We start from the raw sequence: 68,240 nt of genomic DNA, 5'->3' as shown, positions 1-68,240 counted from the left end.
TATTTTCCCACAGCAGCTGGAGGGAGCTTTAAAACACTTAAGCCAAATTCCCTCCCTCCCCAGCCCTCACCGTCGAGTCTGCTCTGGCCTCAGACCCTTTGCACCTGTTCTGCCCTCCACCAAGAATGCCCTTCCCTCAGATTTCCCTATGGGTGTCTCCTTCTCATTCTGGACTCTATTAATGTCCCCTCTTCCAAGAGGCTATCCCCATCATAGCATTCTGCTTTATCTTCTTCCTAATATTCACCACCTGCTTAGATCCTATTCCTTTCTCGGTTTAGCCTTCTTCTGCTCCTGCCAGTACAGGTCTGGGTACACAGCAAGTGCTTAATAAATAAGGGAATGAAACAGGGATTCCAAAGCAAGAGCAGGCCTGGATCAGACCCCCCAGGGACAATGTTTCTTAAACTCAGGACATTCCAATAGCAGCCACACGGCTTTGGCCAAGGTTGGTCTACTCCCTGTGGTGTTTCTTATGTAAGAGTTTTCCTAAGTTGACTCACTTTTGAATTAAGCCATTTTCTTTTCAGGAGACACTTTATATCAACACCAAAAGACAAACCAGTTTCACTTGCCATAGATTGGAAGTAATTGTAAAAACAGATACGATGAAAATGAATTCTGCTCAGTGCTTGTTAAAGGGGAAAGTGTTGAAGACACATTAGCTCCCAACTGAGCCTTTCCACTGGAAGTAAGGAGAAGTTGAGAAAGACAAACATGCTGACTCACCCTGTCACTTCCCTGAGTTGTGGCCACACACAGAGCACCCGAAGCCACTTCACTGCCCCTCCCCCAACTCCAGGAGCAGAGCCCTAGACTGACCTTCATCAAGCTGTCATCCAGGGTGGCCACTTCTTCCTTAGGGGCCACAGATGCCGTCTGCCGTGTGAGGTCCCACCACAGCAGACCAGGACCCAGGGCACTGCGCTTGGTGGGGCCTGAGGGGGCAGAGAGAAAATGGAATTATTTAGCGAGGGGTTGGGGGCGGGGACTGGAGACCAGGCCCTGGGGAGGGGAAGGGAGAGCTCTGATGGTTTCCAATCCGAGATCTGATAGTGACCCACTGGGGACACTGGCAAGTCTCTGCCCCACTCTGGGTTTCAGTTGTCTCATCTATACAGTGAGGGGTTGTAACAGAACAACAGTGGATGGCCAGGAGGGTCCGGCACATGGTTCCGTTCACTCCTATGTCCCTATCGTCTAGAATATTGCCCAACAGAGAAAGACTCCATAAAGGCCTGGTGAATGTGAAGTCTGAGACTCAGGAAGCGAGAACAGGTACTATTATCTCTGTTGATTTCTTTTGATCTCTTTCCACTTCTCCATGGGATTCAGAATTCCTGGAGGAGCGCAGAGTTGCTAAGACCTTGATGAGAAGATATATCAGCACCAGGGACAGCGTCTCGTGGCCCTACCGGCCTTCCTCTAGCAAAGACTTAATTTTGGTGGGCGAAGAGGGAATAGAGAGGTGGATAGGGGATGCCTCTGTTTCTGCCTTTGCAAAATAGGACAAGTCCCACGAGGTGGAGGGTTGTCCTGAAGGTGATGCAGCACAAAGGGTGTAGATGTGGCTAGCACACAGTGGCCACTTGGCTGGCAGAAGGATCCTTCCTTCCCTCCCTGTCTGGTGGGTCCTAGAGGCAGAGGGATGGACAGGATGACTTCTAAGAATGCCACACGCCCTCCTTACCCGTCAGGCAGCTGACAAGAGCTCCACATAGCACGGTGCTCACTGTGCCCAGGGCACCATAATAGAGATAGGAAATGGCGTAGAAGCTGTCAGTTAAGGTGGGTTGATCAGGGTCCATTTCGAGGCTGGGGGAGGGAGAGTTGAGCATGAGTCTAAAATCCACTCCCAGCCCATTTGCTTCTTCCTGTCTCCACTCCCACGACCCAGCCCAGTCCTCCATTATTGCTCATCTGGCCATGTGCCAGTTCTCCTTCCCTGCTGCTATCCCACCAACACCCTCAGGCATTCTGTACACACAAGCAGAGGGAGCATTACTAAAATGTAACTCAGATCACCTCCTGCTACTTCTCATCACCCTCCATGGATCCCTATTGCCCTCAGAATCAAACCAAAGTAAGCTCTAAGAAGAAAACAGCTGTGAACCTTTATGACCTCGGATTTGGCAATAGTTTCTTAGATATGACACCAAAGGCACAAGCAGCCAAAGAAAACACAGAGGGAATTCCCTGGCGGTCCAGTGGTTAGGACGCCTTGCTTTCACTGCTGAGGGGGTGGGTTCAATCCCTGGTCAGGGAACTAAGATCCTAAAAACCACGTAGCACAGCCAAACGAAACAAAACAAAGAAAACATAGATAAACAGGACTTCATCAAAATGGAAAACTTTTGTATATCAAAGGATACTGTCAACAGAATGAACGACAACACACAGAATGAGAGAAAATGTTTGCAAATCGTACATCTGATAAGGATCTAATATCCAGCATTATAAAGATATAAAGAATATATAAATTACAACTCAACAATGAAAAGACAAATGGCCCAGTTTAAAAATGAGCAAGGGATCTGAGGAGACATTTCTCCAAAGAAGATATAAATATGGCCAGTAAGCACGTGAAAAGATGGTCAACGTCCTTAGTCATTAGGGAAACAGAAATCAAAACCACAATGAGATATCACTTCATACCCAGTAGGATGGCTAGAATTTTTAAAAGGGGAAAATAACAAGTATCGGAGAGGATGTGGAGAAATTGGAACACTCATATATTGCTGGAGGGAATGTAAAATGAGGTAGTCACTGTGGAAAACAGTCTGGTGGCTCCTCAGAAAGTTAAACATAGAATTACCATGTGATTCAGCAATTCCACTCCTAGGTATATACCCAGAGAAATGAAAACATATGTCTACACCAATACTTGTACACAAATGTTCATAGCAGCACTGTTCACAATCACTAAATGTCCATCAACTGATGAAGGATAAATAAAATTGATCCATCCATACAGTGAAATATTACTCAGCCATAAAAGGAAGGAAGCTCTGATACATGCTACGATGTGGATGAACCTTAAAAACACCATGCTGAGTGAAGGAAGCCAGAGACAACGGGCCGTATGTTGTACAATTTCATTCATATGAAATGTACAGAATAGGCAAATCCATAGTGACAGAAACTGGATTAGTGGTTGCCAGGGGCTAGAGGGAGGTGGAAACGGGGAGTGACTGCTAAAGCGTACAGAGTTTTATTTTTTGGTCTTTTTTGTTTTGTTTGTTTTTGAGGTAATGAAAATATGCTTCAGTTAGTGGTGATGATTGTATAACCTGGGGAATATACTAAAAGCCACTTTTAAACGGCTAATTTTATGGTCTGTAAATGATATCTCAATTTAGAAAGAAAAGAATCAGATTCCTCTGGCTGGACCTCTTCTCCTATCCTTACTCCTCGCATTAAATCCACCCCAACCTCACCATAGTTGGAATGCACTACAGTGAACACTGGGGGACTTCCCCGGTGGCGCAGTGGTTAAGAATCCGCCTGCCAGTGCAGGGGACACGGGTTCGATGCCTGGTCCGGGAAGATCCCACATGCCGCGGAGCAACTAAGCCCGCGAGCCACAACTGCTGAAGCCCGCGCACCTAGAGCCCGTGCTCCGCAACAAGAGAAGCCACCGCGATGAGAAGCCCGCGCACCACAACGAAGAGTAGCCCCCGCTCGCCGCAACTAGAGAAAGCCTGCCCGCAACAATGAAGACCCAACGCAGCCAAAATAAATAAGTAAGTAAATAAATAAATAAACTGAACCCTGGTCTCAGAGCCTTTGCACTTTCTTTCCCCTCTGCTGGAAATGCCCTTCCCTCACTTCTTCCTGCTCCCCGCTCCCCCTCTCAATCGGGCCAGGATTCCTCCCTGGCCACGCCTCCCGCTCACACCAGCTCGCTCACCTGGAGGCCCTGCTGGAGGCGTTGGCGGCGAGAAGCGGGTCTAGGATGCCAGAGGCGTTGGCCGAGGGCACAGCACAGCCGGCGGCCGATGAAGGCAGGACCCCCATGGACTGCGCGCTAGGCGGGTACAGAGTGGCACCCACGGCCACCCACAGCGACAGCGCCAAGCCCACCGCCAGCCCGGACAGGACGCCCTGATGGGGGACCCAGTGTCAGTGGAGGGTACTCCCAGCCCCTCACCTCGCTCACCCCCACTCACCAGCGTATTGCAGGCGGGGAGGAACATTCCCAGGATGAAAGCTCCTAGGAGGGGGCCGCTGATGACTCCCATGATGGTGAAGGAGCCCTGGGAGAGTGGGTGGGGTTCAGACTGAGAGCAGAGCTCTGCCACCTTTCCTGTCCTCAGTTTACCCGCTGGGAAAGGAAGACCTGGGGAATTCTACTGTGGACCTTGAGACTCCTCTGTGCCCTAAAGGGGAGGCGACTCCTTGTGCCTGCCTCTCTCCCAAAGATGCTGATTCTCTCTCTTGACAAACTTGGTTCCACCTCCAGGCCAGGAGGCCCTTCTTGCCCCCAGGCCACCACTCCCGCTCCTAGCTGCCCCCTCCCCCGTCCCCCCCCCACCCCCCCGCTTTTGGCCAGGTGGCTGCAGGAAGTATCCTGCCTGTGGCATCAGTCAGAACTCAGTTCTGCCGCTGACATGTGTAACCTTCTCGGAGCCTCATTTCCACGTGGATGTTGCCTCACCTCTTGGGGAGATTAGGGCAGGGTGGGGAGCGGGGCTCACCTCGAGAACGCCACCCCCCAGCAGGGAGGACAGAGCTGCCACAGTGAGACAGGCCGAGCCGTAGATGAGCGCTGTAGTGGATGGGGATGGCACTGTCAGCGGGGAGAGGCTGCCCTGGCCCCCCACCCGGGTCCCCCAACTCACACAGCCCCTTGGAGATGATGACAAGTCTCCGGGGGGTCAGACTCGGCAGCCGAGGTTTGATGAGGTCCTCCACAGTGACAGCAGCCATGGCATTGATGCTGGTGGATGCAGTGCTGGCGGGTACAAGGGAGGGGAGAGGGTGTCCTCAGGCCACATCAAGGGATTGGCCACACACACCCTGGGGCCTATCTGCTAGGGGAGGCCCCCAGCTGCCCACACTATCTGGCCTGCCAGGACCCCCAGCCAGCCCGAGGGCAGAGGCAGGGGTGACAGAATTCCTCAGGACTGGAGATGTCCACATCTCCACACTCCCCCATAGACCTGAGACACCCTCGCAGGAGCAAGGACACCCATGACCAAGGACACAAATGACACAAGTTCTCATTACAGAGCGATAATGGGGTGCAGAGAACAGTCTCATGGAACTCTGGTCACAGCAGGAGCAGGCCACAAGTTGTAGAAGATTTGAAACTGCCAGAGTGTGAGGCCCCTGAGGGCAAGAGTGGGGGACCGCTTGGCCATGGCTGTGCCCCAGTATTTAGAACAGCAGTACCTGCCACATAGGTGCTTATCAAACATTTGTTTGGGGGATGGAGGACAGAAAGAAGGGAAAGGAGTCTCGTGTGGCCCTGCCGGGGACTAAGACGGTAAAGACTCTGGAGCTGGGGTCCTGATGCCCAGGGTGTGCCCTTTGCCAGAGCCCACCTGATGGGGACTGAGCAGTAAATGATGGACATGCCCAGAACATTCCATCTCACAGGGGAGTGGCTGGTAGAGACAAGGAGGACCCACGGGCTCAGATGTGGCCAAGTGAGCAAGCTGTACCACTCACCTGAGGGTGCCACTGTAGGCACAGGCCAGAAAGAGCCCAGGGACTCCAGGCAGGTCCACGAAGATGTCCAGCACCATCAAGGGCATGTACTGGGGGGAGTCGGGGGTCAACCTCCAGGACAGCAGCACCCCAAGGGCAGGGGCTTCTGTCTGTCCTTACACTGCACGTCCCCAGCACCCTGTACAGACCAGGCTCACAGTGGGCACTTAGCGTGTGTGTGTTTGTTGATCGACTTTGTGATACCATGCAAAGAGCCCTGGGACCTGAGTGAGGCAAGGTCCTGTGTCATCCCCACTTTACTGATGGAGCCAGTGAGACCAAAGAGGTACACACCTTGCTTGAGGTTACACAGTCAGACAGTCCAGGATCTGACCCCAGAGGAGGATCTGATGGGATGGTCTTGCAGCCTCTGCCAGCTCTGAACCCCAGGGTCAGAGATCCCGCCAGGGTGTGCAGGTCTAGGTCTTGGCCCTGGTGCTGCCCCTGACTTGCCTGTAGACCTCAGGCAATTGATCTACCCACGACCTCCTGCCTCAGTTTCCTCATCTGTAAGTCAAGGGCCATGGCAACCTTGGCCTCATCACATGTTGAAAGATTTGATGGGAAATGAACTGCTTGTGAAGGGAACAGCATAAGGCACAGAGACACTTGGGACACGAGAGAGGGTCATTATGGTTAATGTCATCATTTCATGATGGACCATGGTCCCATCTCCTCCTTGATAGCCTTCAGGGAGTCTGAAATGCCCCTCCCCTACTCCCTCCCATGGCTTCCCATCACCTCCCAGATCCTCCTGTGAGCTGAGCTCTTTCCTGCCTCTGGACCTTTGCACAGGCTGTCTCTACTGTTCCACTCTCACCCGCAGAGACTCATCCAGAGGTTCACAGTGGGGGTGGGTAGATAGAAGTGGCCTAGGAGCCTGGACCAGACTCACCTGGTCTGGGGCAGAGATACGCCCTGCCAGGAGAGGGTCACAGTCAAGGTAGAATGTGAACATGATGATGCCACAGAAAGCAGCACTGGACACGATCAGGAACAGGCCCAGTTGGTTGACGAGCACGGCCCTGGGGGGAGAGGTGGTCTCAGAAGGGGAGGGGAGCAGCACGTCCCTGAAGTATATCCACTTTGCCCCTCCCAAATACTCACAGCTTGGCCTGTTTCTCCGTGCGACAGGCCATGTAGCGCTGCACCTGTGCTTGGTTCACACCATACATTGAAAGCCATACCAATGTGCCACCGACAACAAAAGTCCAGAATGTGTAGCGGCTCCTTGGGTCCAGGTCAAAGCTGGATGAGGGCAGGGAAAGTCAGCCATGTGGGGATGCCACACTGACTTCACCCTCCCAAAGTGCCCCGGATAGCCATTCTGCACCTTATGGGCCTTAAAGGGATATTTGGGGTAGGTTCTGAAGTGTGACTAGGAGTTTGAATCATCCACGTATGCATTCAGAAAACATTTTGTCTATGTTCAGCTGGGAGCTCAGAGAGCCTGCAGTCCCCAGTCTGGGCTAGGGGGTGGGGTGGTGCAGAAGACTGGGCCACATGGAGGGATGGGGGCTGTGGGAGTACAGAGAGGGGGAGCCAGGGTTCTGTCCGTGGGGAGTCTCGGGAGGGGAGCAAGGAGGGCTTCCTGGAACAGGAGGCGTTGGCTGGCTTCTCTCAGGGCAGACAGATGTCAGCTCCATCGTTTGGCAGTATCCCCCTTTATGTTTTCACTTACTCCATCAGGTTGATCCTGGAGTGGTTCTTGGCAAGCTCAAGTACTTGCCCAGGTCCACCCACGAGCATAGTTCCGCGAGCCAGGACAACCCAGAAACCACTCAGCATCACTAAGACCTGAAACACGTCGGTCCAGATCACAGCCTTCATGCCGCCCTGCAAGATGTGACAGAGAGGGAGACAGGGTGTCAGATGGGAATCTGTCTGGGGCCTACAGGACAGGGCAGAGGTAGGAGGGAGAAGGAGTCAGGTGGCGGACCTGGCTGGGGCCAACCTGGCCTGGCCTCCAGCAGTGGCTGGGACCAATACCCCTCTCTGCCTCGGTTTCCTTATCTGTAAAATGGGGGTAATAACAGTACCTTCCTCAGGGTATCATTGTGAACTAAATTAGTTACTATAAGAAAAATATTTGGAAGAGCATCTGGCACATACAAGTGTTCAGTGAGTGATGGCTGCCACCATTATTATCATTATTAGTACTACTGTTGTTATTAGCTGTTGTTTTTACCCATCCAGCCTTCATGTCTTTGGCATGTTTTTCATGTTTTTGTCTTGGCAGCCCCTGGATTTTCCTTTGGAGAAGCCCCTTCCCCCACCCAGGTCACTTGGGTGAAGCTAACCCTGCTCCCAGCTCCAGGAATAGCCAATCAGAACATCCTAGCTACCCAAACATCTGTGAATGGCTCATCCTTCACAGAATACCAGAGCCAGCCAAACAGAACCCTTCAGGGACTTCAGCCAGCCCATCCTGAAATTGGAACTCACTTGCTGCTGGAAGGAAGCCAAAAGGGATGGAAGCCTGGAGCTAATGAGGTCCCTAGAGATGGGAGAGGGACCCAGAGGACTCTGTTGTAGCCCCTGGATCCACCCATGCCTGAAGCTAGATTGTCCTTGGACTTTCAGCAATAAACCTTTCAAATCACCTTTCATAATAAAGATGAGGAAGTAGGCCCAGTTGGGACACAGGCTTCCTCCGGAGGAAGGGAAGGTAGGGAGTGGATGGGCCTGCCCACAGTCTCTCCCACTCAGTGGACATGGAGCCCCACGTCGGGTGGGGGTAGGGGGACATTCACCACAGTAGTGTAGAAGGTGCAGATGACTCCGGTAGACAGGAGCGATGCCCAGATGTCCAGCCCTGTCACTGCAAGGAGACCCTCCCATTAGGCCACTGTGCAGGGTGTAAACTTGGCCTCCACTCTCTTGGGCCCTCTTCTCTCCAGGAGGATACTTCCCTCCCAAGTCTCTCCTAGGGCTGCCCCTTCCTTCCCCTGGTCCAGTCTCTAAGCTTTTGTCCCCTCCCCGTCACCCTCCCCCGAGTCAAACCTTGGTTCAGGATGAGCGCGGGGGCGTAGATCACGATGCCGGTGTACAGCATCTGCAGGTAGAGGGCAGGGGCAGGTGAGTAGGGGCGGGGGGATTGGGGGGCTCCTGGGTTAAGAAGACATTAGGAGATAGGGGGAGAAGGGTGGTTGGGGTACGTGACTGGGGGCAGATGGGCAGGGCCATGTAGGGTCGCGGCGGGCTCGGGTAGCGCGTATGCGAGAGGCCTGTGGGCCAAACTTGTATTATAGATGAAGCCTCTTGGGGGCGGGGTCAGAAGGATTGTGGGCGGGGCCTAGGCAAGGCTTTGCGGGGTTGGGGCGGGACCCACGGGGCGGGGTCGTGAGGGAAGGAAGAGGGCTCTGGGCGGGACCGACCAAGATTTGACCCGAGCTGGAACCTGGGGGCGAGGGCGGGGCCGAGGCCACTCACTGTAGCTACCAGGTACTGCAGGGTCCCGCAGAGCCGCACAGCGCGGCTGAAGCGCAGCTCCAGATACTGCAAGGAGGAGCCGAGGGCTCATGGTCACTTGGACTGGCCTTACCCAGGGGTCCGACGCGTCTGGGGTCCTTCACTCGCCCTCTTGGCTTCTGCCCGCCCTCGGGAGGGCAACGGCGCTCTCCTCACTCTTGCCCACGGGGGCTCCCGCCCGGAGCACACACTCCGACCTACCTGCACACACCTGCGCACACGCGCCATCCCCGCGCCTGTCCACATGGCGCGTGCCCAGGAGGACTGAGCCATCAAGTGTGTACACATCAGCCCCACCCACTCCCATTCATGTCTGATCGTCCCCCGGGGCTGCCGCCTCTCTGAGTCAACTTTGGCAAGATACAGACAGTGCCTGTAGCAGGCTGCCTACCGTACACTGGTCAAGATTTTAATCACTTTGCTCACTGCCCTGGAGCGAGGTCCTGTAATTAGCCCAGTTTGACGTTTGGGAAACCCGAGCAGATAGGCGACCCCTTGCCGAAGGTAGGAGGAGGCGGGGATGTCGGATTTCGAATCCTGAGCCCGCCGCCCGGCGAGCACTCGGGTGTACGCAAGCCCAGGCATGTGGGTTGCAAGTGTGTGCCTGTGCGCACGTGAGTGCGCTCCTGGCCGAGCCTGGCCACGCCCTGACCGGGTTTCCACCAAAGGGAATCCGGACGCCGGCTCGTCTACCCCCTTCCTGCCCCTGGCCCCAGTGCCTGGGGCTTCTTCCCAGAGCCCTCGCCACCTGTCCGCCCGGGGGGTCCCCACATTAAAACACTAAGGAGCCCGCCTGCGGCCCCCTGCGGCCCCCTGCACAGCAGTTCAAATCCTCAGGATCTCCCCCGCCGCGACCCTGCGTTCCCAGCCAGGCAGGTCCTGACGCTGCCGGGCCTCTGCCTGGTACCTGGTAGGTGCTGGTGAGGCCCAGGCGGTAGAAGACCGGCAGGAAGAGCAGGGCAGTGAGCAGAGAGTTGAGCAGCTGTCCCAGGCACATCCAGAGGAACTTGAGGCCGTAGCGGTAGGCCTCGGCCGGCACGCCCAGCACCTGTACCGCCGACATGAAGCTGGCGGCCAGCGAGAGGCCAACGGGCAAGGCAGTCAGGCGCCGGCCCCCGGTGAAGAAATCCTCGGCGCTGCGCTGCCCGCCCCGGGCTAGCCCGACCCATAGCCCGATGCCGGTGGACACCAGCAGCATGAGAGCGAAGACCCCGTAGTCCCAGGCTCCGAACGTGGCCCGCGCCCCTGCCTCGACGGCGGCCATGAGGTGTGGGTGAGGGGACCAGGCGTGTCCTCCGCCCTTCCAGCCACCCCGCGTGTCTCGGGTCAGGGAAGTTGGCAGTGGCAGAGGAGGCAGGACTGCGCAGAGGTGGGAGGATGCTCGGCCTCGGCAGCTACACGGCAAGCCTGTCCCCTTTGGTCCCCCGCGGGCCGGGGCTCCCTGGCCAAGGAATCTGTGGCTCCTTGCTGTGGTCGCCTGTCTCCTTGTCCCTCCTCTTCGTCTTCGTGTCTGTCTCCACCGTCTGTCTGTCCGTCCACCTGGCCTCCCACTCGGTCCGATTGCCCGGTGCAGCTGTGCGTCCACCACCCAGACGTCCGTCCCTCTCCCTGGGAGCTGTGCTCAGCGCTGACTGCAGGAGGTCTCGGTGGGGCTCAAAGGGGCAGCTCGCGGTGGCGGGCTGTGGATTTATTGGGCTCCCGGGTCAGCAAAACTCCGCCCCCAGACGTGGGGGCGGGCAGGACCCGCACCCTTTCCTCCCTGGATTCGATCGGATAAGCCGGGACAGGACACGTAGGTGGCTGCTGGGGGGAGTGGGGTGGCGGAGCTGGGGAGGCTCCCAAATGCCCCCCGCTTGCTTCGTGTGACACTTTCCGCTGACCATAAGCTGTTAATGCCTCCCTTTGACAGGTGGGGAAACTGAGGTTCTGAGATGGCATGTCACTCACCCAAGGCCACACAGCCTGGAGCAGTGGCTGCACCATTCAAATCCCCACTGTGCTTTTTGCACCTTGAGCTACGGGGAGCTCACTCACCCACAGGAGTGGGGTTTACTTTCAAGGTTGCAGGGTCCCATAAGGAAAGTTTGCTCTGCTTGAAACACCGCCCCCAACTGGCACCGTGACCCACTCCCTTTCTCTAGAACCAAACCCCACTCTCAGGCTAAGTTGAGTGGGAGGCATTCAAGTCCTGAATGCATACATATTTGAGGAAGTCTTTGCTTCTCTCTGGGCCTCAGTTTCCCCATCTGTAAATGGGGGTAAAATAGCCCTTGCCTCAGAGGAGTAAATTGAACCTGCATAACAAAAGCCTGGCACAGAGTAAGCACCTCATTCATTCATTTCTTTGTCCACTCATTGGTTCCTTCACCAAACATGCACTGAGTGTCTACGCTGTGCCAGACATTAAGTGTATAATGGAGGTCACGGGGGCGGATTGTCTGTGGCCATGAACCTGAATAAATGGAGACAGGACTACCTGGGGAAGTAGTGTCTGGCATGTCCCTATCGCACAAATGAGGAGACCAGAGGTACAGGGGAAGGGGAAGTCCCTTGTCTAGGGTCATGTCATCAAGAAACTCAGACACTGTCATCTGGAGGCTCTGACCTCTGGGTTCATGTCCTAGTTCGACCTCCAAAAGCTGGGTTCCCTCCTCCATAAGCGAGAGGGATCTAAGAATTTGCCCGGTTTCATGCTAGGGCACTGGAACCCTCCCCAGCCTCTGCCGCCCCCTGGTGGCCTCTTCTGGCCTACACACGTCACCCAAGCTGGGTCCAGCGTCCCCCAGGCATCCTCATGTTTCGCCCAGGACCGTCTTCTCACCCTCTCTCCACGCAAGGGTGCAGAGCCAGCCTGCTCTTCCCTGCATCTGCTGCCTGCTGGTGTGCACCTTTCACCTGTGCCAGGAGGATGCGGAGGACACCGAATTCCTCCTCCTTCTACTCCCCTGCTGCATCCTCCTGGAAAACCTGGTGGGAAAGGGGAAATCCAGGATTCCCACAAGGCCAAGCAAGCGAATGCAAATATATGCAAATTGATGCAAACTCAGGCAAAACCTGTCGTATCTCCCCAGGGAGGTTCTAGGAACAGGACACTGGGGACACAACAGGATCCAGGTGGACCCACCCCGCTCACGGCCTCATGGCTGACCAAGCCAGCAGATGAATACCCATTTCAGAAGCTAATAGATGACAAGAGTGAAGCAAGGTCAAAGATGGAGACAGCCTGGGGGGCCACTTAATGTGGGGTCTCAGGGAGGGGCCCTGCAGGCAGAGAATGAGCCAGGCTTCGAGAGAGCTGGGGGGAGGGCCCTGAGGTGGGAAGGAGCAGGACAGGGAGGGACGCAGCGGACCTTGAGCCTTGGCGAGGGTTCTGGGTTTTATTCCGAGGGCGCTGGTCAGTGGGGGCGGGCCGCCATTAAAGAATCTGGAGCAAATGAGGGACCTAACGAGAGTTCTAGGTTCTGAAAAGCCCACCATGTCCAAGGCGGCGATTGAGGGGTGGGGAGAAATGGGTGGGTTCAGGACATGTTCTGGACTTCCTGCACGGGAGGCCCAGAGTTGGAAGCCCTGCAGGGGGCGTGGTAGAGGAGAAAGTATGGAGGAGGGCAGGGATTAGGGAGGGGAAGCAGTCACACCTTCCCCGACTGTGTGATTCCTCATGGAATGGGAGGAGGGCAGGCAGGACCCCAGGACCCCCTGTCGATGGGGGGAGAGGAGCAGGGCGATCCCTGAAGGCCCAGCAGCAGCAGTCTAAGCAAAAAGGGCAGGAATGTCGGGGTGCTGGGTGGGTGTCTGCTGCCCCCACTCCTGCCTGCTGCCTGGGTTCCAGCGTTCCCACGTCTCCCTGGTGACAGGGCAAGAGGTGGAGACGAGAGGTCATGAGCTACTCTAGCCCTAGCTTGACCTGCTGGGTATCTGTCCTTGAACATCTAACCCTGCGCTCAGTAAAAGCAAACCTTTATTACCACTGGTGGCTGTCATGGTCATTGTCATTGTGAGATTCTCTGATTCCAAGTCCTAAGGATTCTGATCCTACGATTCTGAGTCTCTGGGTGTCAGGATCTACTACAGGTCTCCTGCCACCCCCACCCCCACCGTCTTGCCCTGGCACCTGCCCTTGGTCCTGACACAGGAGTGAGGTGCAGGGTGGGTCAGGGATGGGCGGCTCTTCCCCAGGGCTCCCAGCTCTGACCAGTCTGTGACAGCCAGCACCTTGACAAGCCCCGAGGTGGGACCTGGGAGTGCCTCAGCACCTGAGTAGGAGGGAGGGGTCCACCAGGCCTCTCGGGTTCCAGATTCTTGCCCATCCTTGGGCTGGCCGGGTGAGTCCGGGCAAGGACCTGTTCCTGGGCCCCAGCTGACCACAGAGAGGAGTCAGTGATCCAAGTGGCCAGTCCTGCCTCACAGACCACACATGGATGGGCCCATTTCCTCCTAGCTCTGGGCCTTTGCGCTGGTTGGTCCTGGCATCTCAACTCCCACTGGAGATTGAGGGTTCAGCTCAGTGGTCCTCACCTCCAGCCAGCTTTGGAAAGCCTACAAAGGTGTTTACTTCTCATGTTCTAGTCATGCAGACCCAGAGTAAAAACAGCTGCTGGAGTACCAGCCATTGTGCCTATATTCTAGCCAGATGGTAGTTCCTGGAAATGGCACACCTCACTACTGCTAGTGTCACATGCCCATCCCTAGGTTAAAAGAAGGCTGGGAAACTTCTGGGTACCATCTAGATATGGAGATTCCTCTGAGGAAGGAGAGAAGGAATATTTAGGAATTTCTGCCAGAAAGCACAGGGTTAATGAAATCAACTAGGGAAACATAAAGAAAAACTTGGCCTGGCCCCCCAAAATACACCTTAAACATCAGAAAGTACCCTGAGGAAAAAAGTATTTGCAACATATGTAGATTTTTTTCAGGCTTTTGCCCCACATACCTGAGCTTTTTTTTCGGGAGGGTGCACACCACACGCCTTGCAGCATCTTAGCTCCCCGACCAGGGATTGAACCCGGGTCCCAGAGGTGAAAGTGCGGAGTCCTAACCACCTGACTGCCAGGGAATAACGATGCCAGAGCTTTTAAAAAGTGGTTCAACTTCATAAGATTTTTTTCTTTCATATAAACGACTTTTGTATCAGGGCAGAAGGCTTTCGCATAAGGAAAAGCAAATTCAAATCCTAAGATGTGGTTTTTTTCAGCCACCGGCTTGCTAACCCAAGTTGTGGGCAAGGCTGGAGGAAAACATGACCCCTCTTATTAAGTGCTGTTGAGAATGAACTGGTACATCCGTGGAAGACATTTTGGCAGAGTTAACATCAAAAATTTGACCCAGCATTGCCAGACCCAGGACTTTACCCCACGTGGTGCAGATACAGGTCATCACCACTCTTCTCAGACTTACATAACTCCTCCTGGTGACGCAGTGACACACGTGGTCCCTGCCCTCTCAGACTCAGTCTGGTGGGGGACAGAAAACCAATGGTTTACAGTCTTCAGTGAGGCAGTGATGATCTGTGGAGAGTAGTCTAGGCACAGCGCTCAGCAAGTGCAAAGGCCCGGGAGGTGGGAAAGAAGCACCGGTGTCGGAACAGGCAAAGCAGCCAGCAAGGACCCAGGGCCTGTCTCTCCCATGAGAATGGCTAGCTGTGCCTGAGCCCTGCCTCGGGCACCTCTCCAAGAACAGGTGGGGTCTGAAGTGAGCTGGTTTTCTGGAAACCACCCAGGATCATCCTGCCAACTAGCCCCACCGCCACAGGTGGGGAAGGGGAGACTATGCCCCTATCCAGGACCGCCCTCCAGGACTGGTTGCTCTCCCCGCCCCCTCAACTACCTCTTTGTGCCTCAGCTTCTTCCCAATCGACGGCTCTCTGGAACACAAGGCAGGTCCTCGTTGACCTGTGTACCCACCGCCTGCAGAGTAGTGACTCCCTAAGGCCTGTCAACTGAGCAGATCGGGTCAGTGTCCAGACCTTCTGAAGAGGACACTCAAGGTTCAAAGGGCCAGGGTTGCCCAGGGTGACACACCAAGGACAGATGTTCCCAACATCTGAGCTCTTAGCTGTGCCTCAGCCTCCTGGCTGAGGAGCTCAGGCCAGGGTGGGATTAGCTTCATGCCTGGAATTCCAGGAGACAGATGCCCACTGTGAAACCTTGACCTCCTTGGGCAGGATTAGGACAGCTTCATTCAAGGGGCCCCAGCTGGCGAAGGGGAAACAAGCTAGCACAGCAGGCTCATGACCCTCTTGGACGCCCCCTTGTGCCTGCTGTGAGGATCCTGACCAGGGTTGTAGGCTGGGTGGGGAAGGCCACACACAGAATGAAACCAACCCCATCAACCTGATCTCCCCCAGGGTGCAGCTGTCATCTCACCACCACAGAAATGGAGGGCGGCGGGGGGAGGCACAGAGCTGAGAACTGTGTCTACCAAGGAAGGTAAGAAAGATCTGGGGGCCAAACCTGTGGCCATACAGCATACCCCGAAGCTCACAGCACAGCACAGAGCTGCCTGCTGGCACCGAGAGAGCTAGGGGGGCAGGGGCTGGCCATTCCTAGAGCTCCCCTTCTGGAGAACCCAATGTCAGGGTCCTACTCGAGGAGAGGACTCCTCCCAGAGCACTCACAGCTTGGCTGCACCCTTTTGAGTTCTGCAGGGTGTGCAAAGAAAACAACTGTATCTGAGCGCCCGGTTTTCCCAGCGAGTTTTATTTGGGCAGACCTGGGGACAGGGAGGTCCTGCATCTAAAAGAAGGTGTTGGGCCTCTTGGTGGTGAAGCGTGGCTTGTGCTGGCGACGGAGGACCCGGTGGGGCAGTGGGAATTTGATCTTGGAGTCCTGTAATAAGAAAAGGCAGGCAAGGGGGTTGTGGGGAGGCTCTTAACCTCGTCTCCCAGGGACCACTGAGGTGTGGCCACCCCCACTGGGCTCCTGCGTCAAACCCGGTGCTTTACTGCATCTCCCAAGTCTGGAGGAGCTGCCTGCCCAGCAGGGCCCCGAGGGCACTCACGTGGAACTGCTTGACCGCTGGCCGGCGGCACTTGCTGGCTGCGATCTCCTCCACCTTCATGATCTGGATCGAGTGAGCCCGGGCACGGTGCCGGGCGCCCATGTCTCGGTCTACAAGGATTAGGAATGGGGGCACTTGGGGAACAAGTGGCCACAGCACCTGGTCCCAGCAGGTACTGGCTACCAAGTGTGTAGAACCTCCAAATTCACTTTGAGGGGCATGGCTGCAGGCCCCCAAAGGCGACAAGATCCACTTGCTGTTAGCACCTCTGTTTAAACTGCTGTTACAGGAAACAGCAGTTCTTGGGTTTAGGTGCTTGGGCTCTGGTCCTGGTAGGTGACCCACCCTGGGAGCACCTGGGGCTGCGAATGGCAGGTCCCAACACTGGACAGGGGCTGGATTAGGTTCTGAGCAGCAGTTGCCTCTACACAAGGGGCTGACCTCAAACCTCAAGAAAGAGGTTCCAGATGCAGTTGGTGGTGGGCGACTGAACCAGCCCAGGAATGACTCGAGTACCCTCCCTCCAATCTCCTAAGTCCACTTGCTGCCAAGGTTCCAGAAAAAGGTGTGCTTGGGGCATCCTCTCCACTCCTCCTGCCCCCAAAGCAACACCTCCTGTGCCTCCCCTGTCACCATCCCTGGGACTCCCACCTGCACCCAAGGAAGCTCTTGCGTTTGTCCTGCCTCAGTCTGGCAGGAAGGATGCCAGACTGAGCCGCAAGTGCCTGCCCTGTGAGCCTAAAGGAGGGACCCGGTGGCTTACAGCACTGGGTGACAGCGCCGGCTGTGGTCAGGTCCCGGTACTCCCGGTACATGTTGTGGGTGCCACTGCGGGAGTCATAGCGCAGCCAGATGCCGAAGTTCTTCACCCGCAGGGGAGATTTTTCGAACACCTGCCAAAGAGAGGAGACCAGCTGAGGCGAGAGCAGCAAGTGAGCTTCAATCAGACCCCCCCCATCCCTGAACCTCTGCTCCCGCCCCGCCCTGCCCTGCCGCTCCAAAGGACAGCCCAGCCCCCAGGCCTCTCTTGCCTGTTTCCCAGTCCCCGCACCTTCAGACATCTGAGGGGAAATGTGCTGTGCAAGGGGAATTCCCATGGCAACAGCAGGGGCGCAGAGCAGTCCAGGCCGAGATGCTTCCCCCATGGGGACCGACACAGCTCCAGACCACCCCTCAACACAACTCTCCTGGGACCATCTGGGCCAAAAACCATCTGCTGCCCAACGTAGCCTCACAGTGCAGAGTCCAGCATCTCCCCCACCACTTTACAGATGAGGCCCAGCCTCAACCAAGGGGTCCCAGCAGGCCTTCCCTGGGCCTTGGGCTTTCTCATTAGGAAAAGGGCACCGAGCCACCTATTCCATCCCAACCTAGGGCCTGAAGAGCACAAGGGAACACGCCAGAGTCTGTAAAGTCTGCTAACTCTGTGGGGTGACAGATGCCCCATGGGAGGGTGTAAATCCTCTCCGGATCCCACCCAGCCTCGAACACCCCATACCTGTCCACAGTAGACAATTTCCCCTAAAGACTTCTTCATCTTCTTCAGCTGAGATACAAAGTACCAGAAGCGGGACTTGGCAACAACATGGTTAGGCGCAAAGATCCGCATGCGATAGAGGGGCGGCGTGCGGCACTTGGGGGTCGGCAGGCAGCGCCCCACCACCTTGTATTCTCGAAGCTGAAAGAGAAACGGGGGTGAGGTGGGGCCGGCACCCAAAGCCCAGAGGTAACTGTGGAGACTCACTCTGCTCCCCTTCCCAAGCCCGTTGACAACTGGATGAGGGGACGGAGAAGGGCAAGTCCCACCCCAGGGCCTCCGTGCAAAATCTGGCTGACTGTGGGTCATGCCACTGTCTGAACCTTCCACATAAAAGGGAGTGAGAGTGGGGAGCATTAACCAAGGTGCCTGTGTGCCCTTGGCCCTGGCTCAGGAAAGCTGGGTGAGTGTCACAACCGCTCCCTTCCTCTCCCTTTCTATGGGATGGCCTGGAACAGTCAAGCTGTCTCCTTCCTCCAGAGCATCTCTGCAGCTCACAGTTAACTTGCCAAGATCCTCTTTCATTCCACACCCCAGGGACAGTAACCAGCCTGGGATCTCACAGCCAACTCCAGGCAGAACCAGGACAAGAATCCAGTTCCCTGCCCAGCTGTGGGCTCCCTGCTCTGCTGTCATGACTTGCAGCTGCCTCACTTTTCCCAGCTGCTGTCCAAGGGGTTTGGACTCCCACGTGTAAGCTCCCTGTTTACACAGATGCAAAAGGTGAAGATGGCTGCCAGGTCCAAATCCTGTGCTATACTAGAAAGGAACCATCTCCATAAGATGACCCGTCACCATTTTACTAATATCAATAGAAAATAACTCCAAACCTCACAAACTCGGTTCCTACTTCTGTCAACCTGACTCATCGGCCTCGCGGACCACCCATTCAGGAAGGGATACCGATGCGGTCGGTCCCTTTTCCAGTGTGGAAACTGGGGCTGGAAAGCTGAAAATGACCCACCCATACTGTTTCTCCCCAGGGCCTACTCTTCCATTTCTGTGCTATTAACACCCTCTGATTTTGCCCAGTACTCTCCACAGCGATAAGGCTCGCACTCTCCATGTCAGCTCGAACTTATAATAAATTTCTTCTATTTCTCTCACAGCCATACCAGGAGAAACAGAATTCTATTGCCCTCTCCCCCACCCCGCCCTCCCACCACCCCGTCCACTTTGCTGACGAGGAAACTGAGGCTCGGAAGCTCGATGAGGTCCCGCGGCGCATGTTTCCACGCCGTGCAACTTGTCCCTTCCCCTGGAAAGGAGACTCGGCCTCCCCGATCCCCGAGCCGGCCAGGGCCATGCACCGGCCTCCCCACGCGGCTCCCGCAGTGGCCGCCATGTTGGCTGCAACTGGGGACGGCGGCGCGCGGGACCTAGCCGGAACAAGCACTTCCCGCGTGTCCCATGCCTCCTCCCGTGGCCCACGATTCGGTCCGCTTCGCGTTTCCCGACTCCCTGCCCCACCGCGATTGTCTTACCGTGCCCGAGGCCTTCATAGCGCCCTATACACGCTCGCCGCCACCCTCGAAAAGGAAGTGACCGGCCTCGCGCAGCCGCTCATCTCGACTTCGTGGACGGAAGTCCCTCCCATTCGATGCCGCGAACCCATTGGCTCGTCGGCCCCGAGCTCAATAAGATCTGCTTCTTCATTGGCTCCAGATCCACCAAACTCTCTCAGCCCGGCCTCCGTTTTTGGCGAGACTACAACTCCCAAGACCGGGGGAGATTAGCTCTCCTGTTCAAACGCGACGGAAGGGAGCGTCGGCGCGCGCGCATGCCGGGCGTTGTAGATACGCCGGGAGGTCTCGGTGGCCAGTTCCGGATTCCACTTACTCGGGATCCTTATGTAGGTAGAAGCGGACCTCGGCTGGTCCAGGGGCTATGATGAGGTCGCGGCGCTTCTTCCCACTCCGGGTCTCTTTTCTCCCGGAGGTGTGTTAACGGAGTTCTCGAGTTCTCTTCTGTTAAATGGGAATAATACTGGTGTTTTTCCTCCTAGAAATGTTACAATAATTAGATAAAATAGGGCTTCTCTGGTGGCGCAGTGTTTAAGAATCCACCTGCCAATGCAGGAGACACGGGTTCAAGCCCTGGTCCGGGAAGATCCCACATGCCGCGGAGCATCTAAGCCCGTGCACCACAACTACTGAACCTGCGCTCTAGAGCCTGCGAGCCATGACTACTGAACCCGCGTGCCACAACTACTGAAGCCCGTGTACCTAGAGCCCGTGCTCCGCAACAAGAGACGCCACCGCAATTAGAAGGCTGCGCACCTCAATGAAGAGTAGCCCCTGCTCGCCACAACTAGAGAAAGCCCGCGCGCAGCAATGAAGATCCAACACAGCCAAAAATAAACTAAAAAAAAAAAAAGAAAAATTAGATAAACTAAAAAAAAAGTAAAACGCCAGGGACAGAGCGATTAACAATCGCTAACTTTCATTAAGAGATGGAGTGGTAGTTATTATTATTATGGAGGGGTGTCTGATTTGTGTTTCATAGTAGCAGATATTCAAACCCCATCTGCTTGCTTCCAGTACAGATCCTGGGGCAGCGGGGGACGGGGGGGTGGGGCGGGGCGGGGGGAGGCGCTAGAACTGATCAAGGTGCAGCCCCACCTTTGAGGGGCTCCGGGCTTAGCAATTTGTTGGGGCAAAAAGAGGCTCTCCTGGAGGGGAAACGGAGAATGGAAAAGGAAAGAACTCACGATGTCAGGCTGTGAAGAAAAGCAAAGAGGAAAGAGGGTAAATTGGAGGGTTTATTTTAGGAGGGAGGGCTCTTGGAGGAGGTGACAAATGAGCCCAATTAGAATGTTTTTTATTAAGTAAAAAATTAATAATGGCTTAATTAAGATATAGTTCACATGCCATACAATTCACACATTTAAATTGTACAATTCAATGTTTTTTTAAATTGCATTTACAGATATATATATGTGTGTGTATGTATATATGTGTGTATATATATATATATATATATATATACACACACACATGCACACAGTTGTGCAACATCACCGTAGAATTTAGAACATTTCCATAATCCCCCAAAGAAGCCCCTTACCCTTAGCAGTCACTTTCCATTCTCTCCCCCTTCCCCAGCCCAGGGGTACTAAGAATCTACTTTCTACCTCTATGGATTTCCCTATTCTAGACATTTTACATAATTGGAATCATACAAAGTGAGATCTTTTGTGATTGGCTTCTTTCACTTAGCATATATTTTCAAGGTTCATTCACATTATACCATGGATCAGTACTTCATTTCTTTTTATGGCTGAATAATATTCTATTGTGTAGATATATTTTGTTCACCCATTCTTCAGTTGATGGACATTTTCGTGGTTTCCACTTTTTGGCTATTGTAAATAATGACAGTTGCGTGCAAATCTTTGTGTCAATGTATGTTTTAATTTCTCTTGGGTATTGCTAGAGGTGGAATTGCTGGGTCACATGGTAATTCTATGTTTAACTGCCAGAGTATTTTATAAAATACCTGCATCATTTTACATTCCCATCAGTAATGTGTGAGGGCTCCAAGTTCACTTCCTCACTGACGCTTTTAATTATTTGTCTTTTTTATTATTTGTCTTAATTATTTGGTTATATTATAACCATCCTAGTGGGTGTGAAGTGGTATCTCATTGTATTTTTTATTTGCTTTTCCCTGATGACTAATGATATTGAGCATCTTTTCCTGTGCTTATTGGCCATATGTATATCTTCTTCGGAGAAATGTCTATTCAAATTCTTTGCCCATTTTTAAATTGAGTGGTTTTTTTAAAAAATAATTGAGTTGTAAGGGTTCTTCATATATTCTAGAGATTCATAGTTTCTTATCAGATATATGATTTGCAAATTTTTTTTCATTCTGCGGGTTAACGTTTCACTGTCTTGATGGAGTCCTTTGAAGCACAAAAGTTTTTAATTTTGAAGTCCAACTTATCTATTTTTTCTTTTGCTGCTTGTGCTTGTGGTGTTATGTCTAAGAAACTACTGCCTAATACAGAGTTATGTTTATGTCTATGTTTTCTTCTAATACTTTTATAATTTTAGCTCTTATATTTAGGCTTTTGATCCATTTTGAGTTAATTTTATGTGTGATATGAAACAACGGTCCAACTTCATTCTTTCACATGTGGATATTCAGTTGTTCCAGCACCATTTGTTGAAAAGATTATTCTTTCCCCTTTGAATTGTCTTGTCAAAGATAAATGTGTTTATTTCTGGATTCTTAATTTTATTCCATTGATCTATATATCCACCTTTATGCCAGTACCACATTGTTTTGATTGCTGTAGCTTTGTAGTAAGTTTTGAACTGGGAAGTGTGAATTCTACAGTTTTGATCTTGTTTTTCAAGATCAAAAAAGCTATTTGGGGTCCCTTAGATTTTCATATGAAGTTTAGGATTAACTTATCAATTTCTGCAAAGAAGCCAGCTGGGATTTTGACAGGGATTGTTTTGAATCTGTAGATCAATTGGGGGAGTGTTGTCACCTTAACAACAGTACATCTGCCATTTTACTTTTTGTTTTTCTATGTGTCCTACGTCTTTTTTGTCTTTCCTCTATTCTTCCTTTACTGCTTTCCTTCTTTTTTTCCCCAGTTTTATTGAGATATAGTTGACACATAACACTGTATTAGTTTCAGGTGTACAGTATAAGGATTTGATATACGTATATATTGTGAAATGATCACTACAATAAGTTTTGTTAACACATCCATTACCTGACATAGTTACAGTTTTTTTCCCTTGTGTTGAGAACTTTTAAGATCTATTCTCTCAGCAAATTTCAAATATACAATACAGTATTGTTAACTATAGTCATCATGCTGTACATTACATCCCCAGAACTTATTTATCTTGTCACTGGAAGTTTGTACCTTTTGACTCCCTTCACCCATCTCCCCTACCCCACCCCCACCTCTGGCAACCACCAATCTATTCTGTTTCTATGAGTTCATTTTTTTTAGATTCCACATATAAATGGAACCTATGTGTGGTATCTACATGTAAGTGGGGATCATACAGTATTTGTTTTTCTCTGTGTGACTTATTTCACTAAGCATAATACCCTCAAGGTCCATCCATGTTGTTGGAAATAGCAGGATTTCCTTCTTTTCAATGGCTAATAGTCCCTTGTATACACATTCCACATTTTGTTTATACAGTCATCTGTTGATGAACACATAGGTTGCTTCCATGTCCTAGCTATTGTAAATAATGCTGCAATGAAATGGGAGTGCAAATATCTTTTTGAGTGAGTGTTATTGTTTTCCGTCAGTTAAATATACAGAGGTGGAATTGCTGGATCATATGGTAGTTCTAATTTTAATTTTTTTTTTAGGAACCTCCATACTGTTTTCCATAGTGACTTCATCAATTTACATTTCTACCAACAGTGCAAGAGGGTTCCTTTTTCTCCATATTCTCACCTCCAATTGTTATCTCTTGTCTTTTTTTTTGGGGGGGGGCACGCAGCAGGCATGTGCTATCTTAGTTCCCTGACCATGGATCGAACCCACACCCCCTGCAGTGGAAACACGGAGTTTTAACCGCTAGACTGCCAGAGAAGTCCCACTCTTGTCTTTTTGATGCTAGCCATTTTAACAGGTGTAAAGTGGTATTTCACTTTTTAAAATTAATTAATTAATTAATTTGGCTGCGTTGGGTCTTCGTTGCTAAGCGTGGGCTTTCTCTAGTTGCGGTGAGCGGGGGCTACTCTTCGTTGAGGTGAGTGGGCTTCTCATTGCGGTGGCTTCTCTTGTTGCGGAGCACGGGCTCTAGGTGCGTGGGCTTCAGTAGTTGTGGCACACGGGCTCAGTAGTTGTGGCTTGCGGGCTCTAGAGCGCAGGCTCAGTAGTTGTGGCGCACAGGCTTAGTTGCTCCGCGCATGTGGGATCTTCCAGGACCAGAGCTCGAACCCGTGTCCCCTGCATTGGCAGGTGGATTCTTAACCACTGTGCCACCAGGGAAGCTCTAGCTTGCCTCTTTATTGGCTTTTGAGCAGCGAGCAGCCAGACTGCAATTTCAGTAACATTACTACCTGGTGTCATTTCCTGACTTCAATACAGCTTTGTTCCTCTCATCTCCTTTGCGCTATTATTGACAAATATATTACATTTCTACATGTTATAGGCCCACAAATAAAATTAATATATATTTTTATACACCCGCTTTTTAAAATCAGATGAGAGAAAAGGAGAAGCAATATGCCTGTATGCTGTTTTTTATAATTACAGAATTACCTTTATCTGTGGTCTTTAATTTTTTGGTATGCATTCCAATTAATGCTCCCCCCCCCTGCATTTTGGGGTCTTTCTGTGCTGAAGAAGTCGTGAGCCCAACATGGGAAGGAGATTAGTTAGTCCATGTCTTCCAGGTGGATACTTAGGTTGTGAAAACTGGGAAACTTGGCCGGAGAACATGATGGAGGAAGGGCGGTCAGGGCATCAGGCCTACACCCTCCTGGCTCTGGCCCCTTGCTTGGGCCGTCCGACAGGCGAGAGGCGACTCCACCCGAACAGCGCTGCCGCAAGTGTCCACCAGGTGGCAGCAGAGCCTTTGCCCGTCTTTGCCGGGTCGAGGCCCATAGCCGGGGACATCTTTGTGGGATAGGCACAGGTTCGAATCCCACCGAATGTGTCCTGGCGCATCACTGCTCTGGGCCTCAGTTTCCCTATCCGTAAGGTGAGGTTAATAATAGTCCCCAGCTCTTAGGATTGTTAGGAGGTTTAAATGGCATATAATTGTTTGGACTGGGGTGGCAGGGGCTCTGCCTTTGCTGGCTGTGGGGAGGGAACAGGCGGTGGAAAGAGGTCCTGGAGCCTGAGGCACAAATCAAGTCCTGGGAGGGCAGGAGAGGGTCCAGAGAAAGGGAAGTAAGAAGGACAGGGGAGGAGAAGGGAAAGGGGAGGAGGATGAAGTAGAGAGAGAGGGTCACAGGCAGAGCCCTGGCCTTGGGACCTGGCGCTTCTATCTCCAAAGCCTGGGTCAGGGTGACCCCTGCAGCTAGAAGGAGGAACGAACGTGTGGGGTGTGTGTGTGTGTTCTGCCTAAAAAGCTTTTTTTTTTTTTTTTTGGCATTTTGGTCCTGTCTGGCAAGTTTTGCCATGGTCTCCGCCGCGCCCCTGACCCACCCTTTTGCGCCTGCGCACCCCTCCCGGCTCCCCCACCTCGCGCCACGCAGGAACCCGAGCCGGATAAGCTGGTGCTGGACCGGGGATCTCAAGCCAGGCGTCCCTCCGTTTCTGTCATCACCATTCAATTAGGTGCAGCCAGGTTCCTGGTTCGAGAGGCGGCCCCTGAGCACCTGGGAACAGTTTGTTAATCCAGGCTTCTGGGGTGCACCGCGGCTTGCATCACCAAGTAGCCCCTCCTATCTTGACGGTCACCTTCGGAGCTCCCCTATCTTGCCCACCCCCTTCTCCATCTCGGCTACTGGCACCTCCATCCTTCCAGAGCCCGGCTGGCAGGAGTTCTGCTCCTTTCTTTTTGTCCCCAAAACGTCCCCAAGACATCCACTCCCTTGTACCCCAGGTGCCACCCCATCCTGGCCCTAGCCTCCTGCCCCCTCCTCTCCTGTCCCCAATTGTCCCTGCTCCCAACTTCCTAAGGCTCCTCCGCCAAATTCATTCATTCATTCATTCATTCATTCATCAGTGCTTACTGTGTATCGGGAGCTGGGACACAGCCCTGACAAGGTTAACCAAAAACTCCAGCGCTGGGGGACCTGACACACTAATGGGGGAAATGGACAAAAACAAGATAAATAAGAAAAATGCATGCCACAGCAGAGCATGGTGTGTGCTAGGGAGAAAAATTAAGTGAGGAAGGTGCTCTATGTGGGCTCTGTGCAGCTAACACCCCCCAACCCACGCCCAGGGACCAAACCCGCATTTCCCTTTCTCAGCCTAATTTGGGGTGGGGGACTCCTAGGGTGTTGTGAGGTGGGGAAGCAAAGCAAGCTGGAGGCTCCACTTCCCCCAGCTTCAATTTTCCCATCTGTAAATGGGAATCACAGTGCACACCTCTGAGGTTGTTTTGAGGATTAAAGGAATTATTATGTGTCAAAAGCCTCAGTAGGGGGCTTCCCTAGTGGCACAGTGGTTAAGAATCTGCTTGCCAATGCAGGGGACGTGGGTTCAATCCCTGGTCCGGGAAGATCCCACATGCTTGGAGCAAGTGAGCCTGTGCACCACAACTACTGAAGCCCGCACGCGACAACTACTGAAGCACGCGCGCCTAGAGCCCGTGCTCCGCAACAAGAGAAGCCACCACAATGAGAAGCCCGCGCACCATGGGAACAAGTTGTTTATGTTTCCCTGCCAAGAGAGTCTTCACCAATACGAGGAAATCTTCATTGTCTCTTCTCTTTCTATACAAACTGAAGCTTCCTGCCCAGACTTCCTGCACCTTGCTTTTTCCCTCACAGAATATCTGGGAGGTCTTCCCACACTGTCAGCATTGGGGCTACCTTATTCTTTTGCATATCTGCATAATATTTCATGCTGAGAATGGCCATACTCTATTCAGTGAATCCCCTGTGGCTGGACATCTAGGTTGTTTCCAACTGATTGCTGTTATAAGAGTGCTTTGATGAATAAATAACACTGCATAGGTATCATTCCTGGAAGGCTTATTTGCTAGAAGGAGAATTGCTGGGTTTCAGGGCGATTTCTTCAGCTTCGTCTGGTCCCTTCCATTGGGCTGGGTCATTTCCACTTTTTTTTTTTGGCTGTGCTACACGGCTTGTAGGATCTTAGTTCCTCAACCAGGGATCAAACCCACAGCAGTGGAAACGAGGAGTCCTAACCACTGGACCACCAGGGAATTCCCTCATTTCCACTCTTGACAGAGCAAACGAGAATTTGTTCCTGCAGACCCTCAAGAATACACCAAGTTCTCACACTTTTCATCTGTTATGGTCTGACAGGTGGGAAACGACCCCTTGGTATTCCTTCCTCCCTACCACCCATCTTTTCGGCTTGACTGAAGTATAATTGGAGTCCACAAAATTGCACTTATTTAAAATGCACACTTTACATAGTTTTGACAAGTGTGTAAATCTATGAAATCATGACTTCAATCAAGATCATGAACACCGGGCTTCCCAGGTGGTGCAGTGGTTGAGAATCGGCCTGCCAATGCAGGGGACACGGGTTCGAGCCCTGGTCCAGGGAGATCCCACATGTGCGGAGCAACTAAGCCCGTGCACCACAACTACTGAGCCTGTGCTCTAGAGCCTGCAAGCCACAACTACTGAACCCACGTGCCACAACTACTGAAGCCCGCGCGCCTAGAGCCCGTGCTCCACACCGAGAAGCCACTGCAATGAGAAGCCCGCACCCTGCAACGAAGAGTAGCCCCCGCTCGCTGCAACTAGAGAAAGCCCGCATGCAGCAACGAAGACCCAACAACGAAGACCCAATGCAGCCCAAAATAAATAAATTTATTAAAAAACAAAATCATGAACGCCATCCCCCACAGTGTCCTGCACCCCTTTGCTGTGCTTTTTCTCCACTTTCATCCCCAGGCAACCCTGATCTACTTTCTGTCACTAACATGAGTTTGCACAGTCCAAAATTTTATATGGAAGCTTCGTGCTTGTCTTCTCTCACACAGCATCATGATTCAGAGATTGTTCCATGTCGTTGTTTGTATCAATAGTTCATTCCCTTTTATCGCTGAGTTGTATTGCACTGGATGGCTGGACCACAGCTTGTTCATTCATTCACCTGCTGATGAACTTTTAGGTTGTTTTCCGTTTAAGACCATTACAAATAAAGCTTCGATGAATGGTGGAATACAAGGCCTTGCGTGGACATCCATTTTATTTTCTCTAAATACCTAGGAGTGGAATGGCTGGGTCAGAGCGTAATTCTATGTTCAGCTTTAAGAAACCGCCAAACTCTTTTCCACAGTGGCTGCATCATTTTGCGTTCCCACCAGCAATGCATTGTCAACACTTGTTATTGTCTGTCTTTTAAAATTTTTCCCATTCTAGTGGGTGTGAGGTGGTATCTTCATGTGGTTTTGATTTGCGTTTCCCTGATGACTAGCAATGTTGAGCATCTTTTCATGTGCTTGTTGGCCATTCATACGTCCTCTTTGGTGAAGTGTCTGTTCAAATCTGTTGCCCAATTTCTTATTGAGTTGTTTGTCTTTTATTATTGAGTTGTTAGAGTTATTGATATATGCTGGATACAGGTATTTTGTTTATTTAATATATGCATTGCAAATATTTTCTCCTGATCTATGTCTTGCCGTTCTGTTTTCTCAGTGGTGTCTTTTAAAAAGATTTTTTTTCTTTTTAAGATTTTTTTTTGATGTGGACCATTTTAAAAGTCTTTATTAAATTTGTTACAATATTGCTCTGTTTTATGTTTTGGTGTTTTGGCCATGAGGCATGTGGGATCTTAGCTCCCTGACCAGGGATTGAACCCGCACCCCCTGCATTGGAAGGCGAAGTCTTAACCACTGGACCACCAGGGAAGTCCCTCTGTGTGTCTTTTGAAGAGCAAAATGATGAATTCTAACTTATCAATGTTTTCTAGCTGAGACAACTTTGCCTACCACAGTTTGCAAAAATTTTTCTTCTATGTTTTTTTCTAGATGTCTTATACCTTTAGGTTATACATTCAGGTCTGTGATCCATTTTGAGTTAATTTTATGTATGGTGTGAGGTAAGCGTTGATGTTAATTGTTTCCCATATGATGTCTAGTTGTTCCAGTACTGTTTGTTGAAAAAACTTTCCTTTCCTCCATTTAGTTGCCTTAGTATCTGTGTCAACAATCAACTGGTTATATTTATATGAGTCCATTAGTGTAATCTATTCTGTTTTATTGATCTACCTCTCTATCTTTTCACCAATACCAAATTGTCTTGATTACTCTAGCTCTATAATAATCCTAGAAGTCAGGTAGAATAAGTTCTCTGATTTTATCTTCTTTTTAAAAGTCACCTTGGCCCTTTGCAATTCTATATGAATTTTAAAGTCAGTGCCAGTTTCTATAAAAAAAAAATTCTGCTGAATTTAGATTGGAATTACATTGACTCTGTAGACCATTTTGGGGACAATTGATGTTTTAATAACATTGAGTCTTCCAACCCATGAACATGGTATTTCTTTCCATTTATTTATGTATTCATGAATTTCTCTCAGCAATATCTGTAGCTTTTAGTATAACAATCTTAGACTTCTTTTGTTAGATTTATTCCTAGGTATTTTATCTTTTTGGTGTTGCTGCAAATGGCATTTAAGATTGTTTTCATTTTCAGTTGTTTCCTGCTAGTATATAAAAATTCAACTGAACTTTACACATTAATTTTTTAACTTGTGAACTTGCTAAATTCATTTATTAGTTCTAGTAGTTGTCATAGATTCCCTTGGATTTTTATATAAACAATCATATCATCTGCAAACAGGGACAAATTTACCTCCTCCTTTCCAACCTTTAAACCTTTTATTTATTTTTCTTGCCTCATTGCAATGGTTATGACCTCCAGAACAATGTTGAATAGAAGAGGTGAGAATGGGCATCCTTGTCTTTTTCCCAATCTCAGGAGGACACAATTCAGTCTTTTACATTAAGTATAATATTACCTGTAGATTTTTTTGGTAGGTATTCCTTACCAGATTGAGGAAGTTCCCATTTGCACATGGTTTGCTAAGACTTTTTATCATGAATAGGTGTTGAATTTTATCATTTCCTGCATCCATTAAAATAATCATATGGTTTCACTATACAGTTGACCCTTGAACAACTTGGGGGGTGAGGGGTGCTGACCCCATGCATTCAAAAATCCATGCATAACTTTATATTCAGCCCTCCCTATCTGAGGGCCCACTGATTTAACCAACTGCAGAATGTGTAGTACTGTAGTACATATTTATTGAAAAAAATTTGTGTATAAGTGGACCCTCACAGTGCAACCCCATGTTATTCAAGGGTCAATCCTGCTTTTAATTTGCATTTCTCTTATTATGAGTGAGGCTGAGCATCTTTTTCTGGGTTTAACAGCCATTTGTATTTCATTTTCTGTGATTTCTGGATTCATATCCTGCTAAGTCATTGGCATTTTCTTATTGTCTTCTAGGAGTTGCTTATATTATGAAGATATTTTATCCATGACATGAGCTTACCTTTGTTTCCAGTTCCATTTGTTTATCCTTTGTATTTATGGCTTTTTGCCTCGAGAAAATTTGGGATATTTGCATCACTGAAGTTTCCAACTTATTCTTTTTTTTAAATTTTTTTTATTTATTTTTGGCTCTGTTGGGTCTTCGTTTCTGTGCGAGGGCTTTCTCTAGTTGCGGCAAGCGGGGTCCACTCTTCATAGCAGTGCGCGGGCCTCTCACTATCGCGGCCTCTTTTGTTGCAGAGCACAGGCTCCAGATGCGCAGGCTCAGCAGTTGTGGCCCACGGGCCTAGTTGCTCTGCGGCATGTGGGATCTTCCCAGACCAGGGCTCGAACCCGTGTCCTCTGCATTGGCAGGCAGATTCTCAACCACTGCGCCACCAGGGAAGCCCTCCAGTTTATTCTTGGGCAAATTCTGGGCTCTGCTTCCTGGAATCTCCTCATGGAGACGTCACATGCTCCTATCTGGGACTGGTGGTGCCACCTTTGTCCTGACTCTGTTCCCCTCCTGCTCATTCTCAACATACCACAGTGACCATAGAGTTGTCAGGGGCCTAGAGACTCACTGTTCTTCCTGGAGGGCAGGAACCTCCCTCTCAGGGCCAGGGATGGGAGTACACGTTTGCATTCTTCTCTGCTGAAGCCACCCAGGAAATGAAAGAAAAATATTATGGCTAAGCTCCCATGCAGCACTTCCTGCCACAAGCCTGCTCTGGCTCCCACTGTGCTGAGGACATACCTCATACCTCTTCCCTCCACCCACAAGGCCCCACTGATGCCTCCAAACGTCTCAGCACACCTTTTCCCTGCCACCCTGTCCTTCTCGGGAACACTGTGACCTTGCCCAGCTTCTCAGCCTTTGCCTGGGCTGTTCCTCTGCCAGAACTCCCCATGCCTCCAGATCACTCTCTGGTTAATTCTACTTGTCCTTGGATTTCAGTGTCAAAGTCACTTCCTCCACGCATCCCTCCCAGACTCAGCGTTTCTCCTAGCAGCCTGGCACCGAGGGCCACTGAAACACTGATTCGATAATAGTTTATTTATTGTCATCTCCCCCACTAGACTGTTGGCTCCACCAGGCAGAGACTGGGTCTGCTCCCTCCCCTGCTGTGTCCCCAATGCCCTGCACACAGGAAGTGCCCAAGAAGTGTCTGTGGGTGACTGAATTAAAGTCAACAAAATCGTACCAAAGCCATTTTTGTGCCAGGGCTTGTGACGGGATTACAGAGATGCAAGTGTCCTCTTAAATCTATCCCCAAAGCTCTACCTTCTGGGGTGTGTATCCTACTAAGGACACTGGCCTGGGTCTGACCTGGACACTGCCCCACTCCTCCACTCATGACAGCCTCAGGGGTGTTAAAAAGCATCCATCAGACTCCGCTGTGATCTGACCCCAGCTGACTGCCCGCCATCCCCCTCCCTCCTCACTGCACCAGCCACGCCCTTGGGGCCATAAACAGCTTTTATGTTTATGTTTATAAACAGCTTTTATGTTTATAAAACATAAAACAGCTTTTATGTTTATGTTTATAAACAGCTTTCATGTTTATAAAACCTCATCAACAGAGGACTCACTCCCACCTCTGGGCCTTTGCGCTTGTCGTGTTCTCTGCCAGGAGCCCTCTTCATCCCGCTTCAGATTCCTGCTTGATCCATCCTGGCCTCTACACAGAGCCTCCGACCCCTGCACCGGAGCCCCAGCCTGTGCCTGTCCTGTCACCTTGGTTTTCTTTGTTATCCATAATGATTAATTGCCTCCCTGCCAGACCAGATAGTGAAGTGAGCCTGAGGGCAGGTCCGGGTCTGTCTGGTTTTCACAGTTTCTAGGGCTGGGCTTAGGGCACAGAGCACAATAGTGGGCTATTATCCCTCCCAGGGTCTCATGGGAGAAATACCGTGAAGGAGAACTTGACTTTTGTCTGGGCAACTTCCCTGCCTCCTTCCTGGGCAGATCCAGCCCAGTTCCCTTCCTTAGGTGCGAAATTAGTTAATCTAGGTGCCCAACCCACACATGCCACAGATGGGTAAACTGAGGCTGGAGAAGCGGAGGGTGTTGTCAGGGCCCCACAGAGAGTGAGTCCTGGAGCCTGCTGAGGTCCCCCTGTGTGACCTGGGCCCTTCTCTGTGCTGTCACCCCTTCCCTTAGGTCTGGGGTCTCCAGCAGCCTGTCTGAGCAGGACTGCTGCTGCAGAGGCTTCCGGAACTTTCTGCCCCTCCCCGCACCCCCCCAACCCGTCGCCCACATGACCATGACTTTCGGTAAGTGACAGCAGCTCAGGAAGCTGAGGGGCCCACACAGGAAGGAGCGAGTGGGACTTTCCTCCCGCTGTTGCTCGCCTCTGCCGTCCCGTAGCTGGCCCAGAGGTCCTCACCTCCAGGTAAGAGCTGGTGGTGTCACAGGGCTCTGGTCGGGGATGGGCGTGGGAGGAGACTGTGTGGATGGTCGCAGCAGGGGACAAAGGCAAGTTTGCCTTTCAGGCCTCTGAGGACAGCTGCCAGATGTGAGCTGGGACAGCTGGGTGTGTGGCCTCTGGCAAAGCGCTCCCCTCTCTGGGCCTCAGTTTCGTTCTGCATAGGAGGCCTCGAATTCCCAGCTTCCTGGACCTGAAAGAATCATTACACATGCGCCCAGGGCTCCCGGTCCCTGAGGGGACAGTTCGATGCCCCTAAAATCCCAGGTCCCAGGCCAGAACACTGGGGGACCAGCCAACCTTCCCGGCATGCGGGACTTTTGGTGTTAAAACAGGGGCATTTTTCTGGGCTCCAGACAGACTTTCTTTTTTTACTTTCGATATTTTAAAAATCATGTTTCTTTTTTTTTTTATAAATTCATTTATTTATTTTTGGTTGCGTTGGGTCTTCATTGCTGTGAGGAGGTTTTTCTGTGGTTGTGGCGAGCGGGGGCTACTCTTCGTTGCTGTGCGTGGGCTTCTCCTTGCGGTGGCTTCTCTCACTGCAGGGCACAGGCTCTAGGCGCGTGGGCTTCAGTAGTTGTGGCATGCGGACTCAGCAGTTGTGGCTCACGGGCTCAGCAGTTGCGTCTTGCGGGCCCAGTTACTCCGCGACATGTGGGATCCTCCTGGACCAGGGCTCGAACCCGTGTCCCCTGCATTGGCAGGTGGATTCCTAACCACTGCGCCACCAGGGAAGCCCTAAAAATCATGTTTCTTTAAGATTTATTTTAAACACAAGACACACTGTGTGATTCCATTTACATAAAGGTGCAAATTTGGGCAAGATCAGGACGACTGTTAGAAATAAGACTGTGGGCGCCTCTGTGGGGAGTGACAAGATGGGGTGGTGGCGGGGAGGGTCAGAGCTCACGGGACGGGAACGTTCCAATTCCTGGTCTGGGAGCTGGTGACAATGGACTGTTCCTTGGGGAAAGTTCTCTCTCCCCCACGCCCTGCCTCCCTGATGGTAACCCCTAAACCACTGTCCTAAGGGACCTTCCTGTCTGGTTCATCTGGCATTTGTCAAGGGCTTGCTGGGCATGTCACCAAGGATTTGTGCCACTTAGCGTGGATTAAACGTGTTGACAGCTCAGGCTGGGCTCAGCAAGCCACCTCACTGAAGCAGGTGGGAATCAGCACATTTCACAGCCGAGAAAGCTGCGTCCCAGCAGTGGAAGCCCTGCTGGGGTCATGAAACCAGAATACGGTGGGGCTGGGATTTGAACCCAGAGCCTGGGGTTTTTACCTATCCCCAGTCCCAGGCTTATATTCTGGGTGTGTTAAGCTCTAATTAATGCTATCAGCCCCGTCCTGCTATTATTTTGGAACATAGTTTTTATCCAACATTCTCTTTTTGTATCTTCTTCATTTGGGTCAATTTACGTGGATCTTCTCTGTCTCCCCCCTTTTCCTCATTGGGTTTGAATCCCTACTCCTCCCTCTACCCAGCCAGGGGTCCTGAGCTCTGGGTCCCCCAGGGCGACAGAGATCTGGAAGTTGGCTGGTGTAGAACGCCTGAGAATAAGGTGGACGGTTTCCTCCTGGGCCTATCCCAGGGAGGGCTTCCTACTATGGGGACCTAATGGAGGGAGTGATGAAAGGAACTGAGATGTAGGGAGCAGGGGAGACAGACACAGAGATCTCTGTTGACTGAGTCATCAGTCTGGATCTGCCCCCAAGGCATGCACCACACCAGCTGCAAAAGCTTCTAGCCCCAGCCTCAGAAGTGCTTGAATCCTCCAGCTTCACAGGGAGGGATGGCCACTTCTATCCCCACCCATGTGCACAGGCCAGTATCTATCTGCTTTCCGGTTAGCAAATCCCTGTATCTGTGATTGATTGGTCATGACTGTCTGGAGGAGGGTTGGAGAAGTGGTATGTGTGGAGGCTGGAGTTCGACTAGAGATGTCTGTCCTGGGCACCAAGAGTCTGGAGTGTGAGTTCACACAAAGTTGTGTGAACGTCTTGCAGCCTCCCAGCACAGCCCTCACCTGGGAGGTTATGGGTCCTCACCCACCTTGCACACTCAGCTCCCCCTCTCTGTCTCTCTTCATCTCTGAGTTTCTCTCTGTCCCTGTCTCCTCCCTCTTTCTCCGGCTTAATCCCTACCTCATCCATCAGCATCTCTGCCCCCACCCCCACCCCAGAAGCTTTGTAGCCTTGTCCCCTGATCACAGCTGAGGGGCTGCCTCTTTTTGTGTCCAGGCAGGCTGCACTCATGGCACCTCCAAGTGAGGAGACGCCCCTGATCCCTCAGCGCTCCTGCAGCCTCTCCTCTTCAGAGGCTGGTGCCCTGCACGTGCTGCTGCCCCCGCGGGGCCCTGGACCCCCACAGTGCCTATCCTTCTCCTTTGGGGACCACTCAGCTGAAGAGCTATGTGTTTGGGCTGCTAAGGCCAGTGGTGAGTGGGTCCCTGGAATGTTTGGCCAGAGGGAGGGGTAGGACTGTGCGGAACACAGATTGGGAGCTGGAAGAACTGCCAAGTGGAGTCAGCATTGGAGCTGGGGTTAGAGGGATGAGTAGGGGTGTGGTAAGGGAGGAGGGTGCACAGGAAATGGCATGGCAAAGACTCAGAGGCGTGATGGTATACTAGGGGAAACAGCTAGTCATCCCTCGAGGTAAACTGTACATGGAAAGAGATGCTCTGGGTAGAGGGGCAGGGAGCCCTGAGAAGCAGATTGAGCACATGGCTTCTCTCCTAAGGTCAATGGGGAGCCCTAGAATGGGTGCGAGCGGGGGTGGGACATGGTGTCAGAGCTGAAGGTGAGAAAAAGCCTGTGGGGCTGCATGGGGATAACATGGCAGCCCTGCAGGGGACAGATGGGGAGACTTGGAGGGAACTGATGGGGGCGTCCCCTCAGGCATCCTGCCCGTGTACCACTCCCTCTTTGCTCTGGCCTTGGAGGACCTGTCCTGTTGGTTCCCCCCGAGCCACATCTTCTCCGTGGAGGACGCGGGCACCCAGGTCCTTGTCTACAGGCTCCGGTAGGAAGTATCCCCTGCCCCCCCCCCCACCACAGGTATGGGTTAAATGATACCAAGAGGGCATGCCTTTGGCTGAGGGCTTTGGAAATGGGAGTTTAAAACAACAGTGACCCCTCAATCATCATCTCCACGTACCTCCTGGTGGATGCCCCAGGGAGGGCATGATCACTGCTCATTTCACAGGTGAGGAAACTAATGCCAGAGAGGGTGGGTCACTTGTCCAAGGTCACACAGCAAGTCAGTGGCATAACCTGGGCTCTTTGAGGTCCTGGCACTGTCCCGCCATCGTATCCCCACTCCAGGGTTCTCCCCTCTCGCACAGCTTTTACTTCCCCAACTGGTTTGGGCTAGAGAAGGTCCACCGCTTTGGGCTACGAAAGGACGTAGCCAGCGCCATCCTTGACCTGCCAGTCCTGGAGCACCTCTTTGCCCAGGTAGGGGTCTGCCTGGGGCTCAGCCCAGGGGTGGGGTCCCTGGGGCAACATCAGGGCTTGTGGTTGGGCAGCCTCGGCTGACCCTCCCTGTGGCAGTCCAGGGGTGGAGGTCAGCCCAGGTGTGGGGGTCTACAGAACAGCATCAGGGCTCATGGTTGGGCTGTGACTGGCCTGCAGCACCGCAATGACCTGGTCAGCGGCCGCCTCCCGATGGGCCTCAGCCTCAAGGAGCAGGGTGAGTGTCTCAGCTTGGCTGTGCTGGACCTGGCCCAGATGGCCCTCGAGCAGGGTCAGCGGCCCGAGGAGCTGCTGAAGACCATCAGGTGAGGGCTTCCAGGCTGTGGCGCCCAGCCTCTACCTGGGAGTGAGCCAGCATGGCTCCACCAGAGCACTGCCAGAGTCCAGGCCCACCTTGGGGCTGCCCACCTACAAGCCACCAGTGTGTTCATGTGACCCAGCCCACACCCCTCCTTTCAACACAGTCCCGCTGAGACTCCATTGTCGGGCTTCAGGCAGCTAAAAGGACTATGTGTGTCCCTGTCTGTCTTATGGGCCCCAATGGCCCTTCCTATAGAGGCCCTACGCCCATGCCTGTCCCTGAGTGTGTCTCTGTGCCCCCCTAGTGAGGCGACACTCCAGCCCCTCAACTAAAGTCTGGGTTGATGTACGTCCCTGCCCTCCCTGCGGAGGCCCCTCTCCACATTGAGGGTCCCACTCCCCCCGCTCTCAGCTACAAGGTCTGCCTGCCCCCGGGCCTGCGCGACCTGATCCAGGGCCTGAACTTCGTGACGCGGAGGCGTATCCGAAGGACAGTGCGCCGGGCCTTGCGCCGCTTGGCCGCCTGCCAGGCTGATAAGCACTCGCTCATGGCCAAGTACATCATGGACCTCGAGCGGCTGGACCCAGACAGGGCCACCGAGACCTTCCGCGTGGCCCTCCCCGGAGCTGCTGGTGGTCAGGATGCGCCGGGGCAGCTCCGCGTGGCTGGCGGCAGTGGCATCGCCTGGAGCCCGGGAGAACACGAGGTGCGAGGTCGGGTGGGTTGGGGCTCTGGGCAGGGCCAACGGCGGGGACGGGGCCAAGGGGGCGGGGCAAGGAAGGGGCGGGGCTTGAGGGGCGGGGCCGAAGAGAGGAGGGACTGTGAGAGGGCTTGTGGGGGAGGGCACCCTGCTGAGTGAGGTGTAGGGCTGAGCGAGGAGGCGGGAATGAAATGGGCGGGGCGTAGAAGGAGGGGATAGTTGGGTGGGCGGGGTTCAGAGTGGGGCTAACTGCAAGTTGAGGGAAGAGGCAGGACTGAGGGTGGGTGGGGCTCCCGACTGTACTAAGAGACACCGCGAGATAAAGTGGAGCTAAGTGAGGGAGGGGCTCGGGGTGAGGTGGGCTGGGGGACCAGCCGAGAGAAGGAGGCGGGGTTTGGCAGTGGTGGGGTGGGAGAGGGATGTGACTGGGTGAGGCTGAGAGGGGCGGGTCTCATGAGTATGGGTTGTATGGGTTGGTGGGGTCCAGGCTTCCAAAAGGGACTGGGGGCTCGGAGTGGGAGGGATCCCCAGCTTCAGTCCTCCCCCTTCTTCCCAGGTCCTCCAGCCCTTCTGCGACTTTCCAGAAATCGTGGATATCAGCATCAAGCAGGCCCCACGCTTTGGCCCCGCCGGGGAGCACCGCCTGGTCACCATCACCAGGACAGACAACCAGATCCTGGTGGGTGCTGGACCCCGTTCCCCTCCTGCCTTACCCGAGGGCAGGGATGCGGGACTGTCACCCTCGGGCCGCAGCGTGCGCTGACGCGGATCCTCACAGGAGGCCGAGTTCCCGGGGCTGCCCGCAGCGTTGTCCTTCGTGGCGCTCGTGGATGGCTACTTCCGGCTGACCACTGACTCCGGGCACTACTTCTGCAAGGAGGTGGCGCCGCCGCGGCTGCTGGAGCAGGTGGCTGAGCAGTGCCATGGCCCCATCACGTAAGGACCCGCCCCCATGTGGCCAGACTCACCGGGACCGAATGTCGGTCACTCCCCTTCTTGGAGCCTCTGTGTCCTCGCCTTTCAGGAGCCCTGGACAAGGGATCAAGTGCTTGAACAGCGCCAGGTGCATAGTTGGCGCTGAACGAGTCTGGGGTCTCCTTTCTGCTGCCAGGGCAGCCGCTTCCCTCCTCGAGGCCCCAGAGCCATTTTCTGGGGATGCTCGCAGTGCCCGGCTTCACCTGCAGCCTCCTCTTTAATCCCTGAGGCAGAAGCCCAACTTCTGGCTCAATTTATAAATGGGAGGGAGTGAGGGAAGGTTGCCTGGTGACCTTCCCAGGGCTTCAGAGAAACCAGAATTAGAACTCAGGTTTAGTTTGGTTTCTGTGCCTCTATCTCTCTGTTTCTCTCCATCTTCGAATCTCAGTTCCCTCCCACCTTTCCCCACAGCTTGGATTTTGCCATCAACAAACTCAAGACTGGGGGTTCACTTCCCGGCTCCTACGTTCTCCGCCGCAGTCCCCAGGATTTCGACAGCTACCTCCTAACTGTCTGTGTCCCGGTCAGTCTACCATAGGGGCCAGGAGGGCAAGGAGGGCTTCCTGGAGGAGATGATATTTGAGCTGAGAACTGAAAGATGAGTCAGCATTACTTCCTGAAGAAGGGGAGGGAAAAGGCATTCCCAGTGGAGGGAACAGCATAGGCAAAGGCTTGGAGATTTGAGGGGGAGGGTGCCGCCCACTCCCACTCAGGGACCACTCCTCTTTGCAGACCCCCCTGGGCCCTGATTACAAGGGCTGCCTCATCCGGTGCGACCCCACAGGAACCTTCTCCCTGGCTGGCCTTGGCCAGCCCCACAGCAGTCTTCGAGAGCTCCTGACAGCCTATTGGGGTGGTGGGTTGCACGTGGATGGGGTTGAGCTGAACCTCACCTTCTGCTGCACCCCCAGACCCAAAGGTGAGCCTGCTTTCTCCCCTGAGCTGAGTGATCAGTCTGGGTCCCTGCCTTTCTGTGTCTGTTCCAGCTCTTGTATGGCAAGTGGCAGAGACTGCAGATCAAGGTAGTTTAGGAGGGAAAAAACGGTGATTCGGGACTCGTGGGATAGAGGGTGCTTTCAGGCATGGTTAGATCCGGGCACAGCTGGATCTGAGTGATGTCACTAGCACTTAGCCTCTGTCCATCTCTTGCCTCTTCCTCTGGGTGAATTTTGCTCTCAGACAAACCCCTTCGATGGGACAGCTTTGAGGTGTGAGTTCTCCAGAGTCTCCCAGAATCCCTAGCAGGACTGAGACCAGGCTGCCCACAGCATCACCTGCTCATTTGCACCCACTGCAGGGTTCCTTCCCTCTCTGTCTCACTCTCCCACCCCTCACTGGGACTTCCTGGAGTCTCCTTTCAAATAAATTATGTGCCCTCGAGTCCTCCTCTTAGTATTGGCTTCTGAAGAAGACCCCACACTGAGACAGGGAGTGAGCAAACCTTTGAGGACCTTTCACCTCTGACCTCTGGTTTTCTTCCTCCATCCACTCCCCATAGAAAAGTCCAACCTGATTGTGGTCCGGAGAGATTGCAACCCACCCACATCATCCCCTGTTCAGCCCCAATCCCAATGCCAGCTGAGTCAGATGACATTTCACAAGATCCCTGCTGACAGCCTGGAGTGGGTAAGGGGCCCCAGGAAATGGGGGGGATGCCTCAGTTGAGATCCAGAGAGACCAGGTCTACATCCGTCTCTTCTGTGTGGCCTCAGGCATGTGATGTAACCTCCTCATGCCTCTGTTTCATCATCTGTAAAATGAGTCCTGTGCCTTGCTTGGACCAGGGCTAGGGGACTGGATCCATGGGAGCCCCCTTACTGGCCTCTCATGTTGCCCCCTCACTCTCCAGCATGAGAACCTGGGTCACGGGTCCTTTACCAAGATTTACCGGGGCTGTCGCCATGAGGTTGTGGATGGGGAGGCCCGAGAGACAGAGGTGCTGCTCAAAGTGATGGATGCCAAGCACAAGAACTGCATGGAGGTGAGCAGGGTGGGACCAGGCCTCCTGGGTTAGGGCCTGGGTGGAGAGAGAGTCATGGATTCAGAGAAATTTGAAACACACAGGGTCTTAAAACAACAGAAATGTAGCCACAGCATCTCCATGAAATATAGAAGGGTCGGGGAAGTTAGATGCAAACAGAAAGAGTACACCAGACAGAGGGAACAGCCAGTGCAAAGGTCCTGAGGCAGGGCCAAGCCTGGCATGTTTAAGGAACAGCAAGGAGGCCAGTGGGTCAGAGAGAAACGAGCAAAGTAGAAGAGAGGAATGATGCGGATGGAGGCATCAGCAGGGGCTGGGCAACACAGAGGAAGGTTTGAGCCCTTCTCAAACCCCAGATCTCCCACTTGTGTGAGAGATTCAAGGTAGAATACAGTGGGGACTTCCTGCCTCCATCAGAAAATCATGATACAGAGTGCTGTGTGCACTAATGGCGGACTCCAGGGCCAAAGGATGCTGGCGGCCAGGTCTCCTACGCAGGTGTGAGAGCAGCAAGTTTGGGGTCCTTGGTCTGGCCCTGAAGTGGAAGAAACCCATGCATCTTCTCTCCCTTCTTTCCTCCCCAGTCATTCCTGGAAGCAGCGTCCTTGATGAGCCAAGTGTCGTACCAGCATCTCGTGTTGCTCCATGGCGTGTGCATGGCTGGAGACAGTGAGAGACATTCCCCGCCCCACCCCTGCCCTGCCTCATTGAGCCCATCTACAGCAGCAATAGCCGTACACATCCAGAGCCTGCCCTGGCTGGGGCTCCGTTCCACCAGGGTCTATCACCCTCCCCCTCAAGTTTCCAAGCCTATACCCATCTCCCTGAATCATCACTCCTTGGGCAAGCAACTCCAGGCTCCCACCAATACCAGCCCCCCAAAATTATCTCAAGTCAGGCAGACCTGGGTTCCAGTCTCACTCTGTTGCAGCTTTGCAAGGTCCACGCTACCTCTCCAAGCCTCCGTTCCATCAGTTCAGCTCATCAGCTATTTATTGGGAGCCGAGTATGTGCCAGGAGCTGGGTGCCTAGTGTAGAACACGATAAGCTGATCAGGATGATAAATGATTTTGTGTGATGGGGGCAGCGCAGGGCATTGTGGGTGATCAGAGGCTGCTAACCCAGCTTGGAGGTCAAGCAATGATTCTGGGTAGGCAAGGATAAGTTCTAAGCTGGAAAGGCAAGGATAAATAGGCATTAGGGAAGTGAAGGAAGAGGGATGTTCCAGGCAGAAACACAGAACATGCAAAGCGCTGGAAGTGAGTCATGGAGAGAGCTTGGCACCTTCCAGGCATTTCAGACAAATGGTTCTGAGATGGGAAATGGGGAGGAAGAGAGGTGAGTAGGGTAAGGATGGAGGAATAGGGGAGGGAGAAGTCAGAGCTGAGAGTTCAAGGGACCCTTGAAGGTGGAGCTGGGGCACAGCCTGTTGAACACAAGTGCAGTCCTACCTCCCAACCGTGCCCCTCCCTACTGCCACCAGGCATAATGGTGCAGGAATTTGTATACCTGGGAGCGCTGGACACATATCTGCGCAAGTGTGGCCAGCTGGTGCCGGCCAGCTGGAAACTACAGGTGATCAAACAGCTGGCTTATGCCCTCAACTATCTGGTGAGTGCTCCTCTGCTGCTCCACCCTCCATTCACAGAGTGTACGGGGCTTTGAGAGTGGGCTCTGTCGTGTGGACAGGAGTTTGGCAAGGGTGCAAGGGGAGGGCATTTTAGACTGAGGGAACAGCATATAAACAGGTTCAGAGGTGTAAGAGCAGAAGGGAACAGCTTGTAATTCATGGAAATTGAGGGGAGTAGTGAGCAATGAGGCTGGCCAGGGCAGGGGGCTTTCCAGAAGAAAGAACATTAGAGTTGGGACCTTGAAGATTAAGTAGAAGTTCATTAAGAGGAGAAAGGAAGGAGGGCATGTCAGGCTGAGGGAACAGCCTGGGCAAAGGCTGCAGCTTAGAAGGTGTGTTGTCTGTCCTGGGGTGCACCAGGCAGGTTGCCTGGCAGGAGAACAGGGTGGAGATGTGGGAGAGAGAAGCTCATGGGAAGAATGAACAAGAGCTGGATCTCAAAGGGCCTTGAGTGCCGGGCTGAGGACCTTTGACTTTATCCTGAAGGGAGTGGGGAACCATGGGATGGGGGAGCAGTGTTTGAGAAGAGGGTGGGACATGGGGGGTGGACTGCCAGTAGTCTAGGGAACATGCTGAAGTACGGCCTGAGCAGTACCAGGTGGGCTTTGAAGGATGTGCAGAAGTTCGCCAGCCAGAATATTCATTCATCATTCTTGGCATTTTCCTATGCTCGGTCCACTTAGGAAGACAAAGGTCTCCCTCACGGCAACGTCTCAGCCCGGAAGGTGCTCCTGGCTCGGGAGGGGGCTGACGGGAACCTGCCTTTCATCAAGCTGAGTGACCCCGGTGTCAGCCCCACTGTGCTAAGCCTGGAGAGTGAGTGCTGAGGGGTGGAGGAGGGAGGGGCCTAGTGAGGCAAGGAAGCAGATCCCTGATCCCATCCTTGCCCCTCCACCAGTGCTCACTGACAGGATCCCCTGGGTGGCCCCTGAGTGTCTCCAGGAGGCCCGAACACTTGGCTTGGAAGCTGACAAGTGGGGATTTGGTGCCACAGTCTGGGAGGTGTTCAGCGGTGTCACAATGCCCATCAGCACCCTGGATCCTGCCAAGGTCAGAGCACGCATATTGGCCTCTAGAGCTCTCATTGGACAGAAGGGTAGACTGAAGTCCAGCTTGGGGAGGATGGGGGTGTCTGGGGGTGCCTTCTGAGGGTACACTGGGGGTGAGCAGCCCCTCCTCCTGCCCTCAGAAGCTCCAGTTTTACCAGGAACGGCAGCAACTGCCTGCACCCAAGTGGATGGAGCTGGCCCTGCTGATCCAACAGTGCATGGCCTACGAGCCAGGCCAGAGGCCCTCTTTCCGCGCTGTCATCCGTGACCTGAACAGCCTCATCACTTCAGGTGCCCACTGGGCCAGGCAGGGTGGGCAGGGCCGGCATGTCATATTGGGCCCAGTAGGAGAGCGAAGTTTGCCTGTAGAGCCTGCCCTGTGTGCCTGGCAAGGTTGGAATGGTTGGTGACTGTGACAGTCAGCACGAGTTTCAACAGCTGCTGTAACAAACAGGCCCCTCAATTCAAGGTTGAACATGATGGATGTTTAGTTCTCATTCAGCGAGGGTGTCCAGGTCAACAAGAAACTCTCCCTTTGTGGTTCCCCCCATCCCATGGCCTCAGGCCCCTGCTGGATCCTCTGCAAAAAAGAGAGAGAGTGTAGAAGGTCCCACCTAGGTTTCCATGGGCCGGGCCTAAGGGGGCATTCAGCATGTCTCTGTCCCCTATCAGCCTGAGCTCAGTCATTTGACCATACCCCATGGCAGTGGAGTCTGAGAAATGCCCTTCGGTCTGTGTACAGCATGTGCACTGCATAGGAGGGCTGCCTTTGCCCAGGAGCACATTTTTCCAGCCCCACAAAGTACTTCTTGGCTTGCAGAGGCCCTGCCATAATGCACAGAGAAGCTAAGCCTTCAGATGGAGGTCACACAGCAAGTCAGTTAGGAGTGGGGGCTTAGGGCCCAATGCACTGCTCACTCACTGCCTGTGCCCCCCAGATTATGAGCTCCTCTCAGACCCCACACCTGGTGCCCTGGCTCCCCATGATGGGCTTTGGAATGGCGCCCAGCTCTATGCCTGCCAGGACCCTACCATCTTTGAGGAGAGACACCTCAAGTACATCTCACAGCTGGGCAAGGTGAGGAGGGTTAGGCTGGGGTGGGTGGGGTAGCACCCATGCATGTGGACACCAGCCCTGCCATCCCCCAGGGCAACTTTGGCAGCGTGGAACTGTGCCGCTATGACCCGCTGGGCGACAACACAGGCGCCCTGGTGGCCGTGAAGCAGTTGCAGCACAGCGGGCCAGAACAGCAGAAGGACTTCCAGCGGGAGATCCAGATCCTCAAAGCCCTGCACAGTGACTTCATTGTCAAGTACCGGGGTGTCAGCTATGGCCCAGGTGAGCCACCTCCCAAGTGGATGCTCTTCAAATCACACATCCTCATCCTTCTGCAGTACCATTTTAGGGTGGCCTGAGAACGCCAGTGCGGGTGCTACTGACTGGTCTTTTTTTTTTCTTTTAATTAATTTTTATCGGAGTAGAGTTGCTTTACAATGTTGTGTTAGTTTCTGCTGTACAGCAAAGTGAATCAGTTATACACATACATATATCCCCCTGACTGGTCTTGTTTACTGATCTAGACTGCCTTGGGATCAACAATTTCCCCACCGGAAAAAAATGGGTCATTATGAGGTTTAAAAGAATCCATGAATATTGTTGAAAGTACTCAAAAAGACATTAGCGATAAGCGTCACTGTTGCCGTTCCCATTTTACAGAAAGCAATATTGAGGCCAGGAGGGACACGAGGTCCTACTCTGAACTGGGAAGGAGAATGGGGAGGGGGAGTAGACAAAGTTAGGCCCTGTGGTGACTCCTCCCTGCCTCCCCCGCCTCCCCTAGGCCGCCTGAGCCTGCGGCTGGTCATGGAGTACCTGCCCAGCGGCTGCCTGCGCGACTTCCTGCAGCGGCACCGCGCGCGCCTTGACGCTGGCCGCCTGCTCCTCTACGCCTCGCAAATCTGCAAGGTGCGGGTCGAAAGAGGGCGGGGCTCCCGTCAGACCTGCGGGAACTGACCTGGCTCGACCTGGGCAAGGTCTGCGTGGATTCGCCAGGAAGGCTGAGGGTTGAAGTTTGGGATCCAGGTCAGGCTGGAAAGTGGGGTTGAGTTAGGGCTAAGGTCAGGACTGGAGTGCAGGATGGGTCAGAGGTAGGGTTAGGCTCGGGGTCTGGGTTGGGGCTGGTGTTGGATTCCATGTCAGACTGGGGCCCCTGCGGAGTCATCCTGGGGTCCATATTCCATGCCCTCCCGCAGGGCATGGAGTACCTGGGCTCCCGCCGCTGCGTGCACCGCGACCTGGCAGCCCGTAACATCCTGGTGGAGAGCGAGACGCATGTCAAAATCGCTGACTTCGGCCTCGCCAAGCTGCTGCCGCTCGACAAAGACTACTACGTGGTCCGCGAGCCAGGCCAGAGCCCCATCTTCTGGTAGAGACCTCGCCCCTGCCCCACCCTTCCTCGCCACTACCCAGGCCCCTCCCCTGCTCCCACCATCCTGGCCCCGCCCCTCCTCCCCAGGGTCTGGGACCCGCCCTGGCCGCGCCCACACGGCCCCGGCCCCTTCCGGACCACGCTCCTTTTGTTCTGGCTCCGCCCTGACCCCGCCCAGGCCCCGCCCTGGGGCGCCACAGGGTTGGAGACTTTCTCATAACTCCCACCTACCGTGACCAGCTACCCCAGTCCGAGGCTGCGTCCTTTCCCGTCCTATGCCTTACTGTCGTCCCCCAAGGCCTCCCTGTTCCCCTCCAGGTACGCCCCAGAGTCCCTCTCGGACAACATCTTCTCGCGCCAGTCGGATGTCTGGAGCTTCGGGGTCGTCCTGTACGAGCTCTTCACCTACAGTGACAAGAGCTGTAGCCCCTCAGCCGTGAGTCGGCACCCCTGGACCCCCAAGACCCTCCTCCCCACCAACCCCTTCCTGGCCAACACCCGTCCTGTTTATGCCCGCGTCCCTCTCTTGCTCAGGGTCCCCTGGTCCCAGCATTAGAGGCTCCAGTAAGACCCCTTTTCACTATGGCAGACCCCCACCTCCCACACCACCACAGGCAGCCCCTCCCCCATGCATCACAGACAATTCCTCCTCCTCCATTAAGGAGGGCCCCTTCCCCCACCACGGGTGGGTGATTCCCTTCTTCCCTTCACTGTGGCTGACCCCCACATCACGGCGGCCGCTCCCCCTTCCATCATGGATGGCTCCTCCCCCACCTCGGGCCCTCCCCCTTGGCTCCAGGAGTTCCTGCGGATGATGGGATGTGAGAGAGATGCGCCAGCCCTCTGCCGCCTCCTGGAGCTGCTGGCCGACGGCCAGAGGCTGCCCGCACCTCCTGCCTGTCCTGGTGAGGTGAGCACTGGAGGGCCTGCCTCAGTTTCCCACTTTGTAGGTTCACCAGGGGGCCTGGGCAAGCCTGCTGGTCCCTCTGGGTCTCTCCACCACAGACATCTCTTGATTGAGAGCAGGGACCAGAGCATGAGGCTGAAGGGGATTTCTGGCCTCTACTTTGCTGCTCTCTCACTGTATGGCAAGTCACAAACACTTTCAGAGCCTCAGTTTACCTGTCTCCAAAATGGGAATAACAATGCCTTATAGGGTGGGAGAGGATCAGATTAGCTAACATCTCTCCATTGCTCAGCTCTGAGCCTGGCATACAGTCGGTGCTCAATAAATGATGGTGACTCTTACAGTTTCTCATCACAGCTTTTGTGGAAGTGTCTGACATGTGGTTGGTCATTCACAAATTAATCTGTTCAGGCCACAAACATTTATTGAGCGCTGACTGTGTGCCGGCTCTGTGCTGGGTGCTGGGGACCCAGCAGGGGACAGAAGAGATACTACCCCTCCTCCCTGTAACCAGCAGAAGCTAACAAGGACATTCTGGTGGTGATCAATGTCTGGAAAGAGATGGGGGTGTGTGGTCAGGGATGGCCTCTTAGAGGGGGTGAAGGAGGAAGAGGATCTTACCCATGGGGAAAGCTGGGAGAGGGCATTCTCAGCGGAGCACACAGCAGGTGCAAAGGCCCTGAGGTGGGAATGAGTTTGGTGTATTTACAAAATGAGATGGGGGCAGATGTGGCTGCATGGAACAAGAGAGGAGGTGATGGAGGTGATGGTAGAGGGAGGGAGGCAGGGGAGGTGATGAAATTTTGTTCTAAGATCCATAGGGAGCCATGGGAGGCTTTGGAGCAAGGGAGGGATGGAGTCTAATTTCCATTTTAAAACTGTGAACAGGAGTCATGTCCTTCCTACCACTCACATGTGACCCTGTTGTCTCTTCCCACTCCCTCAGGTTCATGAGCTCATGAAGCTGTGCTGGGCCCCTAGCCCACAAGACCGGCCACCATTCAGCGCCCTGGGCCCCCAGCTGGATGCACTGTGGAGTGGAAGCCAGGGATAGTGTCCAGAGGCATGAGACCCTCACCTGCTTGTCTAGAGGGAGAACCCCATTCTCTGTCTTTTTTATATCTCCTGCACACAGACCTCTGGGTTCTGGTCTCCATGGACTGGCTGTGTGACCTTGATCAGGGACCTACCCCTCTCTGGGCCTCCCGCTTCAGAGACCCCCTCATGGGGCAAATGACATTGCACTTGGGGGAGCACCCCTGGCTTGTAGAGCAGCAGCAGCCTCGTAGCATTGGGAACTTGTAAAGATTCAAGACAGATGCAATGGTGGGGTCTACTGAGCCCCCATCCCCAGAATTGAGGGACCAGAGTCCTTCCCAACCTCTCAGGGCCTGGCCTGGAGCTTCCTGTCTCATTTCTAGAGGAGACATTATATAGCTTTAAATATGTGATCTCAGGCTTCTATTCCCCCCTCCCTCTTTAGCTGGAGGAAGCCAAGGACAAGAGAGCTGCCCTGGCTGAAAATTCACTTTTTGTGGGGAGCCTGTGTGACTGTTTAGAATTGTGTAAGAGACCAGGAGAAGCTGATGTCCCACTCCACCCTAACTGAACCTGAGTGTCCCAGGGCTTCAGTTTTCCTCCCTGTACGCTGGGGCCCTTTCTGTCTGGACCAGAGGATCACACAACTGATGACAATGGAGCCTAACAGGAGTTTTTCAGCGGGTGAAGGAAGGAAAGGCACTCTTGGCAGAGGGAACAGCATGGTGAAAGGAGGAGGCTCAGAGTACAGAGGTTAAGAGCGCAGGTGTTGGAGCCCATGGTTCTGCCACTTATTTGCTGTGTGATGGTGGGAGAGTTGCTTCCTCTCTCTGGGCCTCAGTTCCATCCTCTGTATAATGGGCAATAGTGTTGGCCCTTTGGCTATACAGAATCAACTTCTGGAGGCTTGTGAGAAGGCATCTTGTGCAGGTTAAGCTTACCCCACCACTCCTTCACACCAGTCTGCAAGGTTTTACTGCCACTTTTTGCCTCCCTGGAAAACTCTTATTCATCTCTCAGAACCCCAGCTATCACCTCCTTGCAGCGTTCCCTAGCGAACGTTCTCCCACCACTCCCAGTCAGCCCTGTACTTCTGACCCTAGGGCTGGGGTGGTGTCTGCGTCCAGCTCCATCTCTTCTGACGTGGAGGCTCCTTGGGGGCTGGGCTGGGCACAGAGGGGACTCTGTGAGTGTTTGTTGAATGAATAAAGAAGTTCAGTGAAAAGGATGGTTTGTTGCTGGATTGGGCAATGGGGATCCTTGTGGGGGTGTGAGCTGGGGAGGAATGTGCTTAGGGCTGGGGGATAAAGACCCCTGGGGGCCACAATGGGAGCCTCAGGGCAGGCTGGGGGAGGAGGGACAGGAGGATGGGGCCCTCGAGGACAGAAGCCCTCCCCCCAGCCCCAGCTGCTGGCCTTGGCACTGTCCTGTGGAACTGATTACAGGCTCTTGGTGGGTGGAGGGAACAGGCTGCTCTAGTGGGGGCCAGAGAGCAAGGCCTGGTTGGGAGGGTTAGGCTATGGGGAGGGGTCCAACATTAGTGGGGGCCAAACCAGTCCCTCGTTTGCTCAGCACTGCTGGAAAGATTTGGAGAGTGACAGAGACAGAGAGAGAAAGGCCAAGAGAGACTCAAGAGAGAGACAGAGGGAGCAGGGGAGAGACAGAGACAGAGATCTCTGTGCCTACTGTCGTAGCCTGCTTTGGTGAAAAGGGGGAGGGGCTGCAAGGCAGGGTTTTCAGCTCAGGGTCTCACCCGCGTTGGGTTGAGTAACCTCCCTCTCTGCCAGTTTCCCTCCTTGGTAAAACTGGCATCCAGACTGGCACCTGGTAGAGGCCTTCCATCCCCTGCCCAACCCAAGGAGACCCTGGTGTGGGAGAGGCAGAAACGACCAAGACTCGCAGTCCCAGGGCCCATCCTCTTGTGACCTTGGGCAAGTGTGGGGGTCCCCTCTCTGAGCCTCAGTTTCCTTATTTGTCCACTAATAAGGACAACAAGGTTCTGAATGGCCCTGGTCTCAGTTGGTTGGATGCCCACTGCCACCATCCCATGGAATTATTATTTCTCAGTTTATCTATTTCTCCTCTTTAAAATGGTTAAAAAATAAAGACTCCTCAACCAGTGGTCCCCCTGGGAGAGATACGCCCAAGGCCCTGGCCCAGGGAGAGAGACCATGGCTGTTTTGTATGGATCTCGGCCTATCAATAATCAATGTTGGGCTTCCCTGGTGGCACAGTGGTTAAGAATCCACCGGCCAGTGCAGGGGACACGGGTTCGAGCCCTGGTCCGGGAAGATCCCACATGCCGCGGAGCAACTAAGCCCGTGCGCCACAACTACTGAGCCTGCGCTCTAGAGCCCGCACACCACAACTACTGAGCCCGTGCGCCACAGCTACTGAGCCTGCCCTCTGCAGCTCGCGAGCCACAACTACTGAGTCCATGCGCCACAACTACTGAAGTCCGCGCGCCTAGAGCCCGTGTTCTGCAACAAGAGAAGCCACTGCAGTGAGAAGCTCGCGCACCGCAATGAAGAGAAAGCTGCCGCTCACCGCAACTAGAGAAAGCCCGCGCGCAGCAATGGAGACCCAATGCAGCCAAAAAATAAAATTAAATTTAAAAATTAATTAATTAAAAAAAAATCAATGTTGTGGCTGGACCGGCCCTTGAGTTCTTATTATGGCTGAAAGATGCCATTCAGCAACAACGATCAGGAAACTTTGAGAAAATAAAGGTTTATTACTTATAAATTACACAGCACACCTGGAAATTACACAGCACTCCCGGGGCCACAGAACAAGGTCCTGGGTAGAGAGAGCAGTGTGGGTCTGGGGTCCTGCTTTCCCTTGGGGTCAAGGGTGGGAGCCTAAGAGTTCGTGGGCTCACTCTTTATTGGTGAATTTAACATAGGTTGGAATTTAAAGCATAAGAAGAGAGAACAAAACAAGCAACCAAGTGGCCCAAGTGGTCAGTGACTGCAATCAGCTGAGATGTGTAAAACAAAGGTGCCTCAGCGGGAGGAGGTGGCCTGGCCCTTTACCTAGTCACATTTATTGGGGAGCCATCTATGAAGCCAATGCCTCCGCAATCAAACGTTGTCAGGCACTCATATCATAAAAAAAAGGAAACCCAACTATCAGGGGCTCCAGTATGCTTGCCCTGACCCTGCCCTTGACCTTCTGCCTGGACCATCCTGCAGGAATGCTCTTTCCCCCTCCAAGGCTCCCAGCTGGGGCGGGCCAGCGCCTATAAGGGGGATCCCCGCTGGGGCCCGGTGCCTCCCGCAGCCATGGACCCCCGTCGGCTCACCTGGGCGCTGGTGCTGCTGGGCCCGGCCTTGGCGCTCGCCCTAGGCCCTGCCCTCGCCCAGGAATCACCCGAGAAGCTGTGCGGCCACCACATCGTGCGCGCGTTGGTGCGGCTGTGCGGGGGCCCGCGCTGGTCCTCCGAGGATGGGCGACCTGTGGCTGGCGGCGACCGTGAGTAGGGGCGGGCGAGGACTGTGCTGTGAGGTCTCTGGGGCCGGGCGTGGGGCAGGTGCATGCAGACGGGTTTGCATGCATGTTCTGGGGTCCACCTGCCGGCTGCGCGGGTGTGTGCAAGTCCACGGGGGATGCGCCCCCGCCAGGAGCGGGAATCAGTGCGAGGCGAGCGACATGAGCGAGTCTGAACAAGTGCGTAGCCAGATCAGATCCTGCCTTTATTTACAGTTTCAATATTTTGATCTTCAGGAATTTCTGCATGCATTTTAATTTTAAAATATTCCGTGACAGTATGTTTGATCTTGGTTGTTGAGGTTTTTTGGCGCCCCCTGAAAATCGTGGGCTCCAGGCCCGAGCCTGGCTCTCTTCACCCTAGTCCCGGCCCTGGTGCAGGGAGTATCAAACAGCTTTGTGTACAACGTCTGTCACATGCGTGTGTGTCCTGTGTGTGTGACACGGGTACAGATGGGTGTGCAGAGGTGCGCAGGGAAGTGGGAGGGGCTAGGAGGCTGTGCGCCTGCATCTGTGTGTACATGTGTACGTCGTATGTCACCCCTTCTGTCATCTGCTCTGTGAAGTGTCTGTGCCTTCTTACCATAGGTGACACGTGGGAGTGTGCATAGCTGGGGACTTAAGTGTGGTGTGGGTGGAGACTGCACACATCCGGATGGGGGATTCAATCTGTGCCTGGTATACACTGGGCACTCAATAAATGTTTACTTTCTGTTTCTGTGCATGATGAGTGGAGGCTGTGTGTGCAGTGTGAGTGGGGTCCTCTGGGGTCCCCCCTCTATGCTGAATTCCTCCCTGTCCCCAGGTGAGCTGCTACAGTGGCTGGAAGGACAACATCTCCTCCATGGGCTGATGGCTAGTGAGGACCCCGTGCTGGTACTCGCCCCACAGCCCCTGCCCCAGGCCTCTCGCCATCACCACCACCGCCGCCACCGGGCAGCTGCCACCAACCCTGTCCGTCACTGCTGCCTCAGTGGCTGCACCCGGCAAGACCTGCTGACCCTCTGTCCCCACTGAACCCTCCTGGGGTGTGGCCTTGGGGAAGCCCGAGACCCACAGGGGTCCGGTCTGGTGAACTCCTAATGCCACACAGCACCATGAAGCCCCATGTCTGGGGGGGACTTTGTTGATTACCTCCTAGGACAAGGCGCTCACCACCTCACCGAGGCCACCTGTCCTCTGGGGGGCCAACTGAGGAAAACACCGGATCCCAAACCTGGCTTGGAGGATCCTTGGTTTCGTGGAGATGCCAGACACCTGTTCTCAAATGTTCTCACCTCAGAGGAGCCCCAGTTACCCCGCTCCCTGCATTTGACACCCCTCTTGCTGTCTTATCAATAGTAAATAAATAAGATGCCTACAGAATCTGAAGAAACTTTTTGCATTTTCTCAAGAAAAAGGCACAAGCCTGGGTCAGCCTTTGTGTGGAATTGTCCTCTGGCAGCCGTGGACCCACCAACACTTCCAGAAACTTAATAACGATTGGAGAATCATCACAATAAAAAGTGGGGAAACTGAGGCCAAGGGAGCTGGCTGTTTGCCAAGGTCAGACAGGGAGGGAATGGTCAAGTTCAGGATTCAAATCCAGGTCTCTGTCATGGCTCACGGGGGGCCTTAACCTCACTGAACGTCCAACACAACACATGAATGTCTGAATGAGTCACAGTGGACTTTTTTTTTTTTTTTTGGTGGTGCTGTGGGGCTTGTGGAACCGTAGTTCCCTGACCGGGGTTTGAACCCATGCCACGTGCAATGGAAGCGTGGAGTCCTAACCACTGGACTGCCAGGGAATTTCCCTCACAGTGGCTATTTAGTGATCCAACTCTCACCATTCTTTTCACTTGCACCCTCCTTTCATCCTGAGATAGGAACTGTATTTCACCCTCTTGAAAAAAATGCTCGGGCATTTGACTATGTGATCTGTTCACATGTGTATTAGTTTCCTAAGGCTGCTGGAACAGCCACAGACTGGGTGACTTAAAACAGTAGAAACTTATTCCCTCCCAGTTTTAGAGGTCAGAAGTCAGAAATCAAGGTGTTGGCAGGGTTGATTCTTTTTGAAGGGCTCTGAGGAAGATTCTGTCCCCCTGCCTCTCTCAACTCTGGGGGGGTTACTGGCAATTCTTGGCTTGTAGGTGCGTCACTCCAAGCTCTGCCCCCATTTTCACATCGTCTCCTTTTCCATGTCTTTCTGTGTGTTCATTTCTGTCTCTTCTAAAAGCACTCTCATTGGATTCAGAGCCCACCCTAATCCAGGATGATCCTAGCTTGATCCTTACCTTAATTACATCTGCAAAGACTCTATTTCCAAATAAGGCCATATTCTGAGGTGCCAGGTGGATGGGAACTTTTGTGAGATGCTATTCAACACGGTGCAGCAGGGGAGTAGCACTCTTTCCTGAGGGCAATGGGGAGACACAGAAGGTGTTAGAGCAGGGGCAGGATGAGATCACATCTACCTGGTAGAAACCCCTGCAGCCCCTGCTTCATCCAGGTCTGCCTCCTCTGGCTTGGAGACTGCCTCAGCCTCCACCTTCCCTTTCAACAGTCTCCATGGCAGCTGCAGGGTTTCTTAAAACTTAAAAATCAATCATGTCGGGGCTCCCCTGGTGGCTCAGTGGTTAAGAATCCGCCTGCCAATGCAGGGGACATGGGTTTGAGCCCTGGTCCGGGAAGATCCCACATGCCGTGGAGCAACAAAGCCGGTGCACCACACCTACTGAGCTCGCGTGCCACAACTACTGAAGCCCGTGCGCCTAGAGCCCATGCTCTGCAGCAAGAGAAGCCACCACTATGAGAAGTCCGTGCACCACAACCAAGAGTAGCCCCTGCTCACCGCAACTAAAGAAAGCCCGTGTGCAGCAAAGAAGACCCAACGCAGCCATAAATAAATAAATAAATAAAATTAATCATGTCATTTCCTTGCTCCAAAGATGCCATAACCCTCAAAACAACACCCTCTCTCCTCACCCAAACCCACAAGGCCCCATGTGACTAGTCCCTGTGATCTCCTGTCCCCTCTCCCTCCATCTCCTCCTTACCCACCTCCAGTCACAGCTTCCTGGCTGCAATTTAAATGCTCTCAGATCGGCTCACCTCAGGGCCTTTGCATACGCTGTATCCTCTGCCTGGAACATCCTTCTCCCAATTCTTCCCAAGGCCATAACCTCCTCCTTCAGGCCCCATCTCTGCAGTCCCAACCACGACTTCCTTCCTGGCTAGCTCCCGTCCCCAACACCGTGTGTCCAATTACCTCATTTTAATTCTCCTCAAAGTTCTTACCACTTCTGGTAACTTCCTGTTTCACTGTTCACAGGTTTGTGTCCTCACTATAAGGTGGGTCAGTGCCCACTGACCTTTCCCATGGGGCTGGGAGGAGGAGTACAGGGCAAGGTGTGTAGCACACAGTAGGTGCACAATAAATACTTAAAGAGGGGACACAAGGAGTGGGACAGAGGACAGTAGAGCTGTAGTCCCAGTGAGAGGAGGTGAGCCCGGGGAAGAGAGGGGAGGCTGTGTGGTGGCGGGGCGGGATTCAGAAGGAGCCTTGCCAGAAGCAGGTGGGTCCAGCATCCCATGCAGCTAGGAGCAGTATCACCGCTGTGCCTCTCTCTCCGGAGCCTGCCATCAAGCTGGCAGTGAGAATCAGTCTGCAGGGGGGAATGTAAGCTGAGGGCAATAGGGAGCCATGGAGGGTGGGGGGGGGCAGGGGAGGATGATGTGAGATCTGCCTGAGAGAAGCTTCCATAGCCTCTACTTCATCCTTGCCCTGTTTTACTGGTGTATATTTTCTTCTGGAAGTGAGATTTTAAGGATGAATGTAGACTGATCTGAGTTAAAACTTGTAAATCACTTAAAAAAACAAAAAAAAAGACCTCTAAGTCTTTGCAAAACATTTTATTCCCTGAGGACCTGGTCTCCAGTCCTCACTCTGCTGTGTGAAGCCCCCTTTGCCACTGCCCCAATCCCTGTGAAGCCTGTCTCAGACACCTGTCCGAGGGTGGCAGGGCTGCGGGGGTCACCAGTTCACTTGGATCTCCCCAGTCTGAGAGACACACAGGGGCGGGGGCCAGTCCTGGGTCCCGAGAACTTAGGGTTTCCCAAGGACCTGAATATCGCCCTTCTCTGGGCACTAAGGTGTGTGTGCTGGCCTTGGGCCCAGGGAAGACCCCTCTTGCCCCAATACTCTCTCCTGTATTGTTGGGGAGCACCAGTGTGGGGCTGGGTCCTGTCAGGGACTCCAGAAACTCTGAGCTCCCATAGCCTGAGACAGATAGCTCCCTCCCTCCTCTGCCCAATGTTTCCACCATTAGAGCGCTTGAAGCCACGAGCAGGGAGGGGGCGGTCCCATTCCCAGGCTCTCTGGCCCCTCCCACCATCTGAGGGGTCCAAGATCCAGGGAGGGGTGGAGAACAGAAACCCTCTCTTCCCAGCTGAGAAATCCTTCTTGCTTCGGCTGCATGTGGACCCAGGTGTCCTCAAACCATTGCAGGAATTTACCCACCGTCGCAGGTTCACAACCAAGGAGAGGCTGGTCACTGCTTAGGCTTCAGCCCACGATCAAGGTCAGGGCTAGGAAGTGGGACATGGAAAAGGGATGGATGCAGCAGCAGCAGCTGGGGCCCTAGCAGAAGTGCTTGTGCAATTAGCTGATATGGAAAGAGATGGTCCTTCCAGCTGAGAGTCTAGGGAGGATGATGGAACACGGTCTAGGCAGTACTAGGTGAGTTTTGAAGGATGTGTAGGAATTCACCAGCCAGACTCATCCAACCTCCCTGGTACTCTCCTAGGTCCTTCCCACTTAGGAGGACAAAGGTCTCAGCTTCCGGGGAGGAAGCTGCTGCCCTTTCTATGGGGATGGAGACAGTAGCCTCGAGGCTGGGGGCCCTGACTCCACCTCTGTGTAGATCTGTGTCCACTTGTCACAGGTGAGGTTGGGCTGGTTCAGCACGTCCCACATGAGCAGCATCTCGTAGGGCAGGAAGCGGTGCACCAGCGGCAGCTCTCGGTAGAAGCAGGGGTCGAAGGAGGACAGGCGGCTGGAGGGGGCCTGAACACCGGCCGTGAGGATATCACTGTGTGAGGCCCTCCTGCTTTTGGCACATGCCCAGGAAGACATCATCAATGGGGAAGAGGTCCAGGGCGGGGGTGTGTGGCACAGGGTGGTGGCTGTGAAGCGGGACAGTAGGAAGCCACCACCCCTGCAGTAGGGCGGGTAGTGTTCCTCCTCTGTCACCACCTTCGGCACACAGTACTTGCTCCAGGGAAGGCGGACGGGGCACACACTGTGGGTCAACTGCCCCACAGAGAGGTGGTGGTCAGGGTTGTCACCCTGAAGGTAGGTGACCACGTTGTCTGGGTGGGCAAAGACGTCATCATCCCAGTTGAGCGTAAAACTGGCATGTGCACCGTGTCTTCTGCCACTGTAGGAAGAGCACCTGCAAGGGGGGGTGGACAGGGCACACGGGCTTGATGCCTGGGGCCATCAGCTTTGGGTCCCTGTCGGCCACCCCAGCCCAGTGAGGCCAGGCAAGGATGTGTTTTCTAGTCAGGCTATTCTGGGTTAAAGGACTCACTCTGTGGTCCTTTGCAACCAACTGCCCCTCTCTGTGCCTCAGTTTCCAACTTTCCAGACAGGACACATCATGGGAACTGCCTCCAGGAGTGTTGGGGATCTACAGAGATGATGCTCCGTAAAGCACCAAGAAGTGCTTGAAAATTGTCACATTTACATTTATTGCTATTCCTTCTGACTCTGCCTTGCCAAGCACTACCATTAAATAATTACTTGTATGACTGTTATATAACATCTACCTCCCCCACCAGACTCTGGGGTCCCCCTGGGTGGGAGCTGTGTCTCTCCTATGTGCCATCTCTTCGGCACCCATTATGGGGTCAATACTTTGTAGGCACTGGATTCATGTTTGTCAAGTCGATGTTTATCACATGCTTTTGTGCTCTGCGTTAAGAATGTGGCATGTGGGCTTCCCTGGTGGCACCGTGGTTGAGAGTCCGCCTGCCGATTCAGGGGACACGGGTTCGTGCCCCGGTCCGGGAAGATCCCACATGCCACTGAGCGGCTGGGCCCGTGAGCCATGGCCGCTGAGGCTGCGCATCCGGAGCCTGTGCTCCACAATGGGAGAGGCCACAACAGTGAGAGGCGTATGGCAAAAAAAACCAAAACAAAACCAAAAAAAACCAAAGAACGTGGCATGTTAAGAGGTTCTGGGCCCTCTACCCACCTCGGCTTCAGTTACCTCCATAACTTTGGCTGCATGCTAGGCACTGTACTCAGTGCCTGCTCTACCTTGAATCCTTCATACAGTTTTAAGAGGCAGGTGTGGTCTTCAATCCCATTTACAGATGAGGAAATAGAGGCTCTCCAGAGAAAGTGCCTTGAGCAAGGTCATACAACAGAGAAGGTCTGTTGTTCAAAGTCTTGAACCCAGACCTGTCTGTACTTACCATGAGCAGGAACCTGCACTGGGCCCCTTTCAACTTGTGTCTCTACTCAGCTTACTCCATCCCCACCCTCCACATCCTGGGTAGGTCCTTGGAGCCTTCAATTCCTCCTCCGAGCATAGGCCAGTTTCTATCTACCTCTCATGGTTTCTTTTCCATCAGAAAGGTCTTTGTTGAGTATCTTCCACACAGACCTGGGCCTCATGGGGAGACAGAACCAGAACAAAGAAATAGGATGTGTTCTGTCCAGCTCTCCCCATGCACCACTGCCAATGTTATCTGAGCACCTGGCACTGGTCCAGGTGCCTTATGAATATCATCTCATGTAATCCTCACAGCAGCCCTCAGAGGTGGGTGAGTTCAATTAATATCCCGTTTTCCCTGATGAGCAAACTGACGCCCAGAGAGGTGAATGATCGTCCATGGCAAACAGCAGAGAAGCAGCAGAGTCTGGATTTGAGCCCAGGTCATCAAGGCTTGGAAAGCCAGGCTTGTAAGTCCTTCCTCCCTGCCTCCCTTGGACAAAGAAGACTTCGGATCACCATGAGGACAGGGGCAAGGTTGGGGCGAGGTTGATGGGAGTTTCTGGTCCCCAGAGCTCCTCAGAGGAGGTGGTAGCAACTTTGGACAGGAAGGAGAGGTGGCCCCAATCACGTGACACCCTCCCTCCCCCAGCCCACCTGTTTGAGCGTGAGGTTGAAGAATGAGTCGTAGAAATCCCACTGCAGGATGTCACCGTGCATCCGCGCCTCCATGGCCTACAGCCGGTTGACCTTGTGCGTCTCCGGCGGGTTGGGGTCCGTGCCCACGAGGAAGAGGCGGCGCAGCTGGACGCCGTGCACCTGGCGCTCACGGCCCCACCTGAGCCACACCAGCTCCCGGTGCTCGTAATTGCTGGGAGAGGACTTGATCACCAGCAGCAGAAAGACTGGCTGCACGCACTTGTCAGGCGGCACGTCCTGGAGCAGCACGACGTCGCGGCAGTGTTTGTACAGCAGGAAGTTGCAGATGTGCTGCGGCTGCCTGGCGAAGTCCGGCAGGGCGGCCATGGAGGAGTTGGCCAGGCAGGGGGCGGGCGGTGGGTGGGAGGGTGGCGAGGGCCAGACCAGAGCCACGGGGGTGCCCGGTGGCTCCTTCAGGCCTGGGCAGGTGGGTGGTGACCTGCAGATTGAAGAGAAGGAGGAGGGTGAAGGTGCCCAGAGCCACAGCCAGGCCCAACTCTGTCCGCAGGTGCCGAGAACACCTCATTCTGGTCCTCCTGAGTTTGGGATTGGTCTGAAGAGACCCCTGGGCAGCTCCTGCAGACAATAACACTCACTGAAGATGCCTGAAGATGCCAGATGGGCCAAGCACTTTTCCAGAGCTACCTGTGGACCTCAACACCTGGTTGCAGCCCTACGGTTGCTCAAGTTGGAAAAATACTGAAATTCACCCCCAGAGATTCCCCCGGCTCCCACCTCCTCCAGTACCCCATGTTGGCTCTGACTGTTGCCCAGGTCCCACCGGGGATCAATAGTTACAGAGAAAACAGGCATGGAGATGCCAAGGTGAGCCTCCCAGATTCAGTGTGCCCAGAATCCCACCCTCCCATCCAAGCTGGTCCTCTTTATGTCCCTCTCTCAGAGATGGCCCAGGAGCCTCCCCGAGAGAGGCAGAGAACTCCCTTTTTAGCAGTTGAGAGCTGCTGGGATCCTTCCTGCTTCCCTTTTCACTTGCTCCTCCAGGAAGCTCTGAGCTTCTGGGATTCTGATATAACCGTCACTCATTCTTCCTGACTATTTTTAATGGTCCTGTGAGCTGAGCCTGGGCCCTGGCTCTTCACAGAACCCTCAGGCCCAGCATGTCTCAAACAAAGCTATCTTCCTTGGCAAACTCCTCTTCCTCCTTTAAAACCCATCTCAAATGATCCATTCTCTGGGTAGTCCTCTTGGACCTCTCAGGAAGAGTCCTGGTCTCCTATTTAGCCCTGTCTCCCTCTCTGGCTAAGTCATTGAAACAGGAGGGAAGGGGGCAGGGCACAACCTTTGAAAGAATGACATAGCCCACAGACATGACATAAACTGACTAGAACCAGATGGACCCAGGATGGCAGACAAGTCAACTTCCACTAGACCTTGAGCCTCAGTATACACTCACTGTTAACACATCAGCAAGCTAAATGACACTATAGGCACCATGACAGTTCCAAGACCTACCATAAGGATCAAAAAGTGGGCGGTGGCCCAATTCTTGGAAAGCCCTGCTCTTTCCTCTAATAGCTGAATACTCCTCCCACTCATTAGCCTATAAAATTACCCACCCCTATAAAAACTGATAACCCCATACCCTGGTGCCTTTCTCACCTGATATGGTGTGTGATCTCAGTAGGAAGACTGTGGGTTTTGGCCGGGTTCGAGTCCAAGTGTCAGTCTGGGTTTAGGCTGGGTTCGAGTCCCAGCACGTGGTTTCAAATCCCAATCTGAGGTGTACGGTTTCATCATGATCTCTAACTTTTTCGTCCCAAGACCGGGGGCTTCTTGAGGGTCCTGGCATTGCCCAGCACGAGGCGAACACATGGGGGAAGCAGAGAGTGTCTGAATGAATGAATTTATGAATAAAAGTAAATTCATTAAGTTTCTCTCTGGTACACTTGTTTTGGGTTGGGGGGGGGTGTGAAGTAGAAAAGAAGAGCTTTATTGCTTTGCCAGGGAAAAGGGGGAAGCAGCAGGCTCGTGCCCCTCAAAACTGTGTGTCCCAACCCAGGAGGGTTTGGCAATGGTTCAAGGGCAGGGTTGCTGATAAGGATTAGGGTGTGTGCAGGGCCTGCACTCCTTTAATCTGGTCTCAGGTGGTCTTTTCTGGAGTGAAGAATGCTAACATTTTCCATTTGTTGGGGGTTTTAGTTCTGGTCTCAGGATTTAACAAAGCTCAGGTTCTTGATGTCTCTGTCACAAAGAATTCAGTGAGAGACAAAGTGATAGGTAAGAAGTGGATTTATTTAGAGAGAAACACACTCGACAGAGTGTGGGCCATCTCAGAAGGTGAGAGCAGCCTGGCACACTCTAATTTATCCATCAACCCCCCCCACACCCCACCTGAAGATTTCCTTTCCCATATGTAGGCAGAGCCTTTGGTCTCCTGTCCAGATCCCTTTCCCAGGCTTCCCTGGACTCCCTCAATGTCATTTTGTCTGGAAAGGTGGTATCTGTGCTGTGTTCCAGCCCTAAATTTGAAGATCTATCTTCCAGCGCAGCATGAAAATGCCAGATTAGACCCAAGGCAGAACTTACCAATTCAGTAAACACTTATTGTCTCACCTCAGAGAGGCGCCCTCTGGAGTCCAACTCCTGGGTTGAAATCCCAACTCCATCACTCCCTGGCTGTGTGCCCTCCATACCTAAGGTCTCAGTTTCCTCAGTTATAAAGGGGGCATCTGAGCAACTCACTAGGTTGTGCAGGTGTGAAGGGAGTTCTCGGCACCTGGTACCTAGTGGGTATTCAACAAGTATTTGTTGAATGAATATGTGAACCCCAGCACTTACCTAAGATTGCCTCAGGATGTCTGTGCTCGTCTGGGGTCTCCTTGCTCTCCTCTCTGGCACCTGAAACACTGTGGGGTAGTCAGTGGATTCTATTAGGCCCCTCGAGCTCCAAGCAACCCCACCCAGCAATTGCCTGGGAGCAAGAAGAGAGTAGTTTCCCATTTTATCTAGAGCCACAAATGGGTGCTGGTGCTGGGGACAGAGGCTTCTTCCCTGATCCATGAGGCCATTTCCCCAACGTGCCCATCACTGTCTTTGCACACTGCCTGGCCAAGGTCTCTCCAGCCAGGTGTCTCCCCAAAATGGGGCTCAGATGCCACTCCACAGGCTCTGCTGTGTGACCTTGGGAAAGAAGCTTGACCTCTCTGAGCTTCAAAGTAAAATGGGAATTAACCCTATGTAAAAGTGTGGTTGGGATTTTAACCTCAAACATGCTGAGCACGGTCCTGCCTCAGGACCTTTGCACAGGTTGTTTCCTCTGCCTGATTCTCCAGATTTCTACACAACTCCCTCCTCCCCCTCCTTCTTGTCTTTGCTCAAATGTCCCCTTCTCAGGAACACCTCCTCAGGACACACCATCGCACTGGCAGCCCTGATCCCCCACTAGCCTACTTTTTCTTTCTTCCACAGCACTTTTCACCTCCTAAAATAAAAACTTAAAAACTGGGGCTTCCCTGGTGGCACAGTGGTTAGGAACCCACCTGCCCGTGCAGGGGACACGGGTTCGAGCCTTGGTCTGGGGAGATCCCACATGCCGCGGAACAACTAAGCCCGTGTGCCACAACCACTGAGCCTGCGCTCTAGAGCCCACGAGCCACAAGTACTGAGCCTGTGTGCCACAACTACTGAAGCCCGCGCGCCTAGAGCCCCTGCTCCACAATAAGAGAAGTCACCACAGTGAGAAGCCGGCACACCGCAGCAAAGAGTAGCCCCCGCTCGCCGCAACTAGAGAAAGCCCGCGCGCAGCAACGAAGACTCAACGCAGCCAAAAATAAATAAATAAATAAATTTTAAAAATCTTAAAAAATGTACTGCTTCTCATCTACCTTCCTCACCAGAATACAGGCTCCATGCAATAAGTCTTATTCATCATTTTATCCCCAGCCCCTAGAACTGTGCTTGGTGCGGAGTAGGCGCTCAGTAAATGTGTGTTGAATGAATGAATGAACAAACGAATGCTGGGATGCCACAGCAACTGAAAAAATATTGACTCTTGGGACTTCCCTGGAGGTCTGGTGGTTAGGACTCCGTGCTTCCATTGCAGGGGGCACGGGTTCGATCCCTGGTCGGGGAACTAAGATCCCGGAAGTTGCATGGCGTGGCCAAAATATATATATATTGACTCGCAGAATGAATTTATACATTCATTCATTCGAGCCAATATTTACTGTGCTTCTCCTGTGTGCCAGGCACCTCCCGGGAGCGGGGACACAGTGGTGAACAGGCACGGGATACCTCAATGTCTCTGCCACTCTGGGACCCACATGCTTGAGGGGGAACAAACATTAAATAAAAATCTCGATGAAGAGATACAAGGGGATGAATGCCACAGGAGGAAACGAGGTTGGGTGGCGGGTATGGATTTTGAGGTCTGGATGACATTTAAGCTGGGATGTGAATGGCACAGAGGAGCCATCATGGCTGAGGTTGTGAGGGAAAGATCCCCAGGGAGGGAACAGCAGGTGCAAAAACCCTGAGGTGGGAATGAGCTGGTGGAGTCCGAGCAGCTGGGGACCCTGTCTGCGGGTGGCACAGAGCCTGTCTTGTTTCCATGGCGTCCCTGGGTTAGCTGCCAGCCTCAGCAGGTGGTTCACCATCTGGAGGGTTTTTGGAGACCCAAAAAGGCAAATCATCATCTTGAGAGGAGACTGTGAACTGAAAAATGATGCAAGAATGAACAGAATCCTAGAAGGACATTTTCCTGAGCTGAAGAGGGGCCCGAGTCCAGAGTGGACCACAAGAAAGGAGCATTCCCAGGTGAACCTGGCAGATCCCTGAGCTCCGAGGACAGGAAAAACCTCAAGAGCTGCAGTAGAAAGCCCAAGTCACCAAAAATAAGACCAGAGATGTCACAACATTCTCTTTGGTGACACTGGTGGCCAGAGACCCACAGATGCTGGAAGACAAGGGTGTGCCTGGGACCCTAACTTCTGGCTAAGAGACATGCTCATTCAGAATCCCATGAAAATTTAGAGGGGGATTCACCCCCTACCCCATCTGCAGTTTAGAGTCTAAATCAGTTTTCAATCAGGGGTTATTCTGCTCCCACGGGATACTTACTGGGCAATGTCTAGAGACATTTCTGGTTATCATGATTGGGGCAGGGTGGAGATATGGGACTGCTAATGGCATCGAGCAGGTGGAGGCCAGAGATGCTGCTTAAATTAACATCCTATAGGGCACAGGACGGCCCCATGACAGAAGATGATCCAGCATTTTCAAGATTGAGAAATCCTGGTCTAAATAAACACAGAAACCAGAACAGAGAACTCAAAAGGAGGAAGGATCCAGAGAGGAGAATGAGGGACTGAACAAAGAAGCCTGATATAGGTTTAGTTAAGTTCATTAGACGGAGTATTTATTACCATTTAAATAGAAAATCAAACCTAAATGGCCAAGGATCTGTTGGCTGGGAATGTGTTTAGTGCCAAACAAGAGCTCCAAAACAAAGAAAGATACCTCAACAAATAGGAATATTTACAACTCAGCCAAACCTGGACATTGGGGAGAGGGAAGGTGTGAGAAGAGGTAAAATGACTAAATGGGTCATATCACTGGGATCAGGGTATCTGGGCGAAATAGAAGCTCTTGGGGGTGGCCATCTGGTTTTAATTACGCCTGTTCTTTTCCTTGCATTTTCTTTCTTGTTTATTTGTAAGATCCCTTTGCACATGAAACACTTAATCTTTGTTGGCTACCTGCATTCCCAACTTTTTCTTGCCAGGTCTCTGGTTTCTTTAAATGGAGGGATCTTACAGCGACTTCACCCTCCCAACCCCCATAAGGCTCCTGACTGGGGTCTGAGAGCTCAAGTTGGGGGTGGAGGGGGTGGAGGCTCACGTCCCCTTCCCCTTACACTAGACCTCTATTAATGCATCCCAGATCCCCTTCCCTTTTCCAGCCACCAAGGCTACCTCCACCCCTAACTCATGGCCCCTTAGAACTTCAAGCGGCAAATGTTTCCAAACTCACAACATCCCACATCCAGACTGGCATAAAAAAGAAACTCCAGGCCCCGCTTTCAGCCAGGCTGAAAGTGCTGGGGATTTACTGGTCCAGGATCCCTTGCTGGGTGTCTCAGTGGGCTGTATCCCAGGTAGTCCGCAGCCCCTCCTTACAGGCCTTACTTTCTAAATGGGCTGGGACCTCACACCTACCGTGGGAAAAGCTGAGGCTTACGGGCTCCACTTAGCCAAGGATGGGAAGCCTCTTGGTATTACTTCCTCCTAAGCGACTGTGCGGCAGCTCTGGGGACTTTGCTGGTGGGGCTGTATGGCTGGTGAGAAGTTCCTCTCAGGTCTGCTTTCTATTCCCTGACCCCACACAAGACTCTCCTGTCTACCCTCTCCAGTTCTGGAAGGATTGGGCTTGTGGAAGCCCAAATAGCTGCTCACTCTGAAGTTTGTGGGGTCTGAATAACTCTGGAGGAATCCCCACCCCCATTTCATAGCTGGAGAAGTAAAGCTCAGAGAGTCGTCCCAAGGTGGCCCAGTGGGTGACTCACATTACCACAGAAATCCACATTATCTCCAAGTCCTTCAGCTTTGAGAAGGGTCTCAGTGGCTCTTATCTCAAAACACATATATGAAAACTATTCATTCGTTCAACAAATAGGTTCTGGAGGAATTGAGAAGCCTCAACCCTGGGCCTGGCCCCCAGAAGCCCTCAATCTGGGGGAGACAAGTCCAGACACCTGTGGGATCAGGGATGGGCCAGAAGAATGGATCAGGATATTGAAGCTGAGGTTTTGAAGGATGCATATGAGTTCACCAAGGGGAGTTCAGGTAGCAAAGAGAGCAAATGCAAAAGCAAGGAAGGGAAAGAAAACAAAGCCTATTGAAGGAATCATGTGTAGTTTATTTTGCTGAAAAGTAGAATTTGGAGAGGGGTTGATTTCTGAGGCTAAGAGGTGGGGCCAGACCCTGTAAAGACCTTGAACGCCAGGCTGAGTAGTGGGGCTGTTTCCTGGGGGCATGGGAGAGCCATGGAGGTGTGTGACCAGGGAGCAGAGAGGTCAGATTCCTTGTTGAATGGTACCTCTTTGCTCTGAGTTGACCTTGGTGAGTCACTTCCCCTTGGGAGTCTATTTCCTCATTAGCACATGGAAGTGCTGAGAATACTCCCTGCCCCACAGACACACAATGGGTCACTCTGTATTGAGTATTAAAGGGCTTGGCATACGTTGACTATGCGATGACAACCTCAGTGACCTTGGTTCATTGTCCTGGCTCCTTTAAGTGCCCCCACTTACAGATGGGGACATTGAGGCTCAGCATAAAGCAGGAGTGTCTATGAACATGTACGAATCCAACCGTTTTACTTGTTGCACTGACTTGTGGGCCATAGAGTATTTACTAAGCACCTACTGTATGCAGGGTGCAGGGGACATAGCCATGGCCAAGCCAGCCCTTCTTTTATGATATTAATACTTGAGGAAGTGATTTGTTTAGTCGCAGCTGCGATAAATGCTGTTGAAGAAGGAGGGATCCCTGGCAGGGGAGGGACCTGACCAGCCTGGGGACATCCTGAAGGATGAAGGGAAATCACCTGGGCAGAGCCCCAGGGGACAGGCATTCTAGGCAGAGGGCACAGCAAGTGCAAAGGCCCTGAGGTGGGCACAAATTTAGGTTATCAAAGGGAGAGAGAGGAGGCGGTGTGGTTGGAGAAGTGGAGGAGGAGGGAGATACAGGCAGGGTTGCCAGATGATGGTGGGGGAGGAACAGGAAATGGGGCAGACCACAAAGCAGCTCTTACGTTGCATGTGAGGCGCAATGGGGAGCCATGGACGGTGTGTGAGCAGGGGAAGGACAAGATTGAGTTATGCTTTGAAGAAGTCCCCCGTGGGGCCACTGAAGGGGAAAACGCGATCAGGGCAGGAGTTAGAGGCCAGGGCAGCAACCAAGAAGAAGAATTTGGGGACCTGGATAGGGGCTGGCTGGCGGGGTACAGGGACGTGGGTGAGTTCAGCAAATAAGATGAAGGGAGTCATCAATATTTAGAGCCTGGGACTTCCCTGGCGGTCCAGTGGTTAAGACTCCGCACTTCCACTGCAGGCAGCACGGGTTCGACCCCTGGTTGGGGAACTAAGATCCCATATGCAGTGTGGCGTGGCCAAAAAAAGAGAAAAAACATTTAGAGCCCGGATGTGGGGGACAGAGAAGGATGGACCAGGGAGAACAAAATGTGAGAAGTCTCTGAGCCTTTCACAAGGGGCCGTTATGGGGCAGCAGGTGACCCAGGTGTGGTGTCTGGGCGAGAGCCTTCGGGACACGATGCCATGGAAACCAGGAAGATCCATCAGGCATGTGACGGATGAACACATCCATATATTGCTTGCACGTGGCAGGGCCCCCTCCATGCTCCTCCCTACAGACAGTAGTGCCACGGCGTACAGAGTCACAGCAGTGATGTCCGGGCTGACTCTCAGGGCCCATCACCCAGTCCCCCCACTGCAATACCGGCCAATCCTGCTCGGGGCTGTTTGCCCTCCATGCACTGTTGCAACTTCACCATCACTCAGAGCCTGCTTCCTGCAGCGCACACAGCAAAACCACTAGTTTTCGTTGGCTGCAACCCCAAAGCCTCCCCCCGGGGTGCTCTCAATCTCCTTCTCCTCCCGCCCCATGTCCACTGCCCCCTTTCCTCCACTCTTGCCACCCCAGCCTCTTCACAGCTCCTTCAGACACCCGGGCTCAGCCCTGCCACAGGACCTTTGCACCTGCCTTTCCTTCCACCTCGGACGCCCCTCTCTCCCGCCCTTCCCCCTGGTTCTCCTTGATCTTCAGGTTTCCGCCCAACATCATCTCCTTAGAGACGCCCCAACCTCCCAGCTAAAACACCCCACCCCGGCTCTGCTTTCCTCTGCTGCTCTCACCACCATTAGACAAAACTGCTCACTTCCCTCCTGTCCATCTCCCCAGCCTGCCTGGAGCTCCAGAGGTGGGGCCCAGCATCTTGGCCCTCACAGCTTTGTCCCCAGTTGGTGCTCACTGCTGTTCGTTGCATGAGGAAAAATGCTAACGATGACTCACATATTGGCTACTTCCTTGAGCCTCACTTCAGGCTAACCCCGTTCTAGGCAGGAGCTGCCGCCGTCCCCTACCCGGGACCTTGGGGATGCAGATGATTCAGTCCTGAGGAGTCAGCAAGCACATCCTCCGAGCCAAGGGGGCAGGACCAAGAGGCACTGAATATTCCTGACTCCGAACACTCCTAATGTGCTCAAAGGGCCAGATATTCACGGCACTAAAATATTCAGGATGCATTTAATGAGCAAGAAGCACTGAATATTAGTGAAGTGCTGAATATTCATGATCTGTTAAATATGCAGGAGGCACCCAGCATTTATAATATATGAAATACTTATAAGGCAACAATGAATAGTGGCAAGGCACGTTTGTGATGCATGAATGAATATGCATATGATCACAATGAATATGATATGAATGAGCCACTAAACAGCCCTGAAGAGACACCGTCACTGAATAGTCATGATTCGTTGCATATATATACACACAGTACTAAATATTAATAACCCGCTGAATATTAATGAGACACTAGATGTAGGGAAGGGGCTGACCCCTTGGCAGAATTAATTAGGGACCCCCGCTGGTGACAGGGCTCTAGTCCCCCAGCCTCTGCCTACACCCCCAAGTGACAGTCAAGGTCTGTCAAGGACCCAGGCACGTATGGCTCCAGGCACCTCTGTCCCCCTCACCTCCCCTGGGGAGGCCAGGAAGGCAGAGAAGCTGAGACACATGGGGAAGTGAGAATGTCACACAATCCAGGTGGCGAGGCCCTACCCGTTAGCACCCTTGGGGGGCCTGGACCAGCCCCCCACCCCGTCCCCACCCTGCATTATTTCACGGACAGTGGGGGCTTGCCTGACACTGACTTGGAGGCCTCCGTCACATCAAGGCGATTCCCCGCACGATGCTCCCAATTTCCAGATGAGGAAACTGAGGCTTGGAGAGGGTGAATCTTGGGTCCCTCTCCAGGCCTGTCAGACACACACCCATGCGACCCCCTCCTTACCCCAGCTCCGGGGACCCCCCAGGCCTGGGTGCTCCCAAACAGCCCAGTCACTGGGGCTCAGTTCTTGAAGCAGGAACGTGAGGGCGGCTCGTTCCCCGCCCTCACCCAGCAGCCGTGAGGACCAAGAGAGCCGATGCTCCTAAGACAGCCACCGTGGCCCCCGGGGAAGGAAGGCCCGACCCGGCTACTGGTCATCTGTGGACTCGGGGCAGGTAGCTGCCCCCCGCCCGCTCCAGGCCTCAGCAGCCTCATCTGCGAGGCTGCCTGGCGTCAGCTGCCCGCTCACGGTTCACCCCCCGCAGGTGCTAAATAAATACGAGCTCCACCGGGGCTTAAGTTGCTCCTTCGCTCCCCACCGACGCTCAGCTGGGATCTGGATAGGGATGGGGGCCTGGAACATTCTGGGGCTGCCACAAGGAGACGTGAGGGGTGGGGGGCGGTGACAGGAGAACCCCATTTGTGTGTCTAACCCCCTGAGCCCTGGGAAAGGCTAGAGGACTCAGCGGTCACCTTTTCTCCAAGTCACACATATACGAAGTGACAACAAGGACGCTATCAGTATCGGCGGCAGCAGCTACCGCTATCACTTGCACGCTGGTCACCGCTCCGAGCTGAACGCCCTGGTCTAGGTTCTGGGCACCCAACCAAGTTGATGGAGACAAACCACCATATGTGGGGAGCCAATGGGCTAATGGGGAACAGAGGCAGCGAAGGAGACAATTTTCCAGAAAAGGGTAAGTCCCAGGAATG

The 68,240-nt window shown here is 53.3% G+C and overlaps 5 protein-coding genes and 1 non-coding gene across 6 annotated transcripts in view; 2 read left to right on the top strand and 4 right to left on the bottom strand.

Moving 5' to 3' along the window:
- The window catches only part of SLC5A5 (solute carrier family 5 member 5), an 11,725-nt gene extending 1,278 nt beyond the window's left edge, over positions 1-10,447 (bottom strand). Inside the window, exons 1-14 of the mRNA XM_060146634.1 lie at positions 10,091-10,447; positions 9,145-9,210; positions 8,716-8,767; positions 8,466-8,533; positions 7,394-7,548; positions 6,820-6,960; positions 6,608-6,737; positions 5,674-5,762; positions 4,842-4,954; positions 4,698-4,768; positions 4,170-4,256; positions 3,911-4,104; positions 1,691-1,815; positions 823-938 (exon numbers count right to left, since the gene is read on the bottom strand). Of these exons, the coding sequence (XP_060002617.1) occupies positions 823-938; positions 1,691-1,815; positions 3,911-4,104; positions 4,170-4,256; positions 4,698-4,768; positions 4,842-4,954; positions 5,674-5,762; positions 6,608-6,737; positions 6,820-6,960; positions 7,394-7,548; positions 8,466-8,533; positions 8,716-8,767; positions 9,145-9,210; positions 10,091-10,447 (1,764 nt within the window). The remainder of the gene's footprint in view (positions 1-822; positions 939-1,690; positions 1,816-3,910; positions 4,105-4,169; positions 4,257-4,697; positions 4,769-4,841; positions 4,955-5,673; positions 5,763-6,607; positions 6,738-6,819; positions 6,961-7,393; positions 7,549-8,465; positions 8,534-8,715; positions 8,768-9,144; positions 9,211-10,090) is intronic.
- A 5,402-nt stretch (positions 10,448-15,849) lies between these two features.
- RPL18A (ribosomal protein L18a) lies at positions 15,850-19,295 on the bottom strand. Its single transcript, XM_060146633.1, has 5 exons — positions 19,201-19,295; positions 17,678-17,857; positions 16,943-17,072; positions 16,180-16,289; positions 15,850-16,007 (listed from the first exon to the last, which is right to left on the bottom strand). The coding sequence occupies exons 1-5, from the start codon at positions 19,216-19,218 to the stop codon at positions 15,915-15,917; spliced, it is 531 nt and encodes a 176-aa protein (XP_060002616.1). The 5' UTR covers positions 19,219-19,295; the 3' UTR covers positions 15,850-15,914.
- Positions 16,366-16,498, bottom strand: LOC132518936 (small nucleolar RNA SNORA68). The gene has a single exon (XR_009540049.1). It is a non-coding gene; the product is annotated as a small nucleolar RNA SNORA68 (small nucleolar RNA).
- A 12,922-nt stretch (positions 19,296-32,217) lies between the features above and the next one.
- Positions 32,218-47,975, top strand: JAK3 (Janus kinase 3). Its single transcript, XM_060144729.1, has 24 exons — positions 32,218-32,241; positions 34,522-34,718; positions 35,179-35,302; positions 35,625-35,736; positions 35,914-36,059; positions 36,467-36,761; positions 37,312-37,434; positions 37,534-37,691; positions 38,142-38,253; positions 38,463-38,649; positions 39,229-39,356; positions 39,580-39,711; positions 40,296-40,380; positions 41,195-41,322; positions 42,025-42,157; positions 42,240-42,391; positions 42,531-42,681; positions 43,329-43,468; positions 43,540-43,729; positions 44,232-44,356; positions 44,644-44,816; positions 45,138-45,255; positions 45,619-45,729; positions 46,673-47,975. The coding sequence occupies exons 2-24, from the start codon at positions 34,535-34,537 to the stop codon at positions 46,778-46,780; spliced, it is 3,315 nt and encodes a 1,104-aa protein (XP_060000712.1). The 5' UTR covers positions 32,218-32,241; positions 34,522-34,534; the 3' UTR covers positions 46,781-47,975.
- A 1,500-nt stretch (positions 47,976-49,475) lies between these two features.
- On the bottom strand, positions 49,476-57,963 carry B3GNT3 (UDP-GlcNAc:betaGal beta-1,3-N-acetylglucosaminyltransferase 3). Its single transcript, XM_060144728.1, is given in 7 exon segments — positions 49,476-52,651; positions 55,151-55,337; positions 55,339-55,405; positions 55,408-55,655; positions 55,657-55,691; positions 57,396-57,887; positions 57,889-57,963. Coding segments are annotated over 7 exon segments (1,218 nt in total). The 3' UTR covers positions 49,476-52,537.
- Positions 50,049-51,270, top strand: INSL3 (insulin like 3). The gene is made up of 2 exons (XM_060144730.1): positions 50,049-50,238; positions 51,059-51,270. Exons 1-2 carry the CDS (start codon positions 50,049-50,051, stop codon positions 51,268-51,270), a joined length of 402 nt encoding a protein of 133 aa, XP_060000713.1.
- Positions 57,964-68,240: the final 10,277 nt, after the last annotated feature.

Source organism: Lagenorhynchus albirostris, chromosome 3 (genome assembly GCF_949774975.1).
Source record: "Lagenorhynchus albirostris chromosome 3, mLagAlb1.1, whole genome shotgun sequence".
Lineage (NCBI taxonomy): Eukaryota > Metazoa > Chordata > Mammalia > Artiodactyla > Delphinidae > Lagenorhynchus > Lagenorhynchus albirostris.
The sequence above is the reverse complement of the archived record's forward strand: the minus strand, read 5'-3'. Positions and strand labels throughout refer to the sequence as shown.

Bases quoted from the DNA above. Each gene is read 5' to 3' on its own strand.
- RPL18A (XM_060146633.1), bottom strand. The intron at 16,290-16,942 runs GTAAGCCACCGG...TAATCCTTGTAG, and splicing joins CGGCGCTGTCACCCAGTGCT to ACCGAGACATGGGCGCCCGG. The intron at 16,008-16,179 runs GTGAGTGCCCTC...TTCTTATTACAG, and splicing joins CAGCGGTCAAGCAGTTCCAC to GACTCCAAGATCAAATTCCC.
- JAK3 (XM_060144729.1), top strand. From the start codon at position 34,535: ATGGCACCTCCAAGTGAGGAGACGCCCCTGATCCCTCAGCGCTCCTGC. The intron at 35,303-35,624 runs GTAGGAAGTATC...CCTCTCGCACAG, and splicing joins GTCCTTGTCTACAGGCTCCG to CTTTTACTTCCCCAACTGGT. The intron at 42,682-43,328 runs GTGCCCACTGGG...TGTGCCCCCCAG, and splicing joins GAACAGCCTCATCACTTCAG to ATTATGAGCTCCTCTCAGAC.
- INSL3 (XM_060144730.1), top strand. From the start codon at position 50,049: ATGGACCCCCGTCGGCTCACCTGGGCGCTGGTGCTGCTGGGCCCGGCC. The intron at 50,239-51,058 runs GTGAGTAGGGGC...CCCTGTCCCCAG, and splicing joins ACCTGTGGCTGGCGGCGACC to GTGAGCTGCTACAGTGGCTG.